The sequence below is a fragment of the Camelus ferus genome, chromosome 16, assembly GCF_009834535.1.
Source record: "Camelus ferus isolate YT-003-E chromosome 16, BCGSAC_Cfer_1.0, whole genome shotgun sequence".
Classification (NCBI taxonomy): domain Eukaryota; kingdom Metazoa; phylum Chordata; class Mammalia; order Artiodactyla; family Camelidae; genus Camelus; species Camelus ferus.
The window spans coordinates 28,922,861-28,994,949 of record NC_045711.1 but is presented as its reverse complement, the minus strand read 5'-3'; the positions used below and the strand labels follow the sequence as shown (position 1 = coordinate 28,994,949).

Here is a 72,089-nt window from a genome sequence, read left to right as displayed (position 1 = left end):
ATCATGGAGCAGAGAGTTCAATAAATATTTATTTCAGGAATGAATAGACATACAAATAAATTACAGGGGACGTAAGTAGGTCAAGGGATCTGGGAAAAGCTCTTATTCTACTACCAATTTGTTAAGCAAGTCCCTTCACCTTCCTGAATACTCTGATCTGAGAAGTGGTTCGTTGTGTTAGGTGATCTTGGAGGTCTCTTCCAGCTGTGAAATTTCATGGCTTTTGGCAAGGTCACAGACAGTGTTATATAATTGTTCCTATTACAGTTCTTTGGTGACTTGAGCTATGAGTGCTTGTGAGTAGGGCAAGCTGTCCTCACTAGTCAGTGTCTCTTCCACCAAAGGTGATCAGAAAACTCTGCGGCAGAGCTACCCAGAAGGACACGTGCCACGGGGTGGAGGTGGAATGAGGAGCAGACAAAGGCAGGCTGCGGGGCCCCACGATCTTCTCATTACTGATGTTGGGGGTTTCTTTCTTAAAGCAGGATGAAATAGTGAATATCTAGTGCAAAGAGATTATTTAATCAACAAGTAGATTGTGTGGAATCAGGAGGGAATAAAACACCAACTAAAGAAAACATCCTATTCACATGCAGTTTAAACATGAAAGTTACTTCCTTGCAGGTATTTTGGAAATAGGTGATCAGTGCATTTTCCATACATCTTTGAAGATATGCCTTGTGGTAGAAATAGCTCAGACCTCAACGGTGTTATCTGACTAACACGTGAGCTATTTGCTAATGACAGTTTTAGAGAGTCACAACGTCCTAACAGGCACGCCGAGGTGAATAATTAATAGTGGAAATTCATCTCCCAGAATGAAAGCAAGACACATTACTTCCATAGGAAGCCTGATTACCACCCACGTGTACTAGTCAGTAAAACTGACCACAGTTTTACGCCACTGAAACTTGGAAAAGGGGTAGAATGCAAGCAGATTGCAAAAAAAGCTGCCCGTAATCCCAGAGCAAATCCGGATGTGAAACCGGCATGCTTCAGGTTCCCTACCCATGCTGATTTAGCCAAGGTCATGCAGATAATGCTGGCTGTAATTTATGACAGAGACAGATTTATTTGGGAATGCTAGACATTTTCTGTGGAAGGTTAAAAAAAGGCAGAGACTCCTGAAAGTTATCAAAGTTTAAATTAAGAAAAGTTTGGTCGGTGACAGGTACAGAACATGTGGCTATTCACTTTGGCGGCTAAGAGAGTGGGAACGGGCATCATGGCTAGGACTGGCTCTCTGTGTGATGCCAACCATGTGGCGTTCTGGGAGGAGCAGAGATCCAAATCCTGGGGGATGAGGAGTGATGAGAGCTGGAATATGAGTAGAGAGTTTGGATGACATTGGGGACTGGGGAGCAAAAGCCTTGGCCAAGATTTACCATAGATCATGAACCCAGCACCAGGGTGTATGCTGAGAACATGAGGGCATCTAACCATGGTGTGTGGTGCAAAAGTGACTCATTAACTGAGAGCACAATGCAATTTCTGTGCAAAACAAAGCACGGAGCTTCAGAAACTTCCAGACACTGGGAAAATGGGGAAGAAAAAAGATCCTAGACTGGGATATAGGCAGACTCTGTTACCAAGCTCTAGCACTGTTGAGCTGCAAGGGGTCAGAGATCCCTGGGAACCTAAGAAACCAGATTGGGTGAAATTAAGTCTGGTAAACAGGACGGCTGTAGCAGAAATATTCACAGAGTCATAGAAGTTGTTTCATCTGACAGAAAAATTGCTGAGGTTTTTTTCTTTTTTTAAAATTAACAGGTATTTAATTTAAAAACAATATTTTTCTTTCTTGTTGAAATACAGTTGATTTACAATATTATATTAGTTTCAGGTATACAGTGTAGTGTTCAGTATTTTTATAGATTATACTCCATTAAAAGTTATTACAAAATAACGGCTATAACTCCCTGTGCTGTGTAATATATCCCTCTTGATTATCCGTTTTATACATACTAGTTTGTATCTCTTGATTCTGTACCCCTATCTTGCTCCTCCCCATCTTTCTCCCCATTGATAACCACTAGTTTGTTTTCTATATCTATGAATTTGTTTCTGTTTTGCTATACACATTCATTTATTTTATAGATTCCATATATAAAGTGATATCATAAAGTATCTATCTTTCTCCATCTGACTTAAGTTACTAAGCATAATATTCTCTGGGTCCATCTATGTTGCTGGCAAATGGCAGTTTCATTCTTTTTTATGACTGAATAATATTCCACTGTGTTTAGTGTATACCACATCATCTTTATGCATTCATCTGTTGATGGACATTTAGATTGCTTCCATGTCTCGACTGTTGTAAATAGTGCTGCTGTGAACCTCGGGTGCATGCATCTTTTTGAATTAGTGCTTTCGTTTTTTCTGGATATATACCCTGGAGTGGGATTGCTGGATTATGGTAGTTCTATTTTTAGTTTTTTGAGGAACTTCCATACTGTTTTCCACAGTGGCTGCACCAATTTACATTCACACCAACAGTATACATGTGTTCCCTTTTCTCACATCCCCACCAACATTTGTTATTTGTGTTCTTTTTGATGACAGCCTTTCTGACAGGTGTGAGATGATAGCTCATTGTGGTTTTGATTTGCATTTCTCTAATAATTAGCAATATAGAGCACCTTTTCACGTGCCTATTAGCCATCTATATGAATTCTTTGTAAAAATGTCTTGTCTATTCAGGTCTTCTGCCCATTTATTGATTGGGCTTTTTTTTTTTTTGATACTAAGTTGTATGAGCTGTTTGCATATTTTGGATATTATGCTCTTGTTCGTCATAGCATTTGCAAATATTTTCTCCCATTCAGTATGTTGTCTTTTCATCTTGTCATTGGTTTTCTTTTGCTGTGCAAAAGCTTTTAAGTTTAATTAGGTCCAATTTGTTTATTTTTGCTTGTATTTCTTTTGCCTTAGGAGACAGATCCCAAAATATATTTCTACAATTTAGGTCAAAGTGTGTTCTGCTTGTGTTCTCTTCCAGGAGTTTTATGGTTTCAGGTCTTTAATCCCTTTTGAATTTATTTTTGTATATGATGTGAGGAAATGTTCTAATCTGATTCTTTTACATGTAGTGTTCAGTTTTCCCAGCACCACTTATTGAAGAGGCTGTCTTTTCTCCATTGCTCTGGGATTGGAAGGATTAATATTGTTAAAATGCTCATAATACCCAAAGCAAACTTCAGATTTAATGCAACCCCTGTCAAAACATCCATGACATTTTTTCACAGAACTGGAACAAATAATCCTAAAATTTACATGGAGCTGAAAAAGACCCTGAATTGCCAAAGCAACCTTGAGAAAAGAGAACAAAACTGGAAGTATCACCTTCTGCAACTTCACAGCATACTACAAAGCCATGGTAATCAAAACAGCATGGTACTGGCACAAAAACAGATGTATAGATCAATGGAAAAAATAGAGAGTCTAGAAATAAGCCCACATAGAAATGGTCAATAATGTAGGAGAAAGGAGGCAAGAATATGCAACAGAGAAAACACAGCCTCTTCTGCTGAGTTTTAACTCCAAGTATTACTTATGGTAGGCTCGAAGAAGATAAAAATTAAATTAGAAATGTCCCAATTCTTGAGAATTATTCTTAATCTTGAAAAGGAGGCAGAGGCATCAATGTCAAATATAAAGACGCTGTGGAACTCTGAGGAGGGACCACGTAACTTGAAACAGTCAAACAAGGGCTTCCTAGAGGAAGTGGCACCTGACCTGAGTCTGGAAAGAAGATGAACAAGAGTGAGTAAGTTGGGAAAATGCCATAGTTAATAGCAACACACTATGTTTTTAGAAATTGCTTCTCCTCACCCTCTCATACCCACCTTTCACAGCCCCAGGAAAGTCGAATTGTCTGTGGAAAAATACATTCAAATATTAAAAACAATCTTATTGGATTGTGGCATATTCTTGAAGGTGTCATGCAAGAATCTTTTGCAGGAGCTTTAAAATTCTACAAATCAGATATTTTATGATTTACAGACTGATAAATATAGCTGGTGGTTTGAGGTTTAAAAAAGTGACATGATAAATAAAGTAAAAAATTGGTGGATCAATGTGTGAGGTGAGTGTGTGTGTGTGTGTGTGTGTGTGTGTGTTGAGGTAAGAGAAGGACTAAGGTTTGCTTGGTATTTCGAATTTAACTTCAAGGCAGAAAGTAACAGAGACAGGAAGAGAATGTAGTAGATAGGGGATCCCTAGAAAGCCATTGGTATGTCATGATAAGAAGTGTGGATTTTACCTTATAGATGGTGATAGGGAAGGGATTGCAAATAGCCTGTTACATTCTTCATTTTAAGGTAAAACTGCTTCTTCACTTTGCTATGACTCAAAGATAAGCTCCAGGATAACAAGGAGCTTTGATTTGTTTCATGTGCTTAGTGCCTTACGTACCGAGTATATTGTAGTGACACATACATTTTTGTTGAATTCACTGGGTAATTTAAATCCCATTAAAATGGATGACATCTAAGTACTCCATAAAGTAAGAATAATCTCTGATATGAGCTGCCAGAGTCTCAGGACAAAGTTATAGCCCCCGTGTTAATCCAGCACTTGGCAAAACCATCTGTGAACAGGAGTCATAATAACAGTAGCAAAAACATCTTCTCTGACCTCTGGGTGCTACTTGGGAACAAACTAGGAAGAGCGCAGCTCCCCATCCTAAAACAACAACAAAAAGTGTTGGGCAAACTGATTTCATGATTTTTCTTAAACTCATCAGAGAGTGGAGGTTTCGGAGCAATGAGCTAGTCCAAACTCGAAGGAGAGACGGATACCTCCAGAGAGAGCAGAGGTTCGAGCATTGCTTACCCGGGGCAAACGTAACCAGAGACACAGGGAAAAGAATTCAGCTCGAGTTGTGCGTGCACTTGGGGAGGCCACACAGGGGCTGGAGAGAGTGTGGAGACCTTGGGGGCTGGCAGTAGGGGAATAGTTTGCACCCACTGGCAGGCTCTTTTCCACGGACTTCCCTGGATGCTCACAAAAAAATTGGCAGAGTCTTGAGAAAGTGTCCCGAATTGCACAGGGCTGGGGCAGGAGGACAGCAGTCTCGGTGGGGGGGACATGAGGCCCCATCTCACCTCTACGATGAGTCCTTACAGCAGGAGAGGCACAATGGGTAAGGAGCTTTCTAGACTTTAGGTCGCTGGTTAAATCTCATTGCAGCTAAGCAAAGGGAACAACAACAACAATCCTGTAAGCCTGGGAGAGGGACAGGGATATAAGTTGGGAACACGAGCTGCGGGTGTGGCAGGAGCACAGAAGGCCAGATCCCCAAGGCCTAGGAACACGGTGTTTGCATAAGCCCGAGGTTTATGCAAAATGACAGAACCCCTCCTCCCACCCAAAGCAGTCTAACAAGCACTGAGTAACCGGAACAGTGGAACTGCAGGAGAAAGACCCTCGGGAGACACAGCGTGAAGAGAAGACGAGAAACTGGGAGTGGAACAGAAATGGAGGAAGGAAAACACCGTCTGGCAGAGCAGAGGCTTAGCACCACCCTAAACACAAGGGTGTGCTGGAGGGAGCTGAGGCTGGTGGTGCTTGAGGGTAACCATGGCAACAGCAAACCCCAAGCCCAGCTCAGCTCTGGCCCTAGGCTGATTCAAACCCCACACTAAAGACTCAGCAGAAGGAAACATGAGCCCGTTTCTAAGCATACAACTCTGTTTACCTCAGTCTTTGCCGTCCTACACAAAATGTGTGGCTTACAAGAAAAAAAAATTATACGGCATACTAAAAAAAACAAAACAAACTAACAGAACTCACATAACACGCTGCCAAGACACATCGTTAACAGAACCAGACTCAGATATGACCCAGACGTTAGAACTCATCCGTGCAATGTAACATAACTATGAAAAGTTATGAAAAAGAGGATAAATGCAAGGTTAGGTGGATAATTTCGGCAAAAATATGGAAACTAAAATAGAGAGATGGAACCTAAAAATACTAGAAGTACTAGAAAGATAAAACTGAGTGACAAAGATCAGGAATGTCTTTGACAGTGTATTAGTTTCGTAGAGCTATTGTAACAAAATACCACAAAATGGGTGGCTCAAAACATCAGAAATTTATTCTTGCCTACTTTTGTACGCCAGAAATTCAAAGTTCAGATGTCAGCAGAGTTGGGCCCTTCAGAGGGGCCTCAGAGGGAAAATCTGTTCCGATCCTATCTCCTAGTTTGTGGTGGTTGCTGGCAGTCCTCGGTGTTCTTTGACTTGTGGGAGCATAACTTTGATCTCTTCCTCTGTTGTCACATAGCATTATTCCTGTGCCTTCCGATGGCATTGTCTTCTCTTTGTCTGTCTCTTCACCTCTTATTATAACTACACCAGTCGTATTGGATTCAAGCTCCCTGTTCCTTCAGCATGACCTCATCTTACATTTGCAACAACACTATTTCCAAATGAAGTTACATTCTGAGGTTCTGGGAAGGATGTGGATTTGTGCGGGGACACTATTCAACCCAGTACAGACAGGTTAACCAGTAGACCCTCTGTAGTCAAGGGAGGAATTATTGAGCGTGAAGCTAGGTTAGCAGGTACATAGGAACATCCAATGCTGAAACGCCAAGAGAGAAGACTGGTTATACAGCATTGGGTACGTAGATAGGAGAAAGCAGAATAGAGTGTGGAAGAACCATTCAACAATATCAAATGATGAAATACACATGTAATTGAAACCCAGAAAGAAAAAAAAAAAAGACAGAGAAAGTAGGGCTAAAAAATATGTGAGGTGTAACGGCTGAGAATTTTCCAAAATAAGTGACAGAGAGCAAAGTGCGGACTCCTGAAACTCAGAGAACACCAAGCAGAGTAAGTGTAAAAGGAGGGGTGGAGGGAGAGAGAGACAGAGAGGGAGGGAGGGAGGGGGGGAGACATACACAGAACTAGGCATGTCATATTCAAACTGCAGAAAACTGCATATAAAGGAAAGATCTTGAAGGAATTCAGAGAAAAACAACCCTCATGCTTGACTTAACACTGTTGTTGATGTCTTGAAATCTTAGTGATTTTTTTAAAAAATGTATGTATGTATATATATATGTTTTTTAATTGAAGTCGTAGTGATTTTTTTAAACAGGGGTTCCTCTTTTTTCTTGTGCATTAGACCCTGAAAATTATGTGCATTGACCCTTAGCAAGCAGTCCCCAGTGTCAGTGTGCATGCAGCTCCTGTTTGGTTTGAATCCTTATGCATCAGCTTTGATTTGCCGAGATGAAATCTGGGACAAGAACTCCTTATTTGGGTTCTACTCTATTTCAGGAATATACTGTATCATTATCTTACCCTTCCACTCTCATAGCATCGTCAACGTCCAGCTCTTTCCACAACACTTTTAGTTCATTATAGCTGACCCTCTACAGAAACGTGGTACCAGATCCCTTGGGAAACTGGGAGATAATATGAGGGATATCATTTTATGTCTTAATTCAAAATTATTCCTCCCATCTGGCTTTTATTAAAAGCAGTATAGCAAGTGAGTCTCGGTCCTGGCTGCACATTAGAATCACCTGGGAGCTTTTAAAGTTAATGCTGGTAGTAGACCAACCAAATTGGAATTTCTGGAAATGGGTGAGTCATTTAACAAATTCGTCCAAGTTATTCTAACATGCAGCTGGGATTGAGAACCATCGTCCCTTGTCTAGCTTTTATAGAACCAGTGTTCCTTTCTTCTGGTCCACTTCTGTATCAGCCATGTTTGGCTGTGTGTGTGTGTGTGTGTGTGTGTGTGTGTGTGTGTGTGTCTGTGTGTCTGTGTGTGTGTGTGAGGGAGAGAGAGAGAGAGAGCAAGCGAGAGAGAGAGAGGGAGAGAGAGAGAGAGAGAGAGAGAGGATTTTGTTAATTAAGATTTACACCCTCTGGGGCATAGCCAGTCATTTGGAAAATGCCTAAAATTCACATTGAGTTGCTCCTGCCACCTGCAGGGACATGCGCTATGAAAAAATTTCTGCGATGTTTAGGGTTTCTTTTCGAATCATAGTCTGTGACCCTTTCACAGTTGTTATGAAGTTCCATCACAGTTAAATACTGGAAACAATCTTGGTCAACTAGCTGCCTTCTATTCCTCATTTGGAAAGTCATTTAGTCAACTTGGAGAACTTACTTCATATTAACTTCTTTCCTCTTCTGCAAAATAGTGATAAAAGTAAAATGATTAACTTGACTTCTAGAAACCTTATAAAAAATGACTGAAGGACCTGGAGGCATTCTGGAGAGGACATGTAATCATATCTATCTGAAGCATATAGCTATGATAAAAATGGATAAATAGATAATCCTGTATTTGTGTATACTTACATCTAGACCTACATCTATTTACTTGTATATCTATGTCTCTATAAAACCATTTTCCAGGATTCATTACAGTGTCACTATAAACATTGATAAGCCAAAGTAGCAGAAATATTATAATAAAGAATTTTTTTTAATAATTACAAAAGAAATACCCTGATTAAATGATCAGAATTCAAATAAGATACTTATGATTTCTCTGGCTAATATATATTAGAAAAGAAAATCTTATTTAAACCAACAGAATAAATTGACAATGAGTGTGCTAGAGAGTGATTTTTAGAAACATGCTTTTTGAGCTTAATGATTACATCAGAAATACATTATTGAGAATCTGCTGCCTTCCTGGCAATGAGGAGGCAAGGAAGGTGAGAGTGTGCAGGTCCTACTTCTCTGCTAGATCTCCTTCTGCAGATTGGAGGTCATACTCTACCTACAGTGGCTAGGAATGCCAATTAGTTTGTGTCTTCACTCTGAGGACACAGAAATTAGTTACTTGGTTTGGTTTTATTTAGGAACATTCCTTGCTTTCCACCTCACCTTCCTTTTGTTTCTTTGTACAAAGTATAGAGAAATAAAATAGACATTGAAATTGTATAGGCTGGATTTTTAACACAAATCTACTAGTCATTATTTTAGAGCAAGTACTTAAACTTTCTGATCTTTAGTTTCTCCTTGAGGATAATATCTTACAGGACATTGTAAATATTGAATTATATTAAACAGAGTGTGTAGGAAACCTAGCACAATACTTGGATTATAGTCACTTCTTAATGTATATTAATCCCATTACTCGTGTCTTTCTTTCTAAGTGAAGTATAGCTCATTTACAATATCGTGTTTAATTTCAGGTGTACAGCATAGTGGTTCAGTTACATGTATATTTATTAGTATTTTTCAGATTGTTTTTCATTATAGGTTATTACAAGATATTGAATATCGCTTCCTGTGTTACACAGTAAATCCTGTTGTTTATCTATTTTATATATAATAGTATGTACCCAAACTCCTAATTTATCCTCCCCTTTCCCCTTTGGTAACCATAAGTTTGTTTTCTATGTTTTTGAGTCTGTTTCTGTTTTGAAACTATATTCATTTGCTTTATTTTTCAGGTTCCACATATAAGTGGTATCATATAATACTTGTCTTTCTTTGTCTGATTTACTTCACTATGATATTCTTTAGGTCCATCTATGTTGCTGCAAATAGCAATATATCATCCCTTTTTATGGCTGAGTAATATTCCAATATATATATATTATATATATATAATATATATATATAATCCACATCTTCTTTATCCGTGTGTCTGTAGATGGGCACTTAGGTTGCTTCCATGTCTTGGCTGTTGTAAATAGTGCTGCTATGAACATTAGGGTGCAGATATCTTTTTGAATTAGAGTTTTCATCTTTTCTGGATATATGTCCAGGAGTGGGATTGCTGGATCATATGGTAACTCTATTTTTAGTTTTTTAAGGAAAGACTATACTGTTTTCAGTAGTGGTTGTGCCAATTCATGCCTTATTTCTTAAGCAGTATCCTTAGATTATTATTCAAAGATGCTTATGTGTGGACAAAGAGAACACAGAGAGCAAATTGCAAGCATTTAATAAAGAATTGGAATTCTTAATGCTGAAGAGTGTTTGAACAGTGAAAGTCGAGCCCAGACACTGGGAATGGAGAATTGTGGCAAAATTGAAAAAGTTGTAGTGAGGAGTGTGTGGCAGTGAAACAGTGAACTGGAACAAGTTTGAACTGGTACCTCTTAAAATGAGTATTTTATTATAAGAATAAATATTATGATGTTTCAAATAAAATTACATTTATAGATCATTATAGTTTTTAAATGTATTCATAACCATCACCTCATTGAATCCTCGTAATACTTCATAAGATAAGAATTATTATTCTCACTTTACAGATGGAAAAGTTGATATTCAAGGATGTTAATTCACATGCCCAAATCACTCTATAGATTTGTCAGGAACAAGCATAAAGATGTTAAAATGAACATCTGATTATTGGATGCTCTTTCAATGAAATCTTGGGAATTCCTTTTTAAAGAAATCTGAGCCTTTTATTGAACCATTTTACAAGTCTGTAAGCTGGAGAAGACCGAAAGTAACATAAGTGATTCTTGTCTGTTGGGATGCAAATAAATCTTATCTAGTGAATTTGCAATTGATTTCCACCCTGTAGAAAAGATGATTCTAATACTATATTTTATTCTTGGTGGATATAGACCCATTTTGCATCTATTAGCAAATTTATTTTACACTTCTGAACGGCTATATTTGTATTTGTGTTCAGATTTTTCTTTTGATCTGATTTTAACATCTTACAGTTTTCCTCATTAATTAATGACTTAAATTTTTAAAATTTGCACATGTTTATGGTATATTTGTGTGAACATCATGATTCTACCCTTTTGAAAATTATGTTATAACAGACTTGAGTTCAGGTCTTCTGCTTCCAATCCCAGGACTAATTCAAAGGAGTTAAATAAATCTTGCTTTTGTCAACTGTCATCTCCGCAAAAGACCACCCAGAACACATAGACCAGATATATTGCAATAAGGAAAAATGCTACTTTGCTATCAAAAGTATTTATACACATGCACAGTTTGGAAAGAGATAAAATGATGTTTATTCACAGATGACATGATTGCATAAGTAGATAATCCATAACAGATTAGGAATTTGCATTAATAAGTCATTTTAGCAAAACCTCTGAATACAACAAACAGAAAAATAAAACAATAAGATACCATTTATAATTTAATCAAAATATAAAACACTTAGGAATAAATCTAATGATAGATGAATGTAAAAATAAATCTACACAGAAAACTGTAAAGCATTTGTGAGAGAAATACTTATATGAATATATATGTGTTTAGAAGTTCCAATAGTATAAAGACTACAATTCATCCCAAACTGATCAGTAGATTAAATAGATTCCTTGCAGGTGTTTCTGGAAACTGGCCAAGTGGTTCCAGAACTGGCAAATTTGAAAATATAAGGGCCAAAATTAGCCAGGAAAATCTTGAAGAACAACAAAGTTTGGGGATGCAGAATCCAAGGAAATAAGGCCAATTATAAAGCTGTAGTATTTATGAAAGTGTGGTATTGGCATAAGGTAGATATATAGAATAGATTAGAAAGCAAAAAAAAGAAAAGAAAATTTATATTTGATTACTTGATTTATAACAAAGGTGAGATGTAGTATAGATTTTCAGTAAATGAAGCTGAGTCGGTTAACTATCTAAGGGCCCCAACACATCTTTCCTCTGTCTGTTGTCAACGCCTAAAAAGACCACCCCAAAACCTGTTGATTAAGGAAACAAAGGTCAGAACAAGGTATTTGGAGCTTTGGGATTTGGACCTAACTGATTAAGGTAGATGTTTCAAGGCTGAGAACTCTACAAGATTAGAACAAATCTGTGACATAATAGTTCAGGGTTGGTGGACAGAGACAGTCTTGAAGTGAGTCTAGGTAAGTAAACTGATTTTTGATAAGTGAACCACTTGCCTAGGTAAGAAGCCTATTATATCCTGATAGGAGAGAGACTTTCCTAGATAAGTTATTTTCCTGGAGAAACTAGTTTGCAGGACTTTTCTTGGAACAAATAGTTAAGTCGCGTCCTCAGTTCTCTGTCCTACTGTTGTTGCTACTCCCACCTCCTACCTCACACCATACACAGAAGTTGACTCCAGATAGAATGTAGATCTAAATGTAAAATTAAATAAAGCTTCTAGAATAAGACATAAGAAAATATTTTTATGACTTTCAAGTAGGCAAAGATTTCTTAAATCAGATACAAAAAGCTAATTATCCATAAAGGGGCAAAAATGTAGATAACTGAGCTAAATTAACAACTTCTGTCCAGTCAAAATAAACCATTAAGAGTGGAAAGGCAGAAAACCAATAGAAGTATGGGGAAAAGGTTTGAACAGGAACTTGACAAAGAGGATATCAATGGTCATTAGAGCTGAGATGATCATATCTTACAACTCATCAGTTCTACTTCTCTAACTATACACCCCAAATATGTATATATACATATTCACCTAAAGACATGTACAATAATTTCTGTTAAAAGAGCCTATCAATAAAGTTGTAGTCTATCCATACAATGGGAAGGAGTGTGAATAATTTATTGCTTCATGTAACAATATGGATGATTATTGCAAACATAAATGCCAAACACAAAGGAAAATTGTATGAACCTAATTACATGAAGTTCAAATACAGGCAAATTTAATCTGTGTTGTCATAAGTCATAATGATGTTTACCTTTGGTGATAACTTGAAGGAGATATTCAGAGCTTCTGCAATGTTAGAATTTTTCTGCTGTGTGATCTTGAGTGCAGGTTGTGCTTACAGGGTATGTTAATTTTGTGAAAATTCAATAGACTATACTTTCTTGTACTTCCAAGTGAACTTACAAGAAGGCAGTATGGAAGGGTAAGAGAAAGAGAGGAAAGGAAGAAGGAAATTGACTGAATAAAGAGTTACTTTCTAGGGACCTACAATCTAATAGTCAACATAATGATGTGAAAAGCAACAAGAACAAAGAACAGCATAAACTAATAACTTTTCACACTCACCAAAGCACGTTAAAGACTACGTGCGAATGTTAATCTGGAGTGCCTGTAGCTTGCTCACCTCTCTTTCAGTGCTTCCAGCGCTCCACTGGTACTTTTCCTGGTGTCAAGCTTAGTTCTTCATACCTCATTAAAGAAGCATTTACAGCTGGATGGGTGCTAGTTCTCTTCACTTGGAGCCAAATTTAGATCTTAATTGACAGCCCAGCCCCTGTTCTCTTTATTTCCCATGTGCAATTAGAATGAAAGAGCATATGTTCTGAAGTCGAAGATCAGGAATGGGATGTTTGGAGTTCCTGAAGCCATTCTTCACTCTATGAAACCTAAATTCATTCCATTCCCTCCTGCCTACACATGTGCCGTGGAACATTTGCTGCAAGGTGACTCTAACATGGGTTTCAGCTGACATCCTTTCTGCTAGTTCCAGAAATACAAATTAGCCTGTGTTGGCAGAAGATTAGGGACTGCTCTTTTAAGCAGTCTTTCATTCTGCAGTTTTATTTTCCATTCATCTTGCCAAGAGAGTATCTTTTTCCAGAAGTTTCTCCTCTGCTCTCCCTGCCCTCCTCTTCTTTCAGTGTAGTTTTTTTTTCTTTTTCTTTTTTTTCCCTCCCAGATCCAACTATATCTTCAGTGAAGCCTCTTGCTGTTTCTTATTCTCACATATTCTTACACTGCTCATTTCTTTCATCTCTATGCTTTTATCTCTTGACTTTAAAACTCTTGGCCAGCAGTAAAAATGTTTATAAATTAAGTGCAACCCATGAAGTGGGTAAGACACCTGTTTTGTTCAATCAACTTTCACCAACCATTTAGATTTTCTTGACACTCGTAAGTTTGAGACATAGGCTGCCAGACCAACTATCATTCGTTACTTATCGATTGTTTATACCCTGTTCCTAACGAGAGTTTTATTTTTCCCTTACATCATAGAAGTATCCGTAAGAGAATATAACCATCTTCTACATTCCTCTGTCTTTTAAATGTAGTCCCTCCAAGATCACACTATGTTATAATGCTGTGTTCACTATATTCTCACTATATTCAGGAAACCTAACTAAGTGTAATGACTCATTTCCCAGTGTGTTCATAGGTCTAGAAGAAACTCTCTTTGGCTTTAGTAGCAGTAGAATGGGGAAAAGCAAGAGCCAGTTAGACTACCGACTGCCCGTGACCATTTTCTTCTTCTGGTCCTGCCGTGGTAGCTCTTGATTTATCTTGTTTACGACTTTCGAACTTTGGAAGACTCTTCACTGTCAGAGGTCTTGCCACTTCCACACAGGAAGAATGACTGCACAGCAGTGGGGTCTGTGGTTAACCTGCACTATTTGGGTATCTCCAGGGAGGGAGGAAAGGACAGCGGTTTGAGCCCCATGGAAACCCTGCCTGGTGACCTGGAACCCGAGTGTTAGGTGAGACATTTTGTGAAGTTAGCTCATGTCTCTGTAGGTTACACTTTAAAAAAAAATACTTTTTTTTTTTTTTTCCTGTGAGGTTGAAATATCCATGCCTTACCACCAAGGCATATTGTTGTTTGGTCCTTTCTTAACACAATGTCCAAAATGTAATGTTGTTCCTGAGCACAAAATAAGCATCTTTAAGTAGTTAAGAACAAGTTCAATCACAACCCTCTCCTAGATCTTGCTTTTATTTCCACTTTAGAAAAGAGTAAAGTTTCCAAGGAGAAAGATCTCTCAAATAAGTAACAGTTTGAAACTTTGTTTTTCATGTTTCATTTCTATTACTGCTTGACCTAATTCTCAATTATAAAGTGAATTAAAGAGGGGATGGCTCTGGGCGTTCCTGGCTGGAATTAGAAGTTCCAGATTTTAAACACTTGTTAGTTATCAATATTTGTTTTTAATCTGGACAGATCAGTGGCCTAGAAATTCAGGGAACTGTTAAGAATTGAGATTTCAACAGTTTGTTTCTATTTATCTCTTAAGGGGCTTCTATTCATTTGGGAGGAGGGAACTTAGCTGAGGCCATGACACTCAGTAAAATAATGTCATTTGGGCTCTAAGCCATAAAAATGAGTTGTAGGAAAAGAGGTGGTTGCAGTTAGTTTTTTCTGTGTGGCTTCTGTCCCTGGAATGCAAAGAAGAAAGGAAGGAGGAGGGGGAAAAAACCATGTGTCATACTTGCTGTGTCAGAGTGAAATGCTACAGTAGTGATCTAGGATCTTACTCCACTGAATTGCTCTGGGAAAACTCTGATATAAACAGTCAGAAAGCCTTTCTCCAAACAGTAAAAAGGATTCAAACCTTAAGTACAATAAATAGGTTAAGAGTAATTAGCCCAGTAAAATGATTATAAATCAATAAAAAATGTTAAAAAAAAAAAGTAATTAATTAGTCCATATGAATGTGTCTACTCAGAGGTGCGCTGTGATCAGAGAAGAAAGCGGAATAAAATAATTACCTGGATTCAGAGTAATTTCACAATCATTTGTATGACCTGTCTATTGCTTTTCTAGTTTCTCAAACTTTCATCTTCCAAAAGGATAAAAATGTCCACTTAATGGAAGCCTAGGAACATATACATCCTTGTAATTTTGATTATGCTTTTACTTTTAATGTGCTGGAGTTTTCATGAGAGTTAGAGTTCTATTATTAGGTTATGAGAATATTTATGCCTAGTGCTTTGACATCACCTAAACACATTTCCACACAGTACATTGTTTGAGCCTCAACACCTTCAAGGGAGGTGGATAAAGCAAGTACAATCATCTATATTTTACAATTAGAAACTTGAAGTTTCAAGATACTGCAACTTCTTTATCTCCAAGGTCACATACCTATAAAATGATGGGCTTTGTGTTAGAATTTTAGCGTCCTTCCAGTATAACTTTCTCCAGTATTATTAACTTGAAAAGTTTCAAGTAAAAATTTTAAAAATTCCACTTAGTTTTTCAATTCCATTCCCCTCCTCCCCCCGAGATTAAAAAAAAATGAATTCCCTTTAACTAGTTGCTCATCGAGTTCATTTTGTGGAACTAACCAAATGAAACAAACAAACAAAAAAAAAGGAAAAAAATAGCAAAATGTTACCCTGTTTAACTGAACTGATTTAAGACATAACAAGGGAAATGGAAAAAATTGGGCTATCCTGACAGATAATTTTGTTTGCCAAACTACAGGCAGATCAGGGTTTAAGAAACTTAGTCTTCAACTCCTGGAAAATAAGAGAGTAATTCCAACTGGAAATTTTGTTTAAAAATGACTTCAAAAGTAGGACATGACAGATCAGCAAGATGATACAAATGCAAAAGTTAGTAAAATGAGTGTAATTAGTCAGATTTGGTGCTCTTACTAACATGTCTGAGAGCAACCTATGTGTGCTGGTAAACATTATTGTCAGTGGTGCAAAGACAATCTATACCCTCAACAGTTTCAAATGGTCTCTTCCAACTTATAACTATTAAAAACCCACTGAAATCCTTGGGGCTACAGCATAAACAGAGATATATAAACATGCATGCATTAAATGTCTTCAACAGCGACCAAAATGTTAAATCGATTTTATGAGAAGTTGGTTTTCCAGCCACTGAGTGGCTGTAAATGTTAAGTATTTTTACAGGTTGTTGCCTTCCCAGCGGCTGAGCCGCCTTAAATTTTATCACACACACACGCACGCATGCACACACACACATACACGCACGCACGCACACACACACGCACGCACGCACGCACACACACATACACGCACGCACACACACACATACACGCACGCACACACACACATACACGCACACACACACACACACAAACCCTAGCTTTTCCAGCTGCTAAGCCTCTCTGTACATTTTTATGAAGTTTTTCCTCATTCTTTCACTTGCTAAATCTATTTATATTTTACTCACAAAAGCAAGTGCAAAATTGTCTTGGCATCATCCAACTTTTATTTTTATTGTATTTTTTTAACTACAAATAAAAATTCCATCCCTGTCTCAGTGCTTTCCAGAGAATAGGGGCCTAGTTATAATGAATCCAAGATGAACATTACGAGTTCATCTCAGAATTTAGATACCACAAAAACACTCTCGTTGTGGTACGCTCAGTGGAAACACTGTTCTTGCGGTGTTTCCATTGGAAATAGTGTACTTGTGGTATTTTTCAATGGAAAAACTATTACTGTGGCATGACTTGAGTGCTGCAGGAAATGCTGGCTGGAGTCTTGTAACAAATGGCCAAGAGAAAGAGAGAGATGCTGAACAAGAGAGTTAAATTAAGGTAGCAAGAGATGGAAGCTAGGGGTTAAACAAAGGGATGACGATGATGATATTCTACTTGAGAATCCAAAATTAAGTCCCTGTGACGTTGTATATAAGGAAAGAGAGAAATCCTTTTGTATTTAGCAGAAGTTTTATAAAAAAGGAAAAATCCTAAGATAAAACAGGAATTAGAAATAAGACTTACACATGATGGCAGAATAAAAATAATAAAAACGAAATAAAAGTGACATTATTAGCCACAGGAGTGGAGGGGGGGGTGCTGCTTTGTAGTTCTATCTTAGCGTCTGTTCATAAGCCCTAGAAATAAGTGCTCAACGGAAAAGACAAGGAAAAAGACACAAGAGAGAATTTTCTGAAGAGTTTTCCTAATCAAATTTGAGGAACTGGACCGCCATCCTGAAGTAAACCTAGCTAGCTCCCCAGGCTTTCCTGAGTCTGGCCTGGGCTTAGCGCTTGTCTGCGTCACCAGCACTCCCCGGCAGGATTCTCTGCTTCTGCTGGGCAGAATTCTCGCCATTTCTCACTGACGTGGCTTCTTCTCACGTTTGGTTTCCCTCACGGCCGTCCTCCTTCCTGGATCTAAATTTCTCCTGGGCTTCAAGCCAAGGTCAATGTCCAACTCATCGAATGAAGCCTTTCTGACTCCACCAGCCTCCCTGGATAAACCACTCTTTTAAACTTTTAACTAGGAGGTATTTCTCTCCATTGCAGCTTTTAACAGCGTTCTTACAATCTATTACCCTAGCAGCAGTGTGGCAGGCAGGCACCGTGCTTCTTATTCCTTTGTGCCCTACCACACCTAGCATGACTCTAAGCACCCAGTAGGTGCTTGTTCATTGGCAATTGCTTAACTGGAGCAAGGCAGACATGATGTCTCCATTTCTCTGAATCTTCATGGAATGATTATGTTAGCTATGATACACCAGCTGCTGTAACAGATACAGCCCCAAACCTCAGAGCCTAACACAACAGCAGCTTGTTTCTTATGCACGTTGCCTTTCTATGTTGGCGCATCTGGTGGAGTGGCTCTTCTCTGAGTACTGACTCAGGGACCCAGGCTCCTTCCACTTTGTGGATCATTGGTTTTCAACATGTGGCTTTCAAGGTTGTCTAGAGGGTGGTCTCTAAGTTTCGTCCAGGTGAAAGGGGGAAAGGGGGAAAGGGGAGGTGTCTGGAGTCTTGATCTGAGGTGGCCTCTATAAATCCTGTCTGTGTTTGACTGGTCAGTACTCCACCACATGGTGTTATGGGCTGAGTTACATCCCCCGCAGATTTATATGTTGAAGTCTTAACCCTTGGTTTTCAGAGTGTGACTGTATTTGGAGATAGTGTCTTTAAACAGGCATTGAAGTCAAACTGAGGGCATTAGGGTGAGCTCTGATCCAGTATGACTGGTGTCCTTAAATGAAGAGGAAGTGTGGACACAGACACAGACAGAGGGAAGACCATGTGAAGGGAGAGGGAGATGATGGCCACGTACAAGCCAAAAAGACCAGCCTCAGAGAAAACCAACCCTGTTAACACCTTGATCTCGGACTTCTGGCTCCATAACTGGGAGAAAAGAAATTTCTGTTGTTTAAGCTACCAGGTCTGCCGTACTTGGTAATGGCAGCCCGAGCAAACTAATACACGTGGCCACACCTATCTGCAAGAGATGTTTGCATGTGCAGTCTTGCTGCGTGTTAAGGGAGAAAAGGAAGTAGGTTTTGCTGAACACAGAGCAGTTTCTGCCACTGTACTAGAACCAGATGTGATCCTGGGGGCCATCTACACCACCTTTCTTTTTTCTTTTAAGTTTTATTAATATATCTTATTAACAAAATACATTCAAATGATCATTCAAAATGTAACCATTATAAAAAATTAAGGAGCTATGTTACATTCTCTTTTATGCTGTCTTTGAAGCCTACTTTATTATTATTATTATTGAAGTACATTCAGTTACAGTGTGTCAGTGTCTGGTGTACAGCACAATGTCCCAGTCACACATATACATACATATATTCGTTTTCATATTTTCTTTCCTTTTTTAAAGATCGTGATAAAGCCCACCCAGAGAACTGACTTGTCCAAGAATCCTCTGGATATTTAGTGACACCCTCACAAATTACTTCATTTGCGTCTAGTTAACTGGAGCTGAAAACTTGCTAGACTATTTTCCACCCATGTTCCATGAAACTCCCTACCATTTAATAAACGCCACCCTAGACCAGCTATGTAATTTGCTGGGCCAGGACCAAATAAAAATGTGGATCCCTTTTTTAAACATTACTAAGAACTGCAGGAAGATGACAGCAGAACATTAAACCAAACACAGAGCCCTTCCAATGGTGGCCCCCCTGTGGTTGTACAGGGCGAATGCCCACAAAGTTGGCCCTCGTGCCATCCATTCCACCAGTGATCCCACTACCGGGAAAACTTAGGGCTTGAAGTTGATGTTAAGAGGTGGAGAGAAATTTTCAGAGCTGGACTACCCCAAACCCATGTGGAGTATGGTGACGCATGGCCTAAAACATTAGTTCGTTAAGCAACTCTGCTTTCTCTCACCAAGCTTCTGATGTTAGAATCTCATGGGGAGGGTTTTTGTCTTCAATTTTTAACCTGTAGAGGATTCAGGTGATTTATTGGGGTTGGGGCACAGGTAAGATAAGTTTTCAAGTGTCCCCAGGTGATTCTGTTGCCCAGCCAGGCCTGGGCAACACAGGTGACAACAACTTGGAATCTCACACACCTGTTAGCTTTAGTCTACTCACCATCCCCAGTTTATCACCCTCCACTTCCCTCGTTCAAGGAAGGATTTTATTTGTGAATGATATTTTAGATGGGATTTGAGAATGCTGGTAAATGCTCAGGCCAAAAAAGAAATTTCCAAAGTCTGCAAGATTAGTTTCCTCGTATCTTCCTCACATCCTTCACTTCCTTCAGAGGATATCCCAGGCAACTTTATCAAGGAATTAATTAATTAATTTGTTGTCCTATCTGTACTTTGCTCCATCAAAACTATTCTCTGGAAAGGGTCTGATGAATCTATTTATGTTAACACATGAAAGAGATCTGAATTAATATATCAACTCTTTCTAGGACCTCTTAAGCCAAAATAATAAATCTCTAAGTATGGAATTTCAGGCATTGATGAAATTTTAATAGGCCAAAGGTGTATGCTGTGGGACTTTTCATTTGTTCATTGACTCATTTATATTTTCAAGATATATTTACTGAAGGAAAAGTTATTTCATGATTTGGTAATCCCTGCATTTAAGGAAATTGTATTTTTAATGTAAATGTATGTGTTAAAAGATTATGAAAAGGAAAGATGAAAAGTACTATTTATTTATATATATGATATATACAAATACAAATGTATATCTCATATATATCTCATATATATATATATATATATATATATATATATATCTTATATATATTTTATCATATATACGTAGATAGATAGGGAGAGAGAGAGAGGGAGAATGTGCTAAGACCCGGGAAAAGGAATAACTAATTCTGTCTGAATCCAGCTAAAAGGGTGCAAGCAGTAAGTGTAGTTTGGACTGAATCCTAAGGCAGCATGGTGTAAATTAAAGATTGTGGACTTTGGTGTAGGACATGAATATCTGTGCTTTGTTCAGCAAAATAAACTGGGGAAATCAGTTTAGTGGTTAAAGTAGAATAGAGTCAGACTGCTGGGGTTTGAATCCCAGCTTCATCACTCATTGCACGGCTTTGGGAAATTGATGAAACTTCTCTGTCCCTTGTTATCTTCGATCATAAAATGAGGTTAACAATAAATAGACTCTACCACATAGGTTTTGTGTGAGAACTAACGAGTCAGGGCATGCAAAGCACTGAGAGCAGCGCTTACGTTATTATTACCTAAACATCCTTACACCTGTCTGTTCTCAGCGAGACAGGGAAGGTAGCATAAGCCTTCAGGACTGATTTGAGGATCCTGTTAAAGACCGCATGTAAAGCATCTATCCAGTGCGCTTCAGCTCAGAGAACAGTTTGCTTATTGATTCACTCAGTGATTTAAGAGACATTAATGTAGACTGACTCTATGTAGATTGCTTTTTCCTTTTATGGAGATTACCTTTACCCATATGTAGATTAATTTAACTCTTCAGATCAGGATTTGAGTGGTAAAGTGAGTAGAGACCACATATTCTAATGTTTTCAAATCCTGTAATTAGTGATTTTTGCTTTGCCTTTACATGAAACCCTGTGATCACACCAGGCAATTCAAATTAGGGTGTGTGAATCAGTATGCTTGGAGTAAAATATATATAAATATCTCCTGTCTAATTAACATCCTTTGCAATTTTTAACTAAACGACATGATGACACTTAAAAAAATTGTTGCTCTGAGTGAACAGGTGCAAGAAATTCTGCAGTTCTCTTTACTATGCCTTTCCCAGAATTATTTTTAGCATCACCGCTTATGTCCCACTTCATTTAAAATATATTTTTAGATGGCTTAAAAAAATACATAAAACAAAACAAAAGTAAAAACAAAAAAATAAGAGCAGATGAAGGGAAAATAGACGTGACAAAGTGAGAAAAACTCAGAGGTTCCATGGACACATCAAATTTGTACTGTAGGTCAGACTATTATATGGCTAGGGATGGTCCATAAAAGTTGATTCTGACCATCCTGTATATAGACGAAAAAGGGGGAAATGGTCAGGTATGATATTTACACAGCCAATCAGATGGAAACAAGCATGTCCAAAGAACACCTTTAACCTTACCATTCTCTGAACTCATAGCTTTTCTAAAACCTCTTTTGTGCATGCATCTTTTAAACTTATGTTTAATTATCTTCACTTTAGTGTGTTAATTTTTGAATAATACCGTACCTCACATATGATAGGACCTTCATAAAACGTTTGCACAATGAATTAATTAATGAAAATTTGAGATGGATGTCAAAGGAAATGAAGCCGGTTTAAATGGACTTCCCACTTTCAAAGCAAACTAGCTGGAAAGGCAGGCGAACCATTGAGCTGTGTTGGGAAGGATGAAAGTTAGAAGTGACTCTCCGCATACGTACAGAAATAATCACTATGGTGATTTATTACCATTTTCACACTAAGGGATAAGAATGGCCATGTTAAAGATAATGGCTTTGCCAAGAAGGGAGAAATTATCGAATCCCAATTCTTCATACCAAAGATCAATCAACATCTAAATCTCAATAATAATCTAACTTCACTGGGCAAATGGTCTTCATTTGCTTTAGAACCAATATTCTTTTCGAGTTACAAGATTCCCATTCACATAAATGTCTTTATATCTCCAACAATTTATAGAACTCTCTAGCATGTGTTATATTGTATTTGAAGTTTAGATATAGTTGAGTGACTGCATTCGTAGCATTGTAGGCGGTATTATTTGGTCTTTAATTCCAGAATTCTATGTAATGGTTATCCGGGTTGGAGTAACTTTGGGCATTTCACCCAGTCTCCTTTTCACTCATACAATGTGTCCACCAGGTACTTACTGTGTCCTTATGGTGTGCCAGGCACTGTGAGTGACCAAGAGACATGATGCCATCAATTAGGCAACTTAAAATCCAGAGGGAGAACTAACTTCCATACACTGGGGAATCATGGTCGTAAGTGCTGTGGAGTGGTGAGGGTACGCAGCTGGATGTCGTAACTTCCTGGATTGATCTAGGGAAACGTGAGGGGTGAGGTGTCATTGGATCTGGTCATGAAGACCATACATGATTGGGGTTTTTTATGAACAAGTACATAGGAACACAAATGAGGAGGTAAGGAAGTGCAAAATTGGGGGGCGGGGGAAATGGAATTTATGCTGAAGGATCTTAAACCCAGAGGAAGGATTTTGGACTCTACTATGCAGACAGTAATCTGAGGGAAAGAGAAAAGGAAGAGTGAGGACATTAAAATCTTGATGGAAGGGAAGAGCCAAGTCACGTGTCACAATGGGTGGCAATTTACAAGAAGCTACGTAGTACATTTCAGACTCTTTAAATATATCCATCAGAACAGTGCCAGCCAGAGGCTGAAGCACATTGTCTAGAACAGGCTTAAAACCATCAAGACAAAAAGGAGATTTGTGGTTGCCAGGAACTGAGGGAGGGGGAAATGGAAGTGACTGTTAATGAATATGAAATTTCCTTTTGTGGTGAGGAACTGCTCTGGAATTAGAGTGATGACGGTTGTGCAACTTTGTCAGTACACTAAAACCCGCTGAGTTGTACATTTTGAAATGATGAATTTTGTGTGTTAATTGCATCTCAATTGAAAAAAAATAACTTTTTAAAGTCATGTATCCACCACCATTTAAAAATAGTTAGACTTTATTTTTTTCGTATCTGTTTAGATACTATTTGTTCATTAGTTCTTGTTTTCGTACTTATTATGATTTAGTATCTAAGACCATGTTCAAAATTTGATGTCCTCTTCGGATTAGCAGTCCTGTTATTTATGCCGGCTTTGACAGCAGTTTTGCTCCAGCTTTCCATCTCTGATCTTGTTAACTCTACTACAAATAATGAGATCCCCACCCTAGCAGCTAAGACATTGCCACAAGGAGCTTTTCCTTGCCTGGCTCCAAGCCTGACAGGGCAGGGGAATTGTGCAGAGAGATTTGATTAGAGTTAGGGAAACAGATTAGGCATTTTAAATGAGCTTCACCCAGGATGAGGTGGGAGTAAGAATGAACAAGAACAGATGGAAAGGAGGGATGGTCATGAGCAAGAATGGAGAGGAAGTGATTCCAGAGCAGCAAAAGCTAGATTAATGTTTTTAGTACCAACTGGTACAACCTCTTGTCACTTAGTTCCTTGGAATTTCTACGGGAAGTTTATAGATAATGATTAAGCGTTGCATGATGCCTGGCATGCGATAAACATTTGATGAATTGTAATGATTGTGCGAGGATTTTGTGTTTGTGTTTTGTTTTGACTTCTTCCCAGGAGACTCTCGCTTCCATGCCAGTTAATCATTATCATTCTCATCTATGGGAAGTAGAAATTGTTATCCTCATGTTATAAATAAGACTACTGAAAGATGAGCAGTGTTAAATGATTTGCCCAAGGTCACAATTAATAGATAACTGTGCCCTTCACCTTCCTCTTGGACTGCGATTTTGTATAAAGATAGAGCAAATCCCGTTAAGTTCTAGAGAGAAGCTGAGAGTTCACAGAGGGTGATAAAATCTAGAGGAGCCACGTGGAGGTGAGAGTTTAGAAGTAGGAGTGGAGACAGTAAGAATGCCAGGAAAAGCAAGGTCAACTGAGGAGATCTCTGCAAAAATAAGACGAATCAGGACAAGAGCAAGACCTATCTTTGGCGATTTGAATTGGCAGGACTGAGCCGGCAAACCGGCTCAGTGAGAAGAAGGGCAGGGTGACTTTGACGGACGCCAGTGCCTTGAAGCTTGGACGGGAAAAGCTGAGAAGCTCTGGGAACCTAAGCAAACAGAAAGAAGGGGACCAAGTAGGGCAAATCTCACAGCAGCAGTATTTATGGGAATATGCTTTTCACCTGTTGCTCTTGTGTGCCGTCTGGTGGCTTCATTACAAGGCAGGAAGAAGCAGAAGGGCCATCTGGAATCAAGCTCCTTTGCAAGGTGAGGATTCTTTAGATACTGAGAAATTAACTTTCACGGAAGAATAGCCTGCAGGGGATGGTAGGTTACCCTAACCCTGATGATCCCCAGACAGCCAGCAACTCTTCTGTCCTAAAACCAATCTTCCCTTCTGATAAAACCCAACATCACGTAATCCTCTGACAGTTATGTTATTCTGTAATATGACGGGTTATCGTTCCATGTGTTTATGCCTTCTCCCCTACTAGACTAGAAATGCTTGCTGAGAAAGGTGTGGCTACTATTCCTTTTTGATGTTCCCACAGATACTGGTTAATCTATTGGGCCCATTTATCAAACACCTGGTTGACTGACCTCTTGACTCAAACACGGAAATGATTCCCCCTAAACGGGCCAAGTCTGAGCCTGTTGGCCAAGGCAGGCTTCCCTGGGAAGCAGATACTGACATGGGCAGTAGAGGTCAGGATGTTTCCTAAGGTGTACCCTTGGGAGCAACACCTGTGGAGGGAGAAGGAGGAGGCCGACTACAGGGAGGGAGACAGCTGCAGTAGGGGCCCAGCAACAGCCCGGGGGGGGGGGGGCCCAGGGAGCTCCGGAGCTAGAATGACCCTTCGGAGTTCTCTCAAGTTGGGTTGATGTGGACAGGACCTTCCTTCTTCACCAGTCAGTTGCTGGAGCAGGCCACCTGGGGAGGGAATGTGACCGTGAATGAGGCAGCTATTGGCCACTGAGGCAACACTTGAAGGGGCTGATAGCTAATGACTGTCAGGCGACAGGACTCTGAGCCCCTGAAGGGCAGCAGCGATGCTACAGTGAAGGGGGGTCTGGGCGGTGCAGCCCAGTGTCCGCTCGCACTGGGAAATGCAGGATAAATGGAGGTGCGGTCTTCAAAGGCAGGAGTTACCTGCACCCTCTACTTCGGAGTACCTCTCTGAACCCAAAGACAAGGGTGTCAGTGCCCACAGTTACATTCGTTATTTTCCTGTCTGAGTTCAGTTAGACTGCATTTGTCATGACAGTTTGAGAACTTGCTGTCCACACCTGCAAAAAGAAACCATTTTTATAAAAAGTAGAGCACTGCCTTTGCCCCTAGGTTGGGACGCTTTCAGAATAAGTCCCCAAGATGCCCCACGGTCTCAAGAAATACTGACTGAAATGGCATGTATGCTCAATTGTGATTCTTTGCTGTCTTTTTCTAAGAGTACTTCAACCCTGTTTGGGACCGAACACACAATAATACGAAACAGGGGAGGTAGAGAGAAAGGAATAGGCTGCCAATACGCTGTGCTGGGTTTTTCAGAGGAATCACCCTGTTTTACAGGTGGAACTAGCTTTAGACAGCACAAGACAGGATGCTGGAAGAACGACTTGGACGGTAAAAGCTAGCCAAAGGAAGTGCAGGTTTCCCGGGGGCAGGTGCTTGGTGCTTCTCTGCAAACAGGTAACAGGGAAATCGCAGCCTTTTAAGCTGAGGGAGCAAATAGCAGGGGCAGAGCATCCCTGCCTCCCTGTCTGGAGAAATCAGCAGATTGCACACCTGCTGCTGCACACGCTGCCTCTGCCAAGCACAGCGGCTCAGCTGCAAGACACCGCTTCTGGCCTGCTGCTCTGAGCTCTCCCAGTCTTCAGGGACACAGCCCCTCCCAAGGCGAGTTCAGCCGGGTTCTCTGGCAGCCAAAGTCTACGTGGACCCTACAGGGAGTGGTAGAGAAAAGTGAGTTTGACGTGCTTGGAAATATTTAGATCTGGGATGTAAACTGCAAGGAAAATATTTACTCTGTTTGCTTTAATACCGCAGAGGTTTGGATCCAGGGAATCTTCAGAGAAATAGAAGTCTCCTGCCAAGACATCAGTTTAACAATTTGGTCAGTGACAAAAGGGCATGCGGTTTAACTCGTCTGAATTTATATAGCCTGTTTCCAGTGTATTAACATGTCTGTCCCACCGGTTTAGAGGACTGTTTTCTTTAACCTGTGAATTTGGGGTTTGGTTTTCGAATTGGGGCAGAATGAAAATGCTTTCCTTTGACAGAAAGCAAGCAAGCAGGTCACACGTGGCTCAAGTGGCTGCCAGCCGAGCAGAGGCGGCGGACTTCCCATCAGCGCCTGACTCTTCCGAAGCCCAGCTCCTCACAGGAGACAGACTGCTGGCTCATGGCCCTTGGTGGAAATTCCCTTACAGGTTGCAACCTGGAGTTCAGGTATACTGAGGAGTGCTAAAGAACTATCTAATAGTATTCTTGGTAGGTAGGTTTTAACCAGGAATTATGATAAAGGAGAAGCCTTTGTAAACGTGATTCGAAAAGTTGCATGTTTTGAGTTTTTGTCTTTCACGGAGAGATTCCACCTTGGGCAGAACTTTTAGGATCCACTTTGACTTCCCTCTAGTTTTCGGTTCGCATTAGTCCACAGCAGAATGGGAAAGAGTTACCTGTAAAGGGAAGGTTTTGGTGTTGTTTTTTTTTTTTTTTTAAGTATCAGTTATATACACACTACATATGTGGGTATAGCTATCTGGAGGAAAAAACATACAAAAAATGAGACTGGCACAGAATGTTCCCACGAGAGTCTGTACGAGATTACCTGGGACACCCTCCTGCCTTCAGACAGCATAGCAGGCAGAGAAAATTTTAACCATTTTTCAACTCTCAGAAAAGTAGATTCCGTGATCTCTGATAGTTTTCGATTCCACTGTCTAATTGCTTCCCTCCTTTGGCAATTTTAATTTCAGTTAAGCCCCTTCTGCTGTACTGCCGAGCCAATTCCTCCCATATAGTTGACACGGAGGATGAACAGCTGCTTCTCCATCACTGGTCACAGTTGTATTTCTGTTCTCTTTTAACAGCTGTGAAACAGAATTCCTATTCAGAATTTCACAACAGTCGACTGAGAAGAGCCTGTTCTCATCTCTCTGGCAATGGAGATTTTGTGCTCCACTTCCTTTTCAGAGCCCTTACCCTCTCCCCATCCTTCTTGACTGTTGCCGCCACATGTGTGATTCCAACTAAATCTGATGTCTGCTGATGAAACTTCAAATATTTTAGGTCCTCTGGACAGTTTCTCCCTGAGTCAAAAAATAAAGTTATCCCACTTCTCCAAACAACTCAACAATTAATTAAAGAAAGCATTTTAATACCAAACTGGTTATTCTGACATAACATACTTTTTCCACATCTTCTTAGTTGCAGATTAGCCATAGGAACAACTACAGCAGGAAAAATTCAAACATGCAAAAAATTGTATTTGCTAATGAGCTAATTTTCTTAAAAACCATTAGGGAAATATAGACATTTGGTTTATAGCAGCTTAGAACAAAGAGGGATATGAAAAGTTAGTCTAAATCGAATTCCTTTCATTTTGGAGAAAGAAAATCAAGCTAGAGCAGCAATTTTTTTGAGTCAGATAACTAGTCTCTGGTGTAACGTAAATATCCTCGAGCTCACTTCCCCATTTTGGTAGGTTCTTTGGTCTTTAACACATGGTCACCTGAAAATCAGAAAACAGGAAGGTTCTTCAACATTGAAAGGTAAACCAAGATAACTATATGTGGTCATTCTACTGGCCAAAATAATTCTCCTACCCTCTAGATCAGAAAGAATTTCCAACTGGTAGAGATTTATACATTAACTGAGCTGCTTTATTCACCTCTAAAGTTCAAGTCTTTCTGGGAGGTATCCATTTTATACTATTTAGGCTCTTATACATAGTATGAAGGAACAGTCTGAGAGTAGGTTTTGATTGAGCAAGAGGAGGAAATACATCCAGAATGTCTTAAATGCCATTTAATTTAAACTTAACAACAAAATGTTAATGAACATGTTAGTTTTCTATTGCTGCTGCCACAAGCTTAGTGGATTAAATAACACAAGTGTATTATCTAATGGTCTGTAGGATGGAAGTCTGAAATGGGTTTCACTGGGGTAACATCAGGATGTTGGCCAGGCTGCATTCCCTTCTAGAGGCTCCAGAGGAGAATTCATTCTCTTGTCTTTTTCAGATTCTGGGGGCCACCTCCATCCCTTGGTTGTATCCCCTTCCTCCATCTTCAAAGCCAGCGACAGTGAGTCAAGTCCTAACATGGCCTCACTCTGACTTCCTCTCCACCCCCTTTCTTCTATTGTTAAGAACTCTTGAGATTGCATTAGGCCCACCCATGTAATCCAAGATCATCTCTCTTTCTAAAATCAGCTGACAAGCAACCTTAATCCCATCTGCAACCTGGATTTACTATAGTCACAGATTCCATGGATTAGGAAGAGGATATCTTTGGCAAGTATCATCATTCTACCTAACACACGCTATAACAAACAAAACAAAGCACAGCTAATCTCAAAGTCTTAACTAAATAAAAGTTCATTTCCTACTCACATCAGGTGTTTCTGCTGGGACAGTCTTCCAAGGGACCATTCAGGGACCCAGGCTCCTTCCACCTTCTGGATCCACCCTCCCACAGGGCTTCAAGGTCTTCTCCATTCAGTTACCATGTGGGGGGAGTGAGATTTTTGTGTGTGTCATTTTATGAGTCAGGCCTGGAAATAGTGAAAATTATTTCCACCCATATTCCATTGGCAGTACCAAGAACAAGGGAGGTTGGGAAGTGTAGACCATCTGTGTGCTTGGGAAAGAAAGGAAATGCTCTTGATGAAGAGCTCATCAGCGTTTGCCCAGTCTGCTCCTAGTCACCAGTCATCCATTTCATCTTTCTTCTGCATGTGAAACACACCTGTCCTTCCTGAAGGTAGAAAACCCAAGGTTGCCACCAGTCATTGCTTTAAGTTCAAATTCCAGATCCTTCGGTGCTGTTCAGGCCTCCAGATCAGGACTGAAGAAGGTTCCTTGAACCTAAGAACTGTATCTACTTACACACATACACACACACACACACACACACACACACACACAAGCTCAATATCCAATGGTGATATACAGACAGAAAAACCATATTTCAAACTCTTGTTAGGACAAGGAAAAGAATAAGAGACACATAGTTGTTACTGGCCCACAGCAATTTTGAAATTCTTCTTGACAGATGTTATTGAAGGACCCTACTCTCTTTGGGTAGGGAACGTTCTTCATTGAGTCTTGAGTTGTGCTCTCTAGAACCTCTCCTCTCCAGTGTTCTCCATGGCTCCTGCCTCAGGCCTCTGGGAGGTTCTTCGTTGTCCGCTATCCCCTGTGACCTTAACAAAGTGGCTGTTGGGTCAATACTTGGCCCTGGTGAAGTTAGGGGACCCAGCACCAATCTTAAAGCTTAAGAAGTCAGTCTTTTCAGTCCAGGCTCAAAGTATCTTTAGTGATACAATTTTTATCCAAAATTAACACAGCTTTTAATCTTTTTGTTTCTAGATAATTCCATGTGCCAGTGTCTAGACCTGAAGTTTTTTCATAGCACTATTTCTCAAGTCTGATTTTAAAAGATTTGCTTCTTTATCCACTTCCCTCCAAGCCAATCTCAGCCCCCTCAAAGCCATCAGGCGGTATATGTTTGAAGACCATAACCTTAATCTGATCTTTATCTTATGGTTATGTGTTTTTGTTTTGTTTTCTGCTAAGAATCTTACTGCACTTTTGCCATTCAGAGTCTTTTTCAATTTATCTCTAATACCTGGGGTGCAAAGGCAGATTTTTCCAATCCTAAAAGTTATGGATCTCTGGATACTCTATCTACCTTGATTTCTGCCTCAAAACAAGCTGGGTTTTTGTTTCTGTTTTTGGTTTTTTTTTTTTCTTTGCTTATCTCTTTCTTGTTATACATTGCTAAGAGATAACAGCAAATAGTAGCAAATAGACAATGTTGCTCTCATTCTTATCAACCTTTTATACAAGAACTAGAGGCTTAACAGTTGCATGAGGTCTGTTCTGCCTTTCTATGTACTGAAATCAATAGTTCTACTATGTATTTTGCCATGAAATATCATGAACCAGACCTTCATCTTTCCAACCTAATCAATTGGTTTCTCTACTTCTTGCCAACTGATCAGCCAATACCACACATTTTAGGTTTGTGCTATGTTAGCACCCAGCTTCCAAACACCAATTTCCAAATTAGTTAAGGTGATATTAGCTACTATAGCAAGCAAACCCTGCAGTCTCAGAGCTTTAGCACTCAGTTGATCTATTTCTAGCTCATATCATGGTCCATAGTGGCTGATTCTAAGTTCAGCTTCGTATCTGGTCGCTCACGGACTCAAGTTCCTTCCATCTTGTAGTTCTACCTTATTATAGGCTCTCAGTTCCTTTTTCTTTCAGAAACGGATGGGAAAAGAGAACACGGATTTTGTTATGAACTGAGCCGGAAGTGAATATAATTTTTGCCCGCATTCTACTGGCCAGAATTAAGTCATATGGCTACATTTAATTGCAAAGGGTGATAGGAAATGTATTTTTTTATTTTATTTTTATTTTTTGTATACATTTATATATATTACTGAAGTATAGTCAGCTTACAGTGTTGTGTCCGTGTCTGGTGAACAGCACAGTGCTTCAGTCATACGTGAACATGCATATATTCGTTTTCATACTCTTTTGCACCATAAGTTACCACAAGATATTGAATATAGTTGCCTATGCTATACAGTATGAACTTGTTGTTTATTTATTTTATAGATGTTAGTTAGTATCTGCAAATCTCGAACTCCCAGTTTCCCCCTTCCCACCCCCTTCCCCCTTGGAGGAAATGTACTTTTGTTGTGTGTTTCCAATGGGAAAAGGTAATGGTTTTGGTGCACCGGTGCAGTCTGGGTCACACCAGAGCTTACGGAACTGAGTATATTGTGCACCAAAAGCTGCACTTTGCCCTGTGAACTGTTATCGATAGCTGTGGGGTGTTTGGCAGTGAGAGCACTGTTGACAGCATAATATTGATATGCAAATGATTTTGAAATTTCGAGGCTTTCAAAACACCACAGATCAGAGGTCATTTATTTACATGAGTGTATTATTGATATATTGTTGATGATACCTGGTAATCAGACACTGTGTTAGGCATTAGGCTAATGGAAATCGACAGGATGCATTCTTGTCCTCAGAAAGCTCTCAGTGTTCCAAGAGAGGCAAACATGTACACATGTAGCTAAAATGCAACCCTTTTTTTCTATAATAAAACTCTATATGTGCTATGGAAGCATAAAAAAGGAGACCTATTATGCCCTGATCTTACAGAAAAGTAAACAGGAACGGTGAGGGGAAAGTCAACAGTACTTAAGGGTGTCCTGTTTTTGTTTTTCGCTTTGCTATGTAAATGTACTATCTCATTAAATAAGAAAGATTGTGAGTAGGGGGTTATCAAAATACTAAACATGCTGAACTGAAGAAGTAAAAATGAAAAGTATTTTAAAAAGGTCAGTGGTTTTTCTAGTTGAGTGCTTTAGGGAAAGAGATCTTGAAATCTTAAAATCTAGAACAATGTTCAAACTCAGAAAATCAGCACAGCCATTTCCCCCCTTTTCGTGGTTGCCATTGTTGACATTGAAGAGGAACTGGAATGAATAAGTGAATGGTCAAAAGTTTGTTTTTGAGATGCCTCCAATATGGCACTTGGGCAACCTCCCATGATGCTCGGTCCCTGTTGGGTCTGATGAAGGCAGACATTCATTAAGCCTCTCACCACCAGTGGTTGGAACCCATCCACTTCATGCGAATAGACAACCACAAGTATTTCATTCCGTATATCAGTCCCAGAAGCTGAGCATGGAATGCACACAGTATGCTTTGAACCTCATAATTGTTCCTTGTAATAATAAATTTTTACATTTGAACCTGTGAGTTATCAAGGAAAAAGAAACACAAAGCCACTTTGGTTAGAGGATAGACTTAAAATAACAGGAATTATGGAGATGGAAAAATACCACTTTTCTTTGTTGGCCCAGGGATTTATGTTTGGGGAAAAAATGATTCAGAGGTGATGGCCTTTCTTGGACATTAACAAACTGTAGAACAGTTTGCGTCCCTGACAATGGATGGTGTGTAAATTCTAATAGGGAGGGGCTGTGGCAGGAAAAAAAAAAAAGAGCGAAGCTCAGGCAGCTTGATGTTTATAAAGAGAAACTTTTTGGATTCTTTTTGTAAGGAAACTTTATTATGAAATTCTCCTCATCCTTTACTAGAGAGTGAGAACATTTGTTGTGAATACGAAGTTGCTGAAAGCAGTACAGCCGAACGGACAACAGGTTTTTCCAGCCAACTTGTTACCCTCAACTCAGGCTTATCAGATTCTGAGCCTTATACAAATGAACTCCAGATGGGAGAAATGTTTAAACATTAGAAGTCCCAGGACCAAAGAATAAAGAGAAAATAGACATTTTTTTTTCCCTCGAATTTCCAAAAAGGAGAAGTCGAAAGGAAAGTGTTGACAGTTGGAGTTTTGACACATTTTTTAAATTTCATATGCAGAAACATTATTTTATATTGAAAGGCAAACTACAGATTACCATGATAGTTGTATCTATCAAATAGGGGAAGGGGTTTGTCTCCCTCCTTAATGCCTCATGCAAATTTATAAGAACATAATTAACTAATAGTATACTGTCCAGTGTTATAGCTAATTGATAAGTGAACAAAGATAAATAATAGATATGCAAATGAGAAATGTTTACTTATGCCAATAATAAAAATTATCATTAAATTGAGGTCACATTTCACCTATTAAATTATAATAAACATCAAAAGAACAATTTTAAAGCTAGCAAGAGCATCGTGAACTGATTTTCCTTCATCACCGATGGTATTGTAAATTGGTAAAAATGTTTTGGAATGCAGCTTGAAATTTCATGTACTTGTTGGTTGAAGAAGCTGGGTTCAGAGGTGTGAAATTGTGAAATAATTTTATCTTTCTTCCACAATAGCTTAAAGTTTTGTGTTGAATCTTCCTTCTTTGCCTTTGGACAGAAACCTCTGGTAAACTCATTCTTGGGTAAACAAAAGTCCAGCCTGAGATTAAGAAACTAAACAAAACACAGCATAAATCCTTCATTATATAATCCTGATTCACACTTCTTCACTGGACTCCTGACGCATAAGGAAGCTGGATGCTCCATTATTTTCCCACCTTATTCTTCCGTTCCTTCTCCTTTACCACCTAGGTTGTTTCTTGGCCGCTCCTTGGTGATAAGGAGTCAGAGAGGAGAAGCTGGGGCTTAAAAGTTATCTGTCAATTGGTGCAATTGTAATCTGAGTCCAGTGCGGTATCATGGAGGCAGGTAGTTAAAAGCTGGCTTTCTGCCTCAGGGTATTTTGTGGCTTCCTCAAAGGCCACCCATGATACTATTCACTGACTTCGGGGATGCCCCAGCTGGTTGGCTAAGTATGACAGCCACCTGAACTCCTGCTGATGATGGCAGTCTTCTTATAACCTCTTCTCTTGTTGACGCTCAGCCCTTGGAGGCAAACCATGTGATGTAATCTTGTCCAGGTGGCTCATGGCTGCTGCCCTCTGTAGTGTCCACCCAGACTCTGTGTTCAGCTGTCACAATTGCTTCCATCCAGCCTCTTGCCTTGACATTTTTTAGGTGAGGGCCAACCTCTTTGTTTTCCCAGTTCCTCACATGTCAAGATCTAAGTTTTCTCACTTGACCTGAGGTTGGTTAATAGAGCATAGTGGAAGGGAAGAGAAGGGTGGGACTTGGGGACAGTTGTTCTAAAACACCGTTTCTTAATCTTCCTAATGCATTCTTACCCTCTGTTGTAGAAGGTAGGTGACAGGCTCAGAGGACGACGACTTGGCTTTGGCAAGCTTCTTTGCAGGTCAGGAATAAATGACCAGGCATCTCTCTCTAGAAGGTAGGGACATTTGTCACGTAACTTTTCAACTTTGAAATCCTAGCCAAAATTGGAAAAAATGGAAAAAAAAAAATCCCACTTAGACTTTGCCCATTTGAAAAAAATCTTCAAAAATTTTTAAGCATTTTAGACTATAGGGGGGAAAAAACCCCTAACTTATGTAAAAGCTATATGCATTGACAGTTACTGTAGTATTCATTACAAAACTGTAAGATTCCAAAATGATAATTTAGAAGTCATCCAAAGCCCCATGATAGGAGGACAGTGAAGGAAGTTGGGGCGTATCCATACTGAGGGAGACCATGCCAGTAAAACAGTGGTGACAGACTATGCTCTCTTGTGGGAAAATACGATTCAGCATTAAGTGGGAAAAGCAAGGTACAAAACTGTATTCACACTACGTTTACCACTATGGTGAGATACTTAGTAGGAAGTTTGGGCTAGGAAATTTTAAAAAATTAGTTTTCTAATCACTCTTCGGTGACTTGGTAGTTTGGTAACCTTGAAGAGGAAGCTATTTAAAACTCCCAGCTCTTCTCTCTAAAGGGAGGCTGATACTTGCTGTCATTGTCACGAGACCTACATGAGCTGAGGCAGAGAAAGTGTTACCAGGCACTTAATAACTACTCTAAAAGCTCTGTTAAAACCTTAGGAAAGACATACAAAAATGAAGGTAGGAGTGAGGTTAAAATGCTAATATTTCTTTTACTTTATGTGCAATCTTCCTTTAATGATGTTATAGTACTTCCGTAATTAAAAACAGACCCAAAGAAACCGAGGATTAGAGGGCCAATATATTGGTGATGTCATCTCACAAAGTCTAAGGACAACTCTTAAACAGGAGCTTGCACCAAACTGAGGCTTCATCACATTTCATGGAGAAGTCTATTTCCCAGCATATGATGTTAAACAATCTAAAAGAGACTTTGCGTATCCCAATCATGGGCACTCTTGAACCATCTTTGCTTCACCTGGTATAACTCCCTTAGACTTCAGATATATGCTACAGTGGTTCACCTTGCTTTCTTCCCTGTCCGTTTATGTCAAATGATAAAACCCAAATCAAATACTTAAGAAATAAACCAAGGCTAATACCATTGATGAAAGAAGGAAAATTACAATCTCCTAGAGTAGGTTTAATTCAAACAAGAGGATATATCTTGGCAAACCTTTCAATGAATTTTATTACAGTTTATTGTGTGCCCTCATTATCTGTACTATAATCTGCATATACCTAGGGTATTAAAGTAAACTACTTTTGAAGGTTTGCAAAAAAACTCTCTCCCTAATGCATTATCACTCTTTTATTTACTGCTATTTGCACTAATAAAAGCATTGCATGCATTATTTAAAACTAAGAAGAGAGCCAACAACAGCATTTTTAAAAAGATGAAAAGTTTGAAATTTTTAATCGTCTTTGTTGAGTGGATTTAGGTCTAGGACCTTGACCATACCCCAGAAACATATAACTGATTAACCTAAGCTAATCTCTTAAAGTCTAAGTGAAATTAACTTTTGAATATTTACTTTTTACATGGCTGTATGCTGCTGCTTCTAGTAAGAACTAGTCAACTTGCTCAATCAATGATAAAAAAAATCCATATTCTCATATTTGAGAGGAAGTTTGAATAATTACAACTGCATGTCTTGCTTAATAGTTATACAAGGATAAGTGATTAAAAATAAACCCCCAAAAGAACAGCAAAGAAACAAAAAATGTCATAAAAACAGAAAAAGAAATTGACAAAAATTAAAGCATAAACTAATACATTAAACAAACAGTACATAACAAACAAAAACATATCAAAGAGAACATTTAAGAATTATCTTCCTTTGATCTTTTATTATTTAAAGAAAAGACGTTAAATTTGGGCTGAAACCTTGTGGTCAATTATTTTCTAAAGGAACATAGAGTCGAAGATAGTAGCTCACTGATGTTTCAGATTTTTAGAAACTTGAGTCCAGTGGTGTATCAATCCACTTTTGCTAGGAAACAACAGCAAGAACTCCGTGGCATGCAGCTACGAGCATTTGTTTCTTACTTAAGTGTCTGCATGGCAGCTAATGTGGGGACTTGGCTGGTCTTGCTTGGGATCAGCTGGACTTGGGCTCCAGCCACAGATTCAGATCAGGTTTGCTTCATGCTTTCATCTTCAGGGACTAGTAGACTAGATAGAGAACGTTCACATGGAAGAGAATGGATGACCCCAAGGAGGATGAGAAAATACAATGCCTCTCAGGGCCTAGGCTTGGAACTCACACACTATCCTTTCCACTCCCCATTAATGTCAGTTACATGTTAATGTGTTGGAGAGATATACTCCTTACTCAGAAATTGGGGAAGAATGGATGACTATCGAAAGAATAACAATCTAATCTGACACAAGCAATATGTGTATTGTACATGTTCCTATAATGATGTCATAAACACATCAACCTAATCACTAAATCCTCTTGCTTTTTTTCTCTTTGGTGTTTTGTCTGCCATACCTCTTCACTGTGCTCCGTTCCTTGCTTATGTGTGCGACGCATCTTCCTGAAACCATTACAGTGGATCCCTTCCCTGTGCTTCACACACCTTGCTTGTATCTTCTATAATAATGTCATTATTAACTTACACAATTTTATTTCTTTATTTAATTCTTATTTTTAATTGAAGTGTAGTCAATTTACAATGTTAGTTTCATGTGTACAGCGATTCAGTTATATATGTATACATACATATATATGTATTTCAAGTTCTTTTCCATTACAACTCATTACAAGAAATTGAATATAGTTCCCTGTGCTTAACAGTAGAGTCGTTGTTAAGTTTTTAACATAAACTGGTCATATTATTCCTCCTCTTATAATTCAGTGAACTCCCTATCATGACAGATGGGCAAATTTTCTTAACATGGAATAAATGACCCTGTCAACCTAATTTGTTCCTTTCCCCTCACCCCTTTTCCTAACCAATTTCCATACTACATTTTGGACACCTGCATTTTTCCTACGATCCCACACACTACCGTGGCCCTGCGTCTGCCATGCCATCTATCTGCAGTGGCTCCTTCCACTGGTCCATGGGTCAGAATCCTCATCACCTTCAACTCTAGCTCTTATTTGAAGCCGTGTCAGTCAGGCAAGGCTGATGTATGCTATCGAGCAGTCACAAATGACAGTGGCTCCTAGCCACAAAGGTTAATTTCTTGTTCAAGTGTATATTCATTGCTGGCTGCCTTTGGATCTCTTCATTCCAGGACTCAGACTGATTGAATAGCTCTTATAAAATGAGACATCTCACCATAGGGTAAATAAAAATGGGGAAGCAGGCACTAGCACTTAAAAGTTCTGCTTGGGCACGATCCATGCCACCTCCACTCATATTTTATTGGCTAAAGCGAGTCCCATCTCCATGTCAGACTGCCACAGGATGGAGATGCCAAACTTTTCTTCAGAGAGAGCACCTCAATGTCAACCAGTAAGCCTTTTGAAGAATAAGAGATTATACCACAAAACCCATCCTTTTGTCTTCCTGTTAGACTTAAGATTTCTTCTGCTATGTTACAACAACAATAAAAATTAATATATGTATTTTTTATTTAAAGGAGTATGTGTATATATAATATAAACATCTTTATTTATCACCTGGTTCATTAGATACATTTTCTTTTTTCCCACAGAACTTCAGTTAATGGTGTTACTCAGCTTTCTGCCACAACATAACATAAAGACCCCCTTCCTCCACTTTACAATAATATTTACCCCATTGACCTGCCAGCCTTCGCCTAAAGCTTTATGAATGACCACAGGCTTCTGCTGACAGTTTCTTCAAGGCACTGAGATTGTCACTAACACTTTTCTCAAATCCCACTGCCTAGTTCCAAAGTCACTCCCAAATTTTGGGTTTGTGTTTTGGCAATGTCCCACTCTTGCTGTTAATTCATGTGTTAGTCATATATTGCTGTGTAACAAATTACTACAAGACTTAGTATCCTAAAAGAACAAACACTTATTATCTCAATTTCTGGATGATCTCGCCAAGCATATTTTCAACCAGAGTGTTGAAAGTGCCACCTGGTTTCTTCTTTCTACTTTTAGTAAGATACAAAAAGGGAGAGATAGGCTAAAGAAAAGACTATTAATTGTTTTAAATTATTGTTTTGAAGATTCCCCGGATCTAGCACAGAGTTTAACACATAGGAGAAAGAGACTTGAATAAAAATAACTAATGAAGTGAATCACTAAAAATTTAACCAAAATAGTAGGACATGGAAAGTATTCTGTATGACACTACAGTGGTGGATGCATGTCATCATACACTTGTAAAAACTAATGACATATACAGCACCACGAGTGAACCGTGATGTAAACTATGGACTTTGGGTGATAATGATGTGTCATCATAGATTCATTAATTGTAACTAATACGCTACTTTGGTGGGGGATGTTGATGGCAAGGGAGGCTATGCTTGTGTGTTTGTATGTGGGGGGGGGGGACTTTCCGTACTTTCCTCTCAGTTTCGCTGAGAATCTAGAACTATTTTAAAAAATGAAGTCCATTATTATTTTTTTAAATACTACTTTGGGGAAAATTTTTAACCTAAACAGTCACAGTCAGTCAATATATACTGAGCAGTCAGTTTGGATTATTATCACTGTGGCCTTTGTTTATTACAAAATGTAAGTGACTCTTAGAGGAGTCTATCATGGACAAGTTTAATAATAAGAGGGTAGAGATGGTGACAAATCTGAAGTTATAGCCTCTGAAGCACACACAGAATTTTTTCATTCCAGACGCTGCGATCCTCGATTGAGTCTTTGGGTTCGGGTACTGCGTATGCATGCATCAGTTCCTGGGACCCCTTTTCATTAGTTTATAACAGCATAGTGCCATCTCCCTAGCTTCCATGGGTTGGATTCAGTTAGCCAGTTGACCCCTTTATGCTTCAAAGGAAGATTGTTTGACAGGGTCAAGGATGTTTCTGTGACAACTTTGTTCCTCAGTCAATACCTTTGAATAGAAATGGGAATCTGCCATTTGGGAGATTAGACCACCTTTTTACTCCTTCCTGCACTGTCAATTTCTGCTAGGGATTGTCAGGTTTCTACTTGTGGTCCCAACCGAGATGTGGGAGAGGGATGAGTGTGCACGAAGGAAAGGGACAAAGTGGAGATCTAGGAAGGTGGGACCACAGTGTGCAGTCTGTGTCAATGAGAGAGTTCAGCACTTTATTTTACTCTGAGGACATATGCAAGTAAGAGGAGTACAGTCCTTTAGCTATGGTTTTAGATGGCCTACCTGGCCTGGAAGGTCAAATACAGCCCATAAATTTGACTTGATGAAAGCGAATAAGAATAAGTCATTAGAAAAGAGTCAGAGAAAAAGGTGGGCTTAGTAGCATCTGGGATGACTTCCCTGAGTAGTTATCTGCCTTTCTCTGAAACCCCGTGTGTAGCCTTCACCCTAGTCAGTTGTAGCTACACTGGAAACCGTACTAGACTGAAAATTAGGGTGATTACCTGGTTGTGAAGGAAAGAGTCCTTTGGCTTCACTTCTACCTGATACCCTGTTAGGTGTGACGACAATAAGATTGATTGCATGTGTGGGTGGAGGAGAGTGAGAGACAGTTTTGGAGACAGAATTCCATTATGAATTTGGATGAGCATTTCTTATTGCTGGCTTATTCCCCACATTCGAGTTTATAACAGAGAGTCAGAGAAGAACCATTTTTCTCCCTGTAAAACAAATCCCTTTTATTCTCTAAAGGCTACAAATGAGAAGGGAAATAATTGACTGCTTGGGTATTTGTGCTTGTCAAGGTATCTGAGTCTAGATGTGATTGAAAAATAACCACACGAAAACGCTAGTCTTTCTTACTGACATTAGGCTGACTTAGCCAATTTTGACATAAAAAGCTAGAGACATTACATAGCCATTGTGATCATGCACTCTGGTGGGCCATCTACTTGCATGACCTCAGTCATAAGGTCATGAAATGTGCCAGAGTTTGTGGAGAAAAACTTGTGTCTGAAATTTAAGAGCAGTTTTTATTCCCTCTGGTAGGCTTTCTGAAATTCTGTGAGCAGGTCTTACCTAGTTTGATTCTTCGTTACTTGGAAGTCCTGAATAGTTTTTCTTGGAAGTGACCAGATGGAAAAAATTAAAAATGTTTTAGAAGAGCCATTAACTCTGGGTAGATTTTTTTTTCTAGAAACCTTTTATTTTTATTTAGATTTTGATTGAGAACATTTATGAGATTAGTATTAGCTTATCCAATATGACGAAATTTGTTTCTGTTAGAATTGTAAGCCTTAGCTATATGCGTTGATAGGCTAGACTCTGTTTTTGATGATTGCCTTTACCTCTCTTGAGCATTAGAAGGACGACAAAATGAAAAATTTTCACTACAATTTTGCTTCAAATGGCAAAGTTATTGTCTTTAAAAATATGAACCTGAGGAAGCAGTAATATTGTCTCCAGAATCATTTCATAGAGGACATTCAGTCCCATTTATTTTGCCCTTAATGGATGTTTCTTGGTAAAGAGCAAGCACCAAATATATAATGGAGAAATCTCAAAGAATGAGCAGGGTTTTGTTTTGTTTTGTTTTCACTAGACTTCTAGGGGGAAAAAAAGAAATTCTATGAAAAATAATGAATAAACCCAAAGAAATTCATTTTCTTCTTACTATTTTATAATCATATGCCATAAACCCATATACAATTAGGTAGAATCTAGGTGTTGAAATCCTCAAAATTTCCATAAATGGGAAAACATTTTGTAAGATTTTCATGGTGCAGACACAAATATTGTGGATTGGACCAAGGAAGAGCAGGCTTCTAAAATCCAAGGAGACAGCCAAATAATTAGATGTTCTGTGAGCGCAAGTTAGTGCCTCTACCAGAACACTGCATCCAGGAGTGAGTGTGTTCCTCTTACAGTTTTCCAAGGCAGAGGTTGTGATGTGGAAAGAAGAGAAAAGATTTTGGAATAAAGCAAACCTGGGTACAAATCATCAACAGCTTCATCTTCAAGAGATTTCTGAATCTCCCCAAACATCTGTTTTCTCATTTCTGAAATAGGGACAGAAATTACAGAGATGTTGGGAAGCAAAGCCATCTGGTGGAGCTCACCAGAGTTCATTATCTTCCACTTGGCATTGGTGTCTGTATGGGTTGGGTTTATATTTAATTTGTTAATGTAATTCACCAGGAGATATTCATTTTATGGGTCACAGCTTTCTCCATGTATGCAAAGACTGAATAATTATACAGGAAATGTTATCTTCCAAGAATAATACAAAGGACTTAGCAAGATATATTTTATTTTATTTTATTTTATTTTATTTTTGTGGGAGGAGGTCATTAGGCTTATTTATTTATCTATTTTTTTAATGGAGGTACTGGGGATTGAACCCAGGACCTCATGCATGCTAAGCATCATACTCTACCACTGAGCTATACCGTCCCTGCAAGCAAGGTAAATTTTAACCTGTTTGATGGTAGCTATGGAAGAGTGGAAGGAGCAAAAGTCATGCAATTCTAACCTCAGACTTAACCTGCCAGATCCTTAGCTTCCTCATTTGTGTGATGAAACAGATGCCTATTTGGCAAGGAGGATCTGACAATTTCATGAGGTAAATTATTCAAAAGTGCCTAGAACATAGTAGATGCTCAATAAAAAGTCCATTATGGAAAATACAATAAAATGAATCACTGAATGAAAATGAATGGCGCTTGTCCTCCTGATAACATTTTTTAGCACAGCATGAGCAAAGACACCTCAGCGCTTTGGCGCACCTGTGCTCTTTCCTCTGTTTTCGTTTTTCCTCACGTAATGTATATTGATATTGCATTAATTATTTTTTATCAGTATGGCTTGTTAGAAATATCTTCACTAATTTTCTTTTTATAACCCAACAAGTGGGTGAATTCTTCTGCCCAATGTCCCTGATACACTCAAGTGTCTGATATTATCAACATGTTTGATTTTTCTTTTCAAATTGCTACACCCAAGCCCTCATCTGTTCTCCTCTATTTAGCATGTTCTTACAGACGAGGGCTTTAGTACTGTCACGTGTTTCAGTGTCAGACTGATAACGTTGTTCTGCTTAGACAGAGATAATGGCAGATCCCCACATAGCTCATCATGGGTGATTTTGATTGTTGTTTCCATAAGTGAAAATGTGTTTTGGATAAACCACTCACATACATTCAGTCTGGTGCTCCTTGCGGCTGTACCTTGAGACCAAAGACATGTTTTTGAGGGAAATGTTGTAGGTCACATGTGGGATAAGTGGCCAAGTGGGCATGTCTTTGAATGGAGTTCCTGCTAGAAAGCAATTATTAGATTGTTTGCCTCTGACATGAAGGGTTCTTAATGAGTGGTTTGCAAAATTTATTCTTCAGTTGTTTTAAAATCAGTAACCAAGATATGAATTGTATGGGAAAGTTTGCACAGAAATTAATTAATAATAATTATGAATATGATCTGTTTTTGAAAAATTCTAACATGAAGGTTCACTTCCCATATTTCTTCATGTTTCAGTAATGACTTTTTTTTTAGTATCCCTTAATGGTAAATCTGGCTATGCCCTGAATCTTAAAGGATCTGGTTTGGTGCCCTGTTTTGAAATCGAAATAAAAAGAAACCAATCATTGTAAAGCACTCTTCACATAGTTCAAGATATGGTATTATCTGTACCTACATTTCATGAGGATGAAAACAAGAAAAGTATTCCTTTTACTCATAAAGCAAAGGTAAAGAAAGAAGTGATGTTGCCAAAGAAAAAAGCCCTTCTTTGTGTACTGCATTTGTTTATCTCATGACGTTTTCTTCTAGCAGTTTGTTTGTTTAATGAAAACAGAGAAGACATGATGTGAAGTCTCATAGTTTTGTATCCTTGAATTTTTCCAATTTGCAATCCCTTATGGCAGTACGATTTCCTATCTCATATTTACAATTAAATTCTTACTCCAGTACTGCTCTTGTGACTATAATGACGCTGATAATGACGCATTCCTATAATGTTTATTGGTACAGAGCGAATCAAATAAAAAGTGCAATGGGATCATTATTAGCAAGTATAAATTGGAGCGTACCATATACATTCAGAGTACCAAAAGTCTACGTAGACTCAAGACAACTCATTGTCAGAAAGAATCAGCCCACCCAGAGGACTTCCTACTTACCACGCATTGTACACAGGAATATTTGGCCCATGATAGGACACGTTCAGTATCCCCAGATATTTAGTGTCAAGTAGCCCCAGTTTTCATCTTTTTCTGATAATTTATATGGATTGGTATGTTCTACTTTAAAAATATGTATATATCCAAATTTTAATTTTGGAAAAGCAGATCAAATTGCGTGAGTTCCTGGAACTATTCTTTATGGGGCTTCAGTGTTCAGTCTTCCTGGATGTGGTGAGAATAGTGTTGACCTTCAGAGCTGGAGACTAGCTCTTCTGGTCTAATCTTCCACGTGGTTAATAATACCTGGAAGCAGAGAAGCTACAAAGGATACAGGCAATCTGTTCCAAGGTTTCAAGAACATCTGGTAGTTTTTAGTTTTTCTTTCCTCGTATTTCTCCGCTAATATACTTTCTTTCAATGCAGAAACACCTTAGTATATGGACTGATGACAGCATGAAAGCTGTTTGGAACAGTAAACACTGATTTTCCATGCTGCTTTTTAAAAAATCTACGTACATGTGATAATGCTGGGAGGAAACAATTAAGAGTAATGTCTATTTTATTGCAACTCAGTTTACAGCTTTTCAACACATCAACTCCAGCAAGACTTGGAGAGACATCCGAAAGACCATAAAATGCCCTTAAATATCAATTTGAAAGTGAATCTGTTTGTGGCCTTTCAGTTTTGCCAAAAAAAGGGAAATTTCCTGAAATGTTTGCCGATTTTTCTCAGACTCGGACTATAATGCCCTAGTTACTGAGATCCTCTGGGAATTACTGAGACAAACTTGCAATGTTCTCATTCTCACTTCTCCAGGAAATGAAATAAACTAGCATATCTTTTATGATGTGGCAGTGAAAACGCTGGAATGTATTGACTGATCTGTTAGAGGAATGAGGGGGCAAGAATATCCTTCTTGAACTGCTGGTGTATCGTATTTTCCCCCAAATAAACTCAGTCACAGACCTCTAAGACTTCTTAAGCGTTCATTGTTATGCCTTCCCGATGTGTAATTCTGTCAGATTTTCTGAACCTTGGCTCTATGAATACTTGGGGTCAGACAGTTCTTCACTGGGAGAGGGGGTGTCCTGTACATTGTGGGAGGTTTAGTAGCATCCTTGGCCTCTACCCTCTAGGTGCCAGGAGCCCTCCTCCCTCCTAATTACAGCAGCCAAAACTATCTCCAGACATTGCCAAATTGCCCTTGGTCGAGAGCCATTGATGTAAATCTTGAAACATAAAAATAAAACAACTTTAATATTTCTATGGCTTAAGATGTTATCTAGGATATTAGATAGATAGATAAATATAGATAGTAGAGATATATACTATATTTATACAGAATATATGCTATATTATTTTAGTCATATATATCACTATATATTTAGTATAACTATATATACTTAGTCTAATGTATAACAAAAAGTTGTGTCTTTCATATACAATTCTCTCCACTCTTTGGCCTTTTAAAAGAAACTAAGGATTAGGTTAAGAATAGTTTTCTTCTCTGTCTTATAACTCTTGCAATATGCAGGACATGTGTGTGTTTTGAAAAGTGATTTTAATGTGGGCTGCCTGTCCATTATTGTTAGAAACCATGTCTTGCCTTCTACACGTCACTCAGAAATCTCAGATCTTAGATGGGGGAGAGTGTGTTCCTGGGCTAGCTTCCCGGCTGATCATATATTTGCCGGTAGTACAATCTCATGTGCAGCTGTCTCCAAGAGCTAGCCAGTGAGTGCCTCCTTGGGACAGGTTTTCCATCTTCCTCCCCTAACATGTTTTTTTCTCCCTTCAATGCTATAGGTATATTGACTTTGATGAGAGAGCTTGCTCAGAGAAGTAGTCAAGAAAGCAACATACTGAAAACACAGCCATGAATCTGACAAGAAAGGTACTGAAGGTTAAGTAAGAAGATGGGGTTGCATTTTTATGATGTGTTAGAAAAAGTCATCCTTGAAAAAGTCTGGTTCTAGGGGCCAACCATTATTCATTTTGGGGGGAATGTGTCATGCCAAAGAGCTCCTCATTTTAGGGGGTCTCACAACGACCTCTGTTGTCCTGGGTGCTTTAGTGAGGAACATGGACCAAGTTTCACTCTAAGAAAGAATGTTGACTTAACACAGCACCTTTCTCTGGGCCAGGTTTCCTTTGTAATCTCCCAAGTGTTATATTTAATTTACATTTGCAGTAGGAAGTGTATGAACATGGAATTCAGCACGCAGATTGATTATCTGGGTTTTCTAAATTCAGGAGAATTTATGGAAGCTGATGCTTCTGAGTTTTTTCTTTTTACTGAAATATCAAAAAATTGAAAGTCCTTTCAGGATTTCATGGTTCTCTGATAACCTGAAAATCATCACCCAATAAAGTTATTGTGCCTTTCCTCAGTGTTTATGATCACACATTTCCAATAGAGCATTGAAATTGGTACCAAAGCTCTTACGTAGATGATCTCTTAAAAGCTAGGTTCCATTATGTTGAGTGAGAAAAATAAACTCAGTCTTAGACCTAAGACTATTTCTTGGCTTCTACCTAAATGGAGTTCTATGCTCTTTACAAGCCCCTGAATATTTGATGACTCTGAGATGTGCAAAAGCAAGTTCCCTAGGACTCTCTGCCTGAACAAATTTGAACCCCCATCACCCTAACTTGGAACTAATTTCATTCGTTAATAACTCTGTTGACTGCAGAGGAAAGCCAAATGTAAGGAGGGTACTAACAAGGCTGCATATGTTCAGATGCCAGAGTTATTAACTGTAAAATTCACAGTGGGGGAAATCGTGTGTGTGCAAGGAATGCAATTTCTTTTTGAAAATATATCATGTGTGCAATGAATGCAATTTCTTTTTGAAAATATATCATGTGTGTATATCTTTTCTTTCTTTTCTTCTGTCACTAGCATTGTTTTGATTGCATACATGGAGATCAACATCCACTGGCCATGTCCTGGGTGACAAGTTAGAAAAGACGAAACACCAATTTGTCTCCTTTACACTCATTTCTGTTCTGAGAATCTAGAGGGGATTTTGGTGGTGAGTATTGTTGCCTTTTTACCCTGGACCCTAGGGCATAAGAATCCAAAGTACTGAAGTGTCCTCTTCATAATCATCAAACTATGAGGTGATGGTGGCCAATTCTTTTGAAAATATGAGGAAAGGACAGAGCTGCTTACCTCTGGCTCTTGAAACTTCATAAAACTGCCAGGCAAACTGGGACTCTCTCATTGAATAGGTCCCATGCAATTTGTCAGCATTGGTTTAACCAAATTCATTTGTTCAACATTTGACAGGTATTTGTAGTCCTTTACTATGTACTGGGAAGTATCCTAAGAACCAAAGATACAGCAACGAAATCACAGCAACAGTTCCCTGCCCTTATGGATCTTCTGTTCTGCTGTAGGGTAAGGAGAGAGAGGTGGTGAGAAAGTAAACCAATAAATAGAAAAAGATGATTTAGATTGTGAGACATTCGATAAAGAAAATTAAAAAGGGTAATGGGATGGAAAGTGATGACCGGGATGTATTGGAGATTTTAATTTGGATTGTCAGGACAGGAATTTCTGGGGAGGTTACATTTGAGTTGAAACAGAAGATAAGAATTATCCAAACATGGACTAGGAGGAAGACCATTTCAGATGAAGGGAATTGCAGTAAAGGCCCTAAGACAGGCATAGGCTTGGTGTCTTTTATATGTAGAAAGAAACCTGTCTATCTGGATTCTAGACAGTGAGATTAGATATTTTTATGGACTGAGTTGTGTGCTTTCCCCTTTCCAAGAAAAAAATTCGTGTGTTGAAGCCCTAAACCTCAACGTGACTATATAGGGCTTTTAAAGAGGAAATTAAAGTTAAATGAGGTCATGAGGGTGGAGCCCTAATCTGATAGAACTACCCTTATAAGAAGAGAAAGAGACATCAGAGTTCACTCTCTCTACATGTGGACACAGAAGAGGTCATGTGAGGACACACTGGGAAGGCAGCTGTCTGTGCAGCAGGAAGAAACCAAACCTGCTGACACTTTGGTCTTAGACTTCTAGCCTCCATAACTGTACGAAAATAAATTTCTGTTGTGTAAGCCACTCAGTGAGTGGTATTTTTCAGAGAAGCTCTAACAGAATCTTAGAGAGGCCGAACCTTGGGACTAGTTGAAAATGAGGTCAGCGTCAAGTTTATGTACATACGTTACTCTATGGTTTGTAAATAGTGCTGCTATGAACATTGGGGTGCAGGTGTCTTTTTGAAGTAGGGTTCCTTCTGGATATATGCCCAGGAGTGGGATTTCTGGGTCATATGGTAAGTCTATTCCTAGTCTTTTGAGGAATCTTCATACTGTTTTCCACAGTGGCTGCACAAAACTGCAGCATTCCCATTAGCAGTGTAGGAGGGTTCCCTTTTCTCCACAGCCTCTCCAGCATTTGTCATTTGTGGACTTTTGAATGATGGCCATTCTGAGTGGTGTGAGGTGATACCTCATTGTAGTTTTGATTTGCATTTCTCTGATAATTAGTGATATTGAGCGTTTTTTCATGTGCCTATTGATCATTTGTATGTCTTCCTTGGAGAATTGCTTGTTTAGGTCTTCTGCCCATTTTTGGATTGGGTTGTTTGTTTTTTTCTTATTATGTTGTATGAGCTGCTGATTTATTCTAAGTGTAGTGGAATGTCATTAAAAAGGAGAGTTGATGTGGTCTAATTTACATTTTGAAGATGCTACTCTGGCTGTGATGTGAAGACAGAATCGTTGGGTGTAGGGGATGTAGCAAGAGACAGACCACTTGGAAACAAATGAGAGTGACTTGGACAAGGATAGTCGAGGTAGAGATTATGAAAGAGGATGGAATTAAAGATGTATTTTGAAGGTACAATCAACAGAATTATTTAGACTGAATGTGGCGTCTAAGGGTAAGAAAGAACTCAGACAGTTTGGCTTTACCAAATAGGAATAGAGTAGTTTTACTAAGATGCTGTTTTCTCATCTGGGGAGGAATAAGCTATTAGAACGGAGTAGGCAGGGATTAACAATTTTATTTTAGTTGTAGTTGAGATATCAGATGGGGAAGTTGTACACAGTAGGCCCTCTGTATCCATGGCTTCTTCATCTGTGGATTCAACCAACTGTATATCAAAAATATATTTTTTTTAATTCCAGAATGTCCCAAAAAGCAAAACTTGAATTTGCTGCATGCCAGCAACCATTTACATTGCATTTGCATTGCATTAGGTATTATAAGTAATTTAGAGATGATCTAAAGTATATGGGAGGATGTGCATAGGTTATATGCAAATACTATGCCATTTTATATGAGGGATTTGAGCATCGTGGATTTTTGTATCTGTAAGGGGTTCTAGAGCCAATTCCCCACTGATACCAAGGGACAATTGTACATAAGTTTGGAGTTCATTAGGGCTATCTGAGTTGGAGATACACATTTGGGATTTATTGGCAGGTGAAAGGTATTTTTAAAAGAACTCAAATTAAATTCACTAAGAACAGAATGTATTTAGAAAGGAATCAAACCTCTGTAACCAAGATCCAAGTCACTTTAATGTTTAGAGTTCTCTCAAACATTAAAGAAGAATTCACACAATTCTTCACAACCTCTTCCAGAAAATAGAAGAAGAAACACCTTCCAGTTCATTGAATGAGGACCAAATTACCTTGAGATCACAACTAGACAAAGACATTACAAAAGAAAAATACTATAGACAATATCTCATGTAAACTAAGCCATAAAATTTCTAAACAAAATATTAGCAACTTGAATCCAGCAATATATATGTGTGTGTGTGTATATACATGTATATATATATATACAGATAAAATATATAAAAATATATATGATATGCACCATGGCCAGGAGGGGTTTATTCCACTTATACAATGCTGGTTAAATATTTGGAAATCAATCAATGTAACCTAACATATCAACAGGCTAAAGAAGAAAAAGCACTTGATCATATCAATTAATAGAAATCAAACATATGGCAAAATTTAACACTCATTTATTATGTATGTATATTATATGCAAATACTCATTTATGAAATTTATATTTTAAGATTATATGTATGTGTATGTGTGTGTGTGGGTATATATATATATATATATATATATATATATATATATATATATATTCTCCCAAAACAGGAAATAGAGGAACAACCTCAATTTGCCAAAGAGTATGTGCCAAAAACCTAACAGCCATCAATGCTTAATTATGAAAGTTGAATGAGTTCCCCTAAGACAAGGAACATGGCAAGAGTGTTTGTTCTTCTCACTCTTATTCAACAGAGTTCTGGAAGTTCTAGTCAGTGTAATAAGACAAGAAAAAGAAAAAAGGCATAGAGATTGGAGAGTGGAAAATAAAACTGTTCCTATTTTCAAATGACATGATTGTCTACATAGAAAATTCCAAAGAATCTACAACAGAAGTCCTAGAACTAATAAATGAGTTTAGCAAAATCACAAGATACAAAATGTACACACAAAAGTCAACTGTATATCCTTATATTTGCAATAAATATATATAAATTAAATTTTAAAATACAAAACTGTTTATAATCATTCCAGTAAAAAAGAAATAAATATTTATAAATCTAACAATTTATGTACAGGACCCATATGCTGGAAATGATAAAAAAAACACTGATGAAAATAAAATCAAAGAACATCTAAATAAATGGAGAGACAACCATATCATGGATAGGAAGACTCAATATAGTAAAATATCAATTCTCCCCAATTTGGTATATAAAGTTAATGCAACTCATATCAAAACTCCAGCAATATTTTTTTGCAAATATAAGGAATCTCATTCTAAAATTTTTATAGCAAAGCACAGACCTGAGAATAGCTAAAATAATTTTGAAAAATAATGGAGTAAGAGGGATCATTTTACCCAAAGTTAAGACTTATTATTTGTTTACAGTAATAAGTGACTGTGGTATTGATGGAGGCTTAGACACATAGATCAATGGAACAGAAGAGAGAACTCAAAACTGGAAAAATGTGCCAAGTGATTTTTTTAAAATTTGGAAAAGCATTTCAATAAAGCTGCAAGAAGCAGTTCAATTTTAACAAATGGTGCTAATGCAATTGGACCTCCAAAGACAAATAAATGAATTTTAATCTGAATCTAATATTATACAAAAATTAATCCAAAGTGGATCATAGATTTAATTATAAAACTACAAAATTTTGAGAACACAACACAGGAGAAAAGTTTCAAGACCTAGGCTAGGTGAAGAGTTCTTAGACATGACACCGAAACATGACTCATAAAAGCAAATAACTGCTACATTGAACTTCACCAAAATTAAATGCTTTTGTTCTCTGAAAGATCATGTTAAGAGGACAAAATTTTAATCTAAAGACAGGGAGGAAATATTTGCAAGTCACACTATTCAGCATAGGACTTGTGTTTAGAATATACAAAAAATTCTCAAAAACTAACACTAAAAGAAGAGGAAAAAATAAGTCATTTAATTAGAAAATACACAAATGAAAACGAATAGAAATTTCACCAGAAAGGGACTCTAGATGGCAAATAAACACATGCAGAAATATTTGCCATTATTAGCTACTAAGGAAATGCAAATGAAATCATAAGAAGATATGACTACACACTTAAGAGAACAACTTAAAAAACGCCAGTGATCAGCTAGTTAATGGCCAAAGCTGGAACAAACTGAGCAACAAAATAAGTAACAGAGTGTTGGATTATAGCCCAAAGTATAAAATAAATATACATAGATTCATACTGATATAAGTAAATGATGGAAAAAGTGAGTAAATGGAGAAGAGACAAATTTTTCTTACAAAATAATTCCAGATATCACATGTGGATATTCTCCCCTACAGCAGGTGACTCTTGCAAATTTATTTCCAAAGGATAAAGTATGGAAAGGGAAAAATATTACATATGTACTTTCTTGGAACCACTGATGATCATATGATAATGATAAAGCACTTTTTATCTTTGCGATATTCTTTCCAACAAACATAGACTGGTCTAGTTATGCAAAATATATCAGATAAACCCAACCTCTAGAACATTCTGCAAAATACTTGTCCAACATGCCTCAAAACTTTTAACATCATGAAAAACAAGGAAAGGCTGAGAAACTGTTACAGACCAGAGGAGAATATGGGGACATGACAACTCATTGCAATATGGTGTCCTGGATAAGATCTTGGAACAGAACAAGAACACTAACAGAAAAAAAAAAAAAAACAAAAACACAAAAACCTGCTGAAATCCGAATAAAGTCTGGAGTTTAGTTAATAGTAATGTTCCAATGTTGGTTTCTTAGTTTTGACAAATGTACCGCAGAAATGTAAGCTGATAGCGTTAGGGGAAATGAAATGGGTAAAGGGCATATGGGAACTCTCTGTACTATCTTTGCAACTTTTCTGTAGGTCTAAGATTATTTCCAAATAAAAAATACATTTAACAAAAAATATTTTACAATTTAATCAAAAAATATAAAGTTCCCAAGAACAAATAATGTGTAAACAAAATTTACAATGTTATTGAAAGATAATAAAGAAGATTTTAATGAATGGAAAAGTATAATAGTGCATTCACTAGAAGAAACAATATTATAGAGATAGCAATTTTCCCTAAATTACGACAGTGATGGCAAAAATATCTTCATGTTACCAATTTGTTGATCTTTGAGTAATAAAAAAATTTTTTTAAAAGAAGGATAGGGAACTTAAATGTAAATGATTAATTGTAAAATACTTTTAATGAAAGATTTAAAATTCTGGACACCATAATTATTAATGTAATATCACCATTTCAGTTATTTACTTCTTTCGTGAACAAACATGCACTGAATGTTTTATGTACCAGGTGCTTTGTAGAAACACTCTTTAAAAATGAACAAACTAGTATGTCAAATCACTCCTCTACCTTGACAGCAATTCTCAATATCATTTTGAAGTTAAGTGTAATGAGGTCAGTAAAGATAAACCTAAGTTCCAAAGCAAATTTATGATCAGAATAAAGTTACTTTTTCAGCTCTTCACATCTTGGGTCCTGTGTAGACAGACCTCCCACATGCCTGTCATGGCGCTAATCAAACAAGATTGAGGGCAAACCCAAGTGAATTCATGGAGTAACTGACAAAGGCAATCACAGGAAAATACACAGTCCTGAAATAAGCACTTTCGGATGGCTCCCCATGTCCCAGATGGTGGGGTGGGGCCTTGTGCAGTGTCCGTTCAGCCCTTTCAAGTAGCCTCAGGAAGCCACGATTAGTTATGACTCTGGTACAGATTAAAGAGGTTACTGAATATATTGAAACCTTTAGGGCTAGTACATGGTGGAGTCAGGATTAGAATCCAAGTCCAGCCCTGCTTTATCTTCCTGAACGGACCCTGTGATAGGAGGCTTCTCCGTAGGACAACCAACAGGGGCTGAGTATTTCAAACATTTTGGCACCCAGTGAGCCTGTTTGTTTAGCTAAGGGTGAAAACTGAATCACTCTCATCTTCTCTTGATAACAAATTCTTAAGTCACAGAAACTCTAAATAGAAATGCTTTCAGTTGAACTGAGTTTCCTTATTTGAAAAAGGGGGAGGGGAGGACTGAATTTCAAGCCAAGTGACTTCTGGAATGAGTCACGCATGTGAGGCAGCACTAGTACCCTGGAGGTCCCGCCATACTGGGACAGGTCCTAATTGGCAGAAAGAAGGGAAAGATTCATAATGAACATAATAACAGGGAGAGATGGAACAAAAAGGGCTCCTTTCCCTTTTCCTTCTAATCAAGGGCCCTGATAAAAGACACACAGACACATAGCGAGAGCATTCCAAGGTTGAAGCACATTTATTTCCAAACCTGCTGTCATTTAAAATGTAGGTTCAGAAAAATAAGCAACCAACAATCAAACAAAACCCTCTCATCCTGGGCCAGATTCTGGGCTGAACTCAAACAAGATATTTTCTAGAAGCTTATTAAATGTTTGGCAAACATTAAACAGTCCTTTATTTGTTATAAAATTTTTCTTGAACTCCCACAGCTTCAGTGATACCAGTAGGTTTAGGTAAAGAGACCAACGTGGGGGAAAATGGTCATGACTGCTGTTCAAATTGACAAATGTGAAATACAGGGTGGGACCACGTTAATCACTCATTTATATTATTACAGGTGCCCACTTTGATGACTTATTGCACTCGTGCCTTTGATCTCCACTGTAGAAAATGCTCTGCTCCATTTCAAAGGAGATTGCCATGTGGCCCATTCACTGGCCTTTGGATCAAACCAGCATCAGACCTCACAGTTAGAATTCCATTGGCCGTTCACAAGGAGGTAAACTATAAGTCGTTTGCATCACTTCCAAATATTTCTTTCAGTTTAAAAAAAAATCTGTTAGTTAATATTGCCATCTCCTTTGGTTACTAATAAGCTTTAAAGTTTGGGCCTTAATCATACAGTGTTTTGCCAAAGCCCTTTTATTTTTTAGCTATTGAAGGAATGAAAAGTTAAGCCTGGGTAGACCTTATAAAAAATGTTTTTAAATGTTGGCTTTATGCCTTTCCTGCTGATGATAGTAACACTCCTCTCTGCAATTCAAAACCTGATGTTAGAATAAGGATGTCGCTACAGAGCCAGTGACCAACTGGAGGAGGCCTTTTCATCCTTTTTCTCTGGGATTTTTCCTACTAGCATGTATTGTTAATCTTGAGGTCAGTAATATATGCATCGTTGAGGCAAAGGCATTCTGCCAGCCCAGGGGACAGAATAAATACAACTGGCCTTTGTAAGGATAGAAAGTGTGACTCACTTGCCACTATGTTTTAATTACCTAAAACTAAATTAAGGAAGGCGAAATGGTAAAATGGAATAACCTGGGATTTCCAGTCAAGGTCCTGAGACCAAAGCCAAAATGTGTCATTTATTAGCTGGTTATCCTTCCTTCGCAGACTCTGTGTCCTTGTCTCTTCTCCGAGACTAGTAACAACAGCTGATCTCACTGAATAGTTGATTTAATGCTTACAAGACAAGTTTGCAAATGCTCCATGCTGCATTAACAAAAAAAAAAAAAAAAAAAAAAAAAAAAAGACTGAGCCACAAGGCCCAAGTTGTAAGGAACCGGGGAGAGTATTATAAAGAGTTATTAAATAACCAGTATGGAAAAATGAAATACTTCTTTGTGTTAATTTCCTATCGCTGCATAACAAAGTACCACAAACTTTGTGGCTTAAAATGACAGGCATGTATTATCTCACAAGTTTGTGGTTCGGGAATCTGGGCTGGGCTTAGCTGGGTTCTCTGGAAACTTAGAATCAAGATGTTTGTCGGAGCTGGGTTCTCTTCTGGAGGCTTGACTGGAGATGGATCTGCTACCAAACCGACTCAAGTTTGTTGGCAGAGTTTATCTCTTGGTGGTTGTAGAACCGAGGTTCTTTGCTTCTTGCTGGCTGTTTGCCAGGGGCTGCTCTCAGCTCCAAGAGATTGCTGCAGTTGCTTGCTATATGGCCCTCTCATCAGGCCCTCTTGCAACAGCTTACTTCTTCGAAGCCAGCAAAGGAGAAAGTCTTTAGCAAGGTCTGCTAGCGGGGCAGTTGTATATAATGTAATGTAATCATGGGCATAACGTCATCACCTTTGTCATGTAATTGACATCATCACGGGCGAGACAGCCACCTTCTGCATTTTCTGCAGTTAGAAGCAAGTCACAGGCACTGTCCATTCTCAACGGGAGCAGATTTCACAAAGGCATCAAGGCCTGAAAGCAAGGTCATGAGGCTGCCTTAGAGTCTGTCCACCAGACTGTTAATTTTTAGGTCTCTAGATGTTAAATATACACATCAGAGCATTTCTTCAATTCATAGACTGCAGAATTTAGGTATCGGCCTTCCTACTTTTCAAACAGACCCTGCTATAGAAATTAGCAAATAATAATACAGAAATAGAATATGTCACATTCCTGCAAAGTACAAAATATACAGGACATTCTACTTCTCAGCCAAAGCTGGCTGTCTGACCTTACTTATTCTCCTCGGAAACAAGATGAAGATTCTCTCAATTTCAATGAAGTTGGGTAGTCACAATGAGTGTTGCCCCTGCGGCCAGTGATCTTGTGACTTCCCTTCCACCGTAATTCCCCACCATCCTCCATCTCACTCTGTGCGCTGCTGGGCTGACCAGGGTGGATTCTGCCAAGTCCTCTGAATTCCAGTTGAGTGCAGCCAGTGGGAGGCCACAGCAGGAGTGAAGAGAGGAGCAAGGTGTCTGTCCCTTATTCCCCTCCCTCTAGGACCTGCTTAGGCTGCCGGTGTTTCTCTGAGCTCCCCCACCCCTGTGCCCAACCCCACATTATCCCCTTCTCTGGGCTGTCTCTGCATGACCCTCCGATCCAGATACAGTAACTGCTCTCTTCCCTCAAACATTTAGGCATAGATAATAACGATTAGGATTAGGATGTTTCTAGCCCTGAGATACCACTCTTTGTGTGTATGTGTGTGTGTGTTTGTGATTTTTCTCAACTCTTCCCACAACTTTGTTAATAATTCCTTTATTTTCTTGCAGGGACTCTGGCAGATATTTCACTCAAAGAATTTAAGTTTTATGAACACAGGGATTTGTGCAAAAAGGGTAATCAAATCAAAAAATTGTGGAATGAATGAGAAAAAAAAAAACCTTTGCCAGTACATGTAGTCTTTTTCCTATTTAGTTATTCCACATGTTTTGAGGGGCTTCCTCTGCCTTGTGGAGTTCTAAGGAGAGTCAATGTGGTGACCCAGATTTCCTGGAAAACCTTCCTAGAGACTTGAGATGATAAATATTGCTTATTCCAGAAGAGATAAGGGCATTTTTTTTCTTTTTGACTTTCTCCCTTATTCTCATCCAGGAGATGGTATTAGGGGTGGAGGAGCAAGATGTGTATGTTTGCAAAAGAATCTCAGTGCTGACTTCTGCGTTTAATGAGGTTATAATCCACATCCGTCTTTGGTGGAAGAAGCAACAATGCAATAGCACAGGTTGTAATGTTGAAGAATTATTAGAACATGTCAAAAAGACAAAACAAGCATGAATATTGGATAAAGCTAATTTAAAAAAAAATAGGCACTCTATAAAGAACGTCTAAGTAAAAATATATGAGATTGTAGAATAAACATATGAGGAAGTATGAAGTGTTTGATGTAGAAAGATAATTAAAACAGAATTTTGCTTGATACTCAATATTGCTTTATGGATGAAAACAGGGAAACTATGAGGGATTAAATCAGTAATCTTGAAGTCTTGGTACAGCTCCTATGGTTTATAGGACTATTTCATCTTGTTCTGGTGTTAAGATTTGCACAGTGGTGTCTGATCAATGAGATACCACTGAGATTTCTCAAAGGGTTGTTTTAATCACAGATATGAGTTACCATTGCTTCAAATAGGAAGTAAGCAGCTGCCAGATCTCTGGGCTTTTCCTGCATTCTTTTCTCATATTAGTTTTGACATCACAGACACAAGATATCCCGGATGGACCAGGGACTTTGGAGAATGAAACCCACTTCTAGACACAGAGTCATTTTGTTTGTTTGTTTGCCAGCTCACGAGCCCCTTCCTCTTAGTCTACTTCCTGGACTGCTGTGAAAGCAGGACACAGAACGTCAGGGCTAAAAATCTGCTTCTCTGTAGACATGCGGTCCGCATTTTAAAGGAGTAAGGACCTGGCTCTGGGCCTCTTCGTAGACATCCTCAGTTTTAAGCTGTATTCCGTACACTTGGCGTTTTATAATCTTCCGCGAAGGCATTTTATAGGGAATTCATACTTACCTCTACCAGAACTCAGTTAGCTACTCAGAATAGTAAATGTGCACATCATATTCTGTCTGTGAAGGTCTTCAGAGAGCTTTCACTTATTTTTCATTTCTATGTTGGAAATCTTGGCTGGAAAGCTCTAGTAGCAATTGTGACAGAGGGACACTAGAGGCAGTGCTGGGGCCAGAGTCTAGACACCTGTGTTCCTGTCCCCGCTCTGCCATCAACTGGCAGTGGAAAACTGGGCACTTTATCTCCCCAACTTCATCGTCACCTTCTGAAAAGTTAACGTACAACAGCGGTAGGTTTGCCGGTGCCGTGACCGTGACCCGTACACAGTTAAACTTAAGGCTCTCTTGTGTTCCCTGATTTTAATTTGCTCAGTATACACCGAAGTTTAAAAGCTCATTTTCACAAAACTTCTGAATTAACCCATTCAAAATATTTATGGACCGTTTGCTCTGTTCAGAGGGTTAGATGTGGTGACAGAAGCAGAATCACGTAGCATAGTTATTGAGCCTTTTTTTTTTTAATGCACACTCTCTAAACACCGTCACTACTTTTAAGGAACTTATAATCTGTTAAAGGCCATGTTCATAAATAAACCTGATGTTTAGTAGTGGGTGAAAAAGGAAGCTGGGACCAGAATCCAAAGCCATAAAAAGTGATTGTGTGTCTAGGAACCGTGATAAGAAATACAGTAATAACAAATACGGGACTATGTCCTGTGTGCCAGCACCTGGGCCAAGTGCTTCTCATAGATCAAAATGATGTCATTACGTGGGTACCATTATCTGCTCCATTCTACATGTTAGAAAAGAGTATCATAGACATTAAGTGATTTGTCCAAGGCCACTGAATGAGACAGCAATGGAATCGGGATGCTAGTTCAGGCGCTGTCTGCAATAAACCCACTCCTTTTCAGGTATAATCAAAATGCTTGATGTATTCCAATTACAGTGAAATATTTTCAACAAGTGACATCACAGAAGTCTTTATGTATTCTTTCTTTCAGGCTTTTTCAATGTTTCTCAAAGTTCTATTTTGTGTTTTGGTTTTTGGTTGGTTGGTTTGTTTTTAATCCCAAGACCATCTGGGTGAGCATCACTTGAGTGAACTTGTTAAAAATACAGATTCCTGGGTCCTACCCAAGCCCCAATAAATCAAGATTCTGAGATTGGACAAGGAAGTCCAAATTTTTAACAATCACTTTAGTTTATTCTGAGGTACACTAAAGGTGACTACAAATTCTAAAGGGGAAGATTAGCTTTCAATAGGTGGCTAAGTTGAACAGCAATTTCAGGTGGAAAGAATGTGGACGGAAGTATGGCATCCCAGGATAAGCCCTTCTGGGGGCTTGAAAACAAACATTTAGTAGGTGTGCAGGGCGTATGTGAGGAAATGGCAGGACACAAGTGTAGGTCTTGTAAAAGTACAGATCAGTCTGCTTTGAGCCTTGAGTGAAGTTCTTAGGACAGTGGCCTTTATTGGACAACCAAATAGAGCCAATTGTTGTGGGGTGTTTTTGATAGAAAATTAGCCTATTAAATGTTTAATAAATACTTAATAATAAATATTTAATAGTCTATTAAAGTAGAATCTTAGGCAAATTATTCTGGCGGCCACTAGGATGGCTGGGATGTGGGCAGACTGGGAAGAGCTCACTTCTTTGAGGCTCTTAAATGCCTGAATGTATGAAATATCACTTGATATTGAGCACTCAGAAAAGAAGAGAGTAAAGTAAAACACATTTTGGGGATAAAAACCCAGTGTAGCATAAAGGCATTTCCTGGTTAGATGTTGGGTGAAGAGTGTGAACGGTCAGCGCTCAGATACCTGAGTGCCTGGAGTGATGGAGCAACGGAAACAGGCAGAGGGGAATCGGGGGAAGCACTGGTTCTGCGGCAGGTGGTGGAGAGTTCACTGTTACACATATTCGTGGTGCCAGCAAAACACAGATCTTCAGGTGCAATAGGCAGTTAGTATTTCAAGACAGAATTAAAGGTAAACTGTCAGTGCTTGAGGTGTACATTGATATACATTGGGCATTATTAATAGGAGAACATTGCAAGTTCGGGAATAAATGACAGCATGTAGATAATCAGAGAAACAAACACAGGACGGCACCTGGGAAATACTTTCACTGATACTATGGAGAAGAGATGGGGGAGGGGGAAGATGCACTTCATTCTCAGGGGAGTTACACAAAAATATAGTCTGACGTTAATCTTAGACATAGTCTCTTCTTAAACAGGGGTGAGAGAAATACGCATAAATGTCTCAAAATATTACCTGTGGTCACTCCTACAGATGTACATTTCCAAAAAAAATAGATATACAGTTAAAATTAAGATCCAGTAATTTCCTGCTGTGAGAATTATGAAGATGGAAATGGATTTTACCCTTCTTAATGCATCACAGTAATAAATTAAGTAGCCTTTGAAAGCATCAAGATAGCAAGGCACCCATCAGATCAAAACTATCGTATTCCCAAAGTGCACTCCGCCGTAAAGGGCTCTCAGCACATTCCTGCTGGTGGAGATGGGCATCTTATGAGGCAGCCACTATTTGGGACCCACTGTGAAACATTCGAAAGGAAAGTCTCATCTTTCTGAGTCATGAGAGTCTTCCTCTGAAAATACTTTGTCATCAAGAAATTTAACTGAAATTTGTTTTCAAGCCTAACCTGGAATCAGAACAAGACAAGGAAATGTCAAAAGCAAAAGGGAAACCACATTGATAAAAAACGTCAGAGCCGCCAAGTTCAGATGACTCCAGCTCTCGGTGAGGATTCAGGGAGGTCTTTTCCATCAGAACCAGTTTCCCCTTCTTAGCTTCCCTTTCACAGACTATGCCTCTGGGCATGTGAAAGTGTCCTTCCATGCAATGGGGAGTTAGCTTATTTGTGCATGGGGGTAAGGCAGCCTTTGATAAATATAAAACCCCGTCATTATCTCATTTTGGTGTATTCTGAGATTTTCCTAAACAGATGTCATGGAAAATTCATTGAGAAAGAACATGACTTGTTACAAAATAACCCACAGATTTTATCTTCCTCTTTTCCCTTAAAAGTTCAAAGCTGGGAGAAAACGACTTAATTGAGATAGTCCTTATAAGAAAGAGAACTGAGGGGTGATTCATGTGGCATTGACTGGGTAGTATTAAGTGAATTGTGTCGGATGGAAATTTAAATGCTCTAAATGCCCTATGATCGTGTTTGGCACTTCAAAAGTGCTCCATTTTCTGCAAGTCTTCAGCCATTCGCATTCTGAATATGCTACTCCTCATATGCTGAGAAGATGCCACCATGAACAGAAAGGCAACTTGGGGTTTACTTTTCTAAATAATAGGCTCATTTTCCCATGAACTACTGAGTGGTCTTTCTAATGCCTCTGATAAGAAGAATGCATTTGCCAATGGTAGACCATGTTCAGGGCTATGCCAAAGGACAAAGATGATACTTGACCATTCAGGAATCAAATCTTTGACTTTGATCACCAGTTAAGTGCTATTTGAACTTGTCATTAAAATGAAGAAGTATTTCTAAAGGGCTGTATCCTGGAATATAGCTTAAAGTATAAAACTAGAACCATTATTATGGAGTTATAAGCTGGTCATTTGAGACATGTCTTTGAGACATGCTTTCTCTCAGAATCCAAGCCTGGATGATCTTGCAAGGTATCTGAGAATCCGCAAAATCATTTTTCTTTATGATTATCTTAAAAATACCCTTACAATTCTCTGCCTATTAGAATGGCTAAACACACACACACACACACACACACACACACACACACACACATACACACAAATGATAATATCAAGGGATGGTGAGGATATGGAGAATAAAAACATTCACATACTGCTGATGGAAATGCAAAATGATGCAGTCACTCTGGGAAATAATTTGACAATTTCTTATAAAGTTAAACATACATTAACCATATGATCCCACAATTTTATTCCTTTATATTTACTCAACAAAAATGAAAATTTGGGTTTACTTAGAAACCTGTACATGAATGGTTGCAGCATTTTATTCATAATCGCCAAAATCTGGATTCAATCCCAATGTATTTGATTTAGTGACTGGCTAAGCAGACTGTGGTGTATCTACACAATTAAAAAGATTCACTGATCAAGGGTGAAAAATACATTTTGCTGTGTGAAAGAAGCCAGACCCAGAAGGCTACATACATACTTTATGATTCAATTTATATGACATTCTCAAAGAAGCAAACTTATAAGGAAGAACAGATCCATTTTCCGAGTGTACTGGAGTTAGAAGTTCTCTAACTTTGAGAAAGGAACTGCGGTAACAAGAAGCAGTCTTTCCGTTTGAGATAAGAGTGTGTCCAGGAATTGATAAAGACACCAAGGGGATTTATTAGTTTCCTCTTGCTGCTGTAACCATTGCCACAAACTCAGTGGCTTAAAAGAGCACAAATTTATTATCCTATAGTTCTGGATGTCAGAAGTCTGCAATGGATTCAACTGAGTTAAAATCGGGGTGTTGCCAGGACTGCATCTTTTCTTCCAGAGGCCGTAGGGGATAATCTGTCTTCTTGCCTTTCACTTCTAGAGGCCACTGTGTTCCTAGACTCAGAGCCTCCGTCCATCTTCAAAGCCAGAAACTACTGTTCAAGTCTTTCTCATGTCCTGTCACTCTGATGCTGGCTCTTCTGCCCTCTTCTTCCACATGTAAGGACACTGTGATTATAATGAATTCACCTACGATAATCAGTGGGTGAGCAGCCTTAGTTCCATCTGCAGTCTTAATCCCCCTTTGCCATGGAATGTAACGTATTTACCAGGGTACTAGAGATAAAGTAACCTCTGTAGGCACGTCGACTGGCTTCATGAGGGTCTTTTGTTTAACACTGTAGGAGATATCATAGGACACTTCTAGGCAGGTCATCCTTCAGAGAAGTAAACAAGCCAGTGGATAGAGGAATACAGAGAGCCTAAAGCTAGTGACCTGTTCTCTCTCATCCTTCCCCAGGCAGTTCATCCTAAGTAACACCACCATCAAAACAGAATGATTAAAGGATAAATTAGGAGTTTGAGATTCGCAGATACTACTATATATAAAATGGATAAACAACAAGGTCCTACTGTATAGCACAAGGAGCTATATTCAGTATCTTCTAGTAACTTCTAACGAGAAAGAACAAATAAAGGAAAAAAAAAAACCAACAATAAAAAAACAAAGTCATTGGCCTCCAGCTCCATTTTGTCCTCATTTAAAGCCATGTTAATGGGTCTGTTCACATCTGGCCACAGCAGGCACACCTCAGAGATACTGTGGGTTCAGTTCCAGACCACCACAATAAAATGAATATTGCAATAAATTTTATAAGTCATACAAATGTTTTGCTTTCCCAGTGCATATAAAAAGGATGTTTATACTTTACTGTTGTCTATTAAACATGCAGTAGTATTAGGTCTAAAAAAGCAATGTATATACCTTAATTAAAAAATATTTTATTGCTAAAAAATGCTAACCATCATCCGAGTCTTCAGTGAGTCATAATCTTTTTGTAATAGTAACATCAAACATTGCTGATCACAGATCACCATAACAAATATAAGAGTGAAAAAGTTTGAATTCTTGCAAGAATTACCAAAACGTGATACAGAGACATGTAGTGAGCAAATGCTGTCGGAAACATTGTGGCAATAGACTCGCTTGATGCAAGGTTGCTACCAACCTTCAATTTGTAAAAAATATGTCTGTAATATGCAATAAAGTGAAGCACAAAGAGGAGGGTAGAGCTCATTGGTAGAGCACGTGCTTAGTATACACAAGGTCCTGAGTTCAGTCCCCACTACCACTATTAAAAATAAATAAACCAAATTACCTCCCCTCAAAAAAAAATTAAAAATAAAAATAAAGAAGCTTTAAAAAAAATAAAATGAAGCACAATAAAATGAAGAGTTACTGTAATTCTGTGTTAACACTGATAAACCGGTCTTTCTAACACCTTTCTTGCAAGAATTTTAAAGACCTCTAAGTCTGGGATAAAACATGGTTTTGTAGAGTTTATGTGTTTCATGCATGAATGGGATTTCCTCGTTTGGGGGAAGATTTAGCTTTTTTTTAATGTTTATTTCAAAATAGCGATTTAGAGCAACACAAATGAGAACCACGAGCATCTCACCATTTTACTTTGCTGCAAAGAATTCACAAAAAGATGAAAGTTTCATAATAAAATCCAAATTCCTTAAATTTAGTGTGGATTTCTTAGCCAATTACCAGTTTCTCTCATCCTAAGGGAGACCACTTGAGAGCCTTAAAAAAAACTATGTTGGAGTCTTTTAAATTTGTGACTTAAAAAATTTTAGCAAAGAGTGAGTTCATGCTTTAAAGAAGATGAAAAATGTTTATAAATAACTCAAGTCTTTTTAGACATCAAGCAGTTTGGGTTTTCCCCATCTCTGATCTCATAAATATTTTCATGTGCTAAGTGTACATGGATCTGAAACATACAGATTAAAATAAATATTCACTATTCAACAAAAAAGGAAAGGGCTTGGTAAAATGAGATGATTTTGAATAGACGAGACTGGTAAGGACCACCAAGGACCACCAGCTTTGAAGCATGTGTTCTAAAGTCTGACAGATACATGTTTGAAGGCTGGTTTTATAAGGGCAGGTAGTATAACTTAACCACCCGAAATATGTTTTTTTCGCTTCTTCTATGAAAATAAACCCTTCACACATATTCTAGTCTTTGGCTAGTCTCATCCACATCTAAAAAGACTACCTTTCCAAGATTTCCTTGCAGTTAACGTGTCCCAATTAAGGAGGTTCCAACCGGTGGTGTATATGAGTGAAAGTAGTGATTTAACTTCCTGGAAGGTAGGGCCGTGTACTTTCCCTCTTTTTTTTTTTTTTTTTTTTTTTTTTTTTTAACCCTTTCCTCTGACGCTGGAACAATCGTCTTGGACCAAGGTGTAGGGAATGGTAATATAGCAGGATTGAAGGATCTTGAGTCCATGATGATTGTTTAAGCCACTATTAACATTTTCTGTTAGTCTTGGCCAAACCTAATCTAATTCAGTCAACTACTTTTGAAACTAGTATCTTAAAAGGTTGCTGTGAGGGTTAAATGAGATCATGTATTTAAATCATTTAGCACAATGGCTTGTCTACAGAAGGTAAAATAAATGTTAATTCCTGTCTCCTTTCCATGATAACTAAAATTCCAAAGACTTTCAGCCATGAAAACATCTCAATACACTGACTATACTACGATTTTTAAAAAATTTTTAAATAAAAATAAATTAATTTTAAAAACTATTTCAGCAGAAATTGGAGTGGTGAAAATATTCAGTAAAACATTGGAAGATAAAAATCATCATTACTTAATGACTCTTTGGATGTGGTGAGAAAGGGAAAATATAAGCCTAGAGACCTCTTAAATGTTAGATTATCTCAGTAATTATTGTGCCACTAACCTAAGCAGAAAAGAGGCAGACATGGAAGAGGAGGACATTCAGACCAGCTAGGGTACTGTGAATCATATTTGTCCATGGGACGTCTAGGTGAAGATATTTAACTGGCAGTTGGCTAAATGAATCCAGCGTTCAGAGCTAGTAATTCCTGAATTACATGGGTGGTTGTCACCATATGGGGAAAGAGTGAGATCTAATAAGAACTGTGAGCTTTCAGAAAAAAGTACCTGAAACAAGGCAAAAGAGCTGAAGATAGAAGCCCAGGGAATACTTTAGGAGAGAAATCAGCAAGACATGCCAAAAGTTGGTTGAGAAATTGAAGATGTTAAAAAAAAAATTTGAAGTTAAATTATTAAATAGAATGCCTCAAATATTCAGAACGGTACAAAAAGCTATAGCAAACACCTCTGCACTTGCCACTGAGATTTGACAACTGTTCTAAAGGTTTTAGTTTTAGTTCTTAACATTTAGGTCTATGATCTATTTTGAGGTGGTTTTTTTTGTTTGGTTTGGTTTTTTTTTGCATGATGTGAGAGAAGTTTTGGGGTTCTTTCTCCTCTCTCTTTCTTCCTTCCTTTCTTTATTCATTTTTAATTTTTAATTTTTACATAGATACCTAGTTCCAGCACAATTTGTGGGGAAAACCACCTTTTCCTCCAACAAACTACCTTGACTCTTCTGTAGAAAATCAAGTGACAGTATGCATGGATCTATTTTTGGACTCTCAGTTCTGTTCTGTTGATCTGTATATCTGTCCTTACTACAAATACCACATTGTTTGAATTATTGTGGCTTTATATAAGACCTAAAATCCAGTAATTTAAATATTTGAACTCCTTAAGGCTTTTTCCTATTCTAATTTCTTCTCATGTCCATATACATTTTAGAATCAGTTTTTCAGTTTCTCAGAAAAAAATCTACTTGGATTTATATTGTAATAACATCGAAATCTATGAATCAGTTGGGTGGAAAATTTACCTTTTGACAATATTGAATCTTCCCATACATGAAAATGAAATAGTTTTCCATTCAGAATTGATAAGTAAATGACTTGAGTCTGGGAATTTCTTTATGGGAATATTTTGGTTAGGAACTCCAGTTTTTAATAGCTGTATAGTTAACTAGAGGTTTATTAACTTTATTACATTTTTCAAAGAATCAACCTTTGACTTTGTCCATTTTCTTTTTTTTTTTTAATGATTTTCATCCTTACGTTTATTATTTCCTTTCTTCTCCCTATCTTGTGTTATATTTGTCCCTGTTTTCCTAGATTCTTAAGCTAGGAAATTTTTATGTTTATTGTTTTATTTATATGTTTTATTTTAATGTTTAGACATTGATTTTAACTACTATATATGTAAATGTTGATTTTAAATATTTAAAGGTATACGTTTCTCCCTAAGCACTGCTTTAGTTGCATCTCTCAGTCTTTGATATATTATGTTTTCCTTACCATTCAGTTCAAAATATTTTCTAACTTCCCTTCTCATGTTTTACTTGATCTATTGGACTATTTAGAAGGATATTGATTAACTACAAAATATTTTAATTTTTCTAGATATCTACATATTTTATTGTTAGCATTAATGCTTTCATTTGGTTTAATTGTAGTCAAAAAACAAGCAATGTATGATTTCAAACCTTTGAAAGTTATTAAAGCCTGTTTAATTATGCTACATAGGATGTTTGGTCTCTGTGGTCCAGTATATAGTTTATTTTGGTAAGCATCTCATGTGGGCTTAAAATGTTGTTGGATGCAAAGGAAGCTGACAGAGGATAACAGTGGAATATCATGAACAGCTTTATGCCAATCAATTTGATAACTTAGATGAAATGGACAAGTTCCTTGAAAGACACAAACCACCAAAACTAGCATAAGACATAATGAAAAAATCTATATAGATGCAAACAATGCCTTATATATTCTTGATATAGTTTTTTCTTTTCAGATAAATTAATTGTAAATGCTTTCTGCTGGCCTGTGATTTGCCTTTTCATTTTCTTACTGGTATTGTCTGAAGAGATGTTTTAGTTTTGATGTTGTCCAATTTATGAGTTACTTTTTCTTTCCTGGTTAATGCATCCTGTCTTGTGCACTCTATGCCAGAGATGGTGTTCTCCTATGTGTCCTTCTAGAGCTGTTTTAGATTTAAACTTTACATTATTTTATACCTTTATACTTTATTTTATCTTGAATTAACCTTTGCACACAGAGTGATGGGTTCCAGCTACTTTGCACCTTGCACAATGGGGAATGCCCTCAGTGGGAGATACTGTATAAATGGGGCTCTCACCCAGTGTGCATCCCTTCCTTCAAGGCTCCAATGTCCCTGACTTTCTGCTCTTTTCATCACCCTGCAACACCTTTAAGTTGTTTTTATATTTTGCTCAATTTGTAATTGTTACCTGCAGGAATATTAGTCTATTCCACTACTGGGCTCAGAACTCCCTGAATCTCCTTTTATAAGCGCTTATCAGACTGTGCTTTCAAAATGTGAAAACTCATCTCTTTCAGCCATTCTGGAAAAACTTCAGCTAATTTCTCTTTAATTTTTTTGTATTCTATTTTCTATCTTCTCCTTTTGTAATTCCTATTAGAACATTTTTATCCTTCCTTATTTTGTCCTTTTTATTCCTCTGGATGTCTTATATTCTGAATTTCCCTTTCTCTCTGTGCTGAATTCTGGATAATTTCCTCAGATCTGTCTTCCAGATGACTGATTCTCATTTCAACAGCTGCTTAATTTTGTCCAGTGATCTTTTTCTTTCTTTGATTACATTTTAAATTCTAGTCTTACCAACTCCCTCTCTAAATCAGCCCATCTTTTATTTCATGTTTTCATTCTTCATTTTATATCCTTAATTTTTGACACATGCCAGTATGATACCTTTTTACATTACTCTGTTACTTCAAGTATTGGATACTCGTCCACCTGTTTGCTGACCCTACCTCCTGAATTGTTTTGGGTGGATGTGTGTGTGTAGGGGTGTGTGTGTGTGTGTACAGTGTACCATTCGTGGTCTCAAGAAGATATGGCAGCCATCTTCAGCAGAGATTGATCTTTTTATCAGTGAAAATGTGTGCTTTCAGTTTGCTCTGCAACTTGTTTCCAGAGTTTCAAGGGCTAGTGACTTGCTTTCACATTGATTTCTCACCATGAGGAATACAGACACCGTGTGGGTAACAAACTTTGCTCCACACCAATACGTGGTACTGGTCTGAGACAGTTAACTTCCAACAGGACACTGTACCGCCCCCTCCTGTTAAGAGGAGCTCTGGCAGAGATACACATTCTCATTGCCACACACACCAGCTGATGAATGGACATCTCTAGCCCATCCCGTAGAGGAAGCTTAAATCTAGACCAGACCTAGACAGATGGAAGGCTCTCAATTCTAAATCTCCGCCTAACGCACGCTCAGTGCAACCTCTCCTGTTCCTCTGTCTGAATTAAATACCGGTCCCGGGTCTCCATGGTCTAGCTGTTCTGTTCCCTTCTGGAGACCCTAAGACATCCATTTATAAGCTTCTCTCTCTAGTGTGCGTTGCCTCTTCATTTCTGGAAGCTGGGAATTTCCCTTTCTTTCATTTGGACTCAGCTACATGATGAAACCGATATCTCTGTTGTAGAGAGGAGAGAGCCCCTTGCTGCATTAGCACTTAACGTTGCCATTAGATTTTTATTATTCTTAAAGGCACGTAGAGGGTGCATTTTATTCATATGTTTATCCTTTGTAGTACATAGCATGGTGCTATAAAACTCCATTAGTGCTAATAAAACATAGGCAGGATGAATTTTTAAATGAATGAAAGGAGGGAGCTTTAAATAGTAAAAGTTAAAAGAGCGAAGTCTTTACTATTTTAAAAGACAAGTTCTCTCTCCCTATCTCGAGTGGTTATAAGAATTAGGTGGGGGAGAGGAACTGGCAGAAGCTACCACCTCCCTTACTAAGGCATCAGCAGTCGCAAAGTACTGCTTCATTTCCAAAAGAAAGAAGTCCCAGGCTGGTTGCTGTCCACAGAAATTCTGCCAACATGCTGGTGGTTGCTGGTTTGTAATTTTATGGGTTTCCAGAGGATCAAACACTGTAGTATTATGTTTGGCTACTAACTCGGGTCAGCAGTTCAAAAGGAGAAAAGAAGGGGGATAAAGTAGGTAGGAGGGAAAACAGATCACGCGTAAGCTGGTGCATTTAAGCAATTAATTGAATTTACTGAGCACCAAGCAGCCTTTACAGAGTCTCAGTTAATTTCATTTCAACAGAAGATGACTGTATATGTTCAAAGCTCTGTTTCATAAGAATTGAAGACCTAGCAATGACGTACCAGTTTTAATTTTGACTAAGGAATAAATTAGTAGATTGTTTGCTCCATGTGTATCCTTTGACAAAGATTTTAAATGGAAGATTTTTTTTATCAACAAAGACAGATAGATTATTAAACATACTCTGCATCCCCAAATCCCTCTCCCTTCAAAATATATTTATTTACCAAAATATTTGTAGGAATATTGATATTAAACATTACAAGTATAGTTTTTAGTGTTTAAAAATAACATTCAATAATTACGGAGTGATTGAAGTACATACATTAAGATCTGAAACAAAGTGCATGTTTTCTCAGAAAATGAAGTTCAACTTATTAACATAAGAAACTCTGGACTTGGCCATGTTATTATTGAAATCTGTATCCCTGATACCTTCTTTAGTCTTAGAAAAGAACTGGCATGTGTGTAAGAGTGGTGACAGGTGTCGCGTCCCCTTACAGCACCAAGAAAAAATCGTGTTTGACTACTTTGCCATAGTTTGATTGCCTTGGATCCAGGAGGGGTTAAGAGAGGGATGGATAAACCATTTTGTTTACCATTTTATTTACCATTAGACAGGTTAATCATTCTTGTATCTGCTGCTTCTCTTTGCTGCTCCATTCTCACAGTAACTGAGTGGTGATAACTCTGTAATTAGCTGGCTACCTGCTCGGTCCAGAAGAACCAGGGGAGGATTGTGCACTAACATTAGGAAAGCATCGGACACATTACAACCGTTAGTTATTATGACCTAAGATAAAAATGCATATATATATATCCATGTATTTTATTTATTTTTCAATGTATCCATTAAATTCAATATTCCATTATTCTCTCATCAGACACTTATTTTTGTGTTTCTAGGCACTGGGAATGCAACCGTGGAGAAGTGAAACAAGAACTTCGCTTCCAAGGAGGATGCATCCTGGCTTGGAGGTACCATAAGCAAGAAAGCAAATAATGCAAGGGCCATGGATAACGCAGAGGGAAGAAGTAGAGGGTGACGGCTTGCAGTGGAAGAGCTGTGTGGAACAGGGTGGTTAGAGTCGGCCTTTCGCAGAGGACGGCATTTATGCAGGTCCCTGGAGGGCAGAAAGGAGCCTCCAGGGAAGGCTGAGGGAAGGCATTGTCAAGAGCAAGTAAACAGGCCAGGCCCCCGTCTAACCGGGGTCTGGGACAGCAGTACAAGTGGCAGGCCATAAGCCTCCATCTAAACACTTCAAAGTGGTAAATCAAGCTAACAAACCGTTAATAACAGTATTTTCTATAATCCCACCTTGAGGGATCAGCCTCCCGAATAACCTGGAAGGCTTGCTTTAAATTTAGAATGTCTTGGACTTTCTGGCGCTCTTTGCTGGCACTCGGCGGCGTGGGGGGAGCCAGCCCCGCCCCTCAGCCTGTTTCGCCTCCTCTTCACACGTCTGGCTGCCTCCACGGTGGGGAGGGAGACCCCCCGGTGTGGGCACCCGAGCCCTGCCCACACCCCTTCACAGCCGCTTGGGCCAAGAGAGTCCATGTCAGTATTTTCAGCCAACCCCTCTGACTTGGCTAGAAGCCTCCCCTCCTGCTGAAAGGTCTGAACTTAAAGCTCTCGAGCTGGGACTGCGATTGAGATGTCTCGGGAAAATCTGAAAGGGCAGCTGGCCCGGCGCGGAGCAAGCAGGGAGGGGAGAGATTGCAGATGGAGTAGAGGGAGAAGCGGAAGCCAGAACGTCCAGGGGCTTCTCAGTCATGAGGGTGGGGGGCGCAGACGCTCGTCCGGGGGATGGGAAAGTCACTCACTTGAGCGTAATCTGCTCTGCGTCACTTTTCCTCTGTTACGAAAGTGACATTCCAAAATGCTGTTCTGGCTTGTGGATTTCAAGGAATCTTTCCCAACCCAATGTCTGGTCTCACCCATCCCCTCTCCACCCTCCTTAAAAGAAAGACCCCCTACTCCAACCACACCTGCCTGGGCGAAGTAGGACCCGCTCCGGTTTATGGGTAAGAAAAAGGAAGGTCCGTTTTCTGCAGGGCGGCAGAATCGGAAAGGGTTAGGGGCGTGGAGACTGATGTGGGTCCTGAGTAGCCGACATGTTGAGTGTGTGACGTATAGAGATGAGGTAACATCTCTACCTTTAGTTTTATCTAATACATCATCTAATAAGTGGTGATAATAATATTTACCACACAGCGTTATTGAGGGAATTTAAATAAGCAGATGCATGCAATGCATTTAACAGACTGCCTGGCACGTAACTTATTGTCAATAAACCTTTGTTTGTTTTAATTACTAGTATTACTACTAGCACTGCTGCTACTGGTACTACTACTACTAGTATAACTAGTTCTACTATTACTATTTGGGGGGCTACATTAAGCAATTGAGATCATTTAAATTTAGCTTTTCTGATTCAAAGACTAGCCCCCTGGAAACATTAAACTATGGGTATTTTGGAAAGCAAAAAAAGTAACAACAAAATCCAACAGCGCTATTATTTGCAGACAGCCAGCATCATCCACCATCATAATGTTAAAGGAGGTAAAGTCAGGGCACTGGCATCTTGTGATTTTGTACCAGCGAAGCTGTGTCCTTGCCCGTGCAGTCACGCTCCCTGTGAAGCTGGCTTGGAATCAGCAGCTGGAGGAAGCTCTTGAGTGTTCACATAGATGGAGTGTGACAGGCTTGAAAATATAAAACAACGAGCGACAAAACCTAATTATAATTTGGCTTTTGGCTTTAGGGCTCTGTCTTTTTCTACCTCCCATCCTGTTTTTCCTCTCTCCCTCCTTCTCCCTGTGTCTCTCTGTCTGTCTGTCTCTCTCTCATTCACACAGAAGCACAGCCACATACACACAGACATACAGAGACACACAC

At 38.5% G+C, this 72,089-nt stretch overlaps 1 long non-coding RNA gene across 1 annotated transcript; it reads left to right on the top strand.

Moving 5' to 3' along the window:
• Window positions 1-45,319: 45,319 nt before the first annotated feature.
• On the top strand, window positions 45,320-70,788 carry LOC116656745. Its single transcript, XR_004311665.1, has 4 exons — window positions 45,320-45,593; window positions 46,602-46,734; window positions 53,856-54,017; window positions 70,097-70,788. It is a non-coding gene; the product is annotated as an uncharacterized LOC116656745 (long non-coding RNA).
• Window positions 70,789-72,089: the final 1,301 nt, after the last annotated feature.